This window comes from Tenrec ecaudatus, chromosome 3, assembly GCF_050624435.1.
Source record: "Tenrec ecaudatus isolate mTenEca1 chromosome 3, mTenEca1.hap1, whole genome shotgun sequence".
Lineage (NCBI taxonomy): Eukaryota > Metazoa > Chordata > Mammalia > Afrosoricida > Tenrecidae > Tenrec > Tenrec ecaudatus.
This window is the reverse complement of record NC_134532.1, coordinates 217,972,418-218,033,365: the sequence shown is the minus strand read 5'-3', so window position 1 is coordinate 218,033,365 and position 60,948 is coordinate 217,972,418. Positions and strand designations below refer to the sequence as shown.

The following is a 60,948-nucleotide window of genomic DNA, read 5'->3' as shown; positions in this document are numbered from 1 at the left end:
CTAGCGCGCGCACGCGCGCACGCGGGAAGGCGGGGCGGGGCTCTGCCTCGGGGGCGGGGCCAGCGCCGGCGCACGCGCTGCCCGCCTCCTCCCGCCGCGGCCGCGCGCCGGGCCGGCGGCGGAGGGCTGGGCGTGCGGCAGCCCCGCCCCCGGCGGCGCGCGGGGCGGCTGAGGGGTCGCGGCGGGAGGTGCGGCGGCCGCGCGGGGCCGGCTGACGGGCGCGCGGCGGCGGCGGCGGGGGCGCGGCGGCCAATGAGGGCGGCCGGAGGGGGCGGGGCATCGCGCGGTTTTGTTCCGCCGGCTGAGGTGCCGCGCCTGTGCGGGAGGAGCGCGGCCTGCAGCGGCCGGGCCTCCTTGCTCCGCCGCGGCTGCGCCGCCATCGGCCGCCGCGCCGCGCTCAGGTACCAACCGCCGGCGGCCCGCGTGCGTCCGTCCGTCCGCCCACGCTCCCGGGAGGGCGTGCGCGGCCGGCGCGGTCCCGCGTGAACTTGGGCCGGACCCCGTACCCGCCGGCCCGGTCGCCCGCCAGGCAGCGCCGAGGCCCCGCTTGTCAGGGGCCCAACTCACGCGGGCGCTCGCTGCGACTCTGGGTTGGGACTCGGCGCCGCGCGCACCACCCCTCCGACCAGCCCGGCCCCACGCCCCTCGGGCCCCTAAGCCCCTGCGACCCTCGCGCAATTAGAGCGTAGAGCCGCGAATCCCGAGCCCTCCGCGCCCCTCTGGTCCCCGACGTCCCTGCGCACCCTGGGCCTCCAGCGCACTTCGCACCCCGAGCCCCTCGACACCCCCAAGTTCTCCGCACACTCCGAACTTCCTGCACGCCCAGCTCGGTGCACCTGGAGCCCACGACACCCCTAGGTCCCCAGGACGTCCCGGATCATCCCCCCACGCCCCTCTGAATCCCCCGCCCAGCCCGAGATGCCTGCGTACCCCAAACCTTGCCCCCCTCCCACCCACACACCTTGGAGCCCCCAGCGCGCAGCCCCGGTTGCCTGCGTACTCCCAACCCGTCCCCCCTCGCAGGCCGAGCCCCGTGCACTTCCCAAGTCCCCTTCTCGCAGCTTGGGTGGCCTGCATGCCTCGAGTCCCCCCCCCCCCACGTGCAGCCCGCGTCCCCTGCAGCTCCGGCCCTCCTCCCCCAGCGCCCGGAGCCTTCTCACGGCACCCAGGCTGAAGCTGCGGGACGCGCGGCCACTTGTTGAACCAACTTTCGCCGTCCTGCCGCCTGGCCGCTGGGTGGGCTGCCGCCGCCAGTGTCGCCCAGGGCTCACCTGTTTGTCATTTCCCAGAGCGTTTGACGGCATCACTCGGCGCGGAGCCCGGTGTGGAGCGGACAGCGCGCGGACCCGGCGCCGCCTTCGCCGGCCGCGCAGCCCGGAAAGCGTAAGTCCCCCGGCGGACCCCTCGGCACGCACGCGCGGCGCACATCGTGCGCTTCGCTCGGTTCCCAAATGAACTCTTGTTCCCTTACTCTCAGCGAACCCAGCCTCTCAACCGTGCAGTCCCTGCCGACCCTCAGCGACCCTCCAGGACCGAGCACAACTGTCCCGTAGGGGTTCCCCGGAGCCGACCGCCCGCCACCTTTCTCCGCGCCGGTGGCTGGTGGCTTCCACCCAGTGGGGGGCTCTTTGATCCCGCAGGTGGCATGGAATGTTTACCTTAATAGAAGTGCTACCGAGCAGGAGTTTGTCGTTCATTGTGCGCATTGGATTCTGGAGGTGCCTGCCGTATTTCCGATCCGCCCCCACCCAACTCCGTCCCCACCAGAGACTCGATTTTTGACTCTAAACTCGTCTAACTTTGAAAAGCAAAACCATGTTCTTTGTTAGTTTTAGAATACCAGGGGGCTTCCCGCATAGTGCCTGGGAGATTTTCATTCCACTTCCCTGTCAACTTCTTGAAGCCTCATTGCATATGACTTACCTGAGCTTACCAGGTCTCCTCTTGGAGAGGCTCTGTGACTGTGCTGGTGGCGGAGTGTGCCCCACAAACCCCGTGGTTCCAGTGGGCAGGGAAGCTTGGCCTCTGAACATGGTGGAGGTCGAGGGAAACTGAGTGCGGGGGCAGCAGTCTCCACAGTAATGTTGCTTTGAATTGAGTTCACCAGCCAGTGTTTGCAAGGGGCCCCTGATGGCATAGTATTTAAGAGTTGAGCTACTAATTGCAAGAACAGCTGTTCGAAACCTCCTGCTACTCTGAGAGAAAGGCAGGCCTTTGGACTCCCATCAAGAGTCAGTCTCAGAAACCCATGAGGGGGGCAGTTCCACTCTTCCCTTTAGGGTGGCTGTGAATCGGAATCACCTCGATGGCAGTGGCTTGGTAATTTGGTTTGGTGAGTGCCGGGTTGTCGGCAGTGATAAACTCAGCCCTTCCTGTGATCCAGGTCTTGCTTTATTTCCTGTCCCTCAGGAATGACCCAAGGCGGTCGACAGCCCCTCCCCCTCCCCCATTCCCTGCCCTCATCCTTCTTGGAGCAGAGCTAGTGGCAGTTCTGGGCCCCTCCCGTGGCCTGAGAAGTCCTTCTCGCTCCCCTCGTGGCCCTGTGAGTGTAGAGCTTGTTCTGGGGCTGGCTCTGGGGAGCTTTGAGATGCCATGGCCATGTGCGGGGCTTATGGTGACGTGTCAGTGGTGTGGTTCAAACACCTGAGCAAGGGAGCCTGGAGACAGTCAGCTTCCACAAGGATTCCAGTCCTGGAAGCCCACGGGGGACAGTTCCACTTTGTCCTCCCAAACACTCACTGCTGTGGAGTCAGTGCTGACTCAGCCTGTGCATTTCCAAGACTAACCAGTTACGGGAGTAGAAAGTCCAGTCTTTCTCCCACTTTGTCCTAGAGGGTCACAATGTGAATGTCACAATAGGTCCTAGGGTAGCGGTGTCCAAAGATGAAGCATAGGAATTGGAATTGACTGGAGGCAGCAGCATGTTTTTCTTTTCTTGATGTTGTGGGTGGGGCATGGCCAGAAGGAAGAGGATTGTTGTCCTGCCGGAAAGTCTAGAAAACAGAAAACACCACGGTGGCGGCAGGTGGGCATTTCCCCCTTCTGATGCAAGGGGACACCTCCTGGGTGATGGGCAGGTATCTGCTTGCGCACTTGGTCTTTGGGCATCATAAAGTTCGTGGGAAAGGGGAACAGGAAGATCTGTGGAATCAGCCTATAGACTTCCTGAAGCACCCCTCCCCCCATGCACTGGGGTCAGGCACTGGAGGAGGCAGGTGCCCACCTGAAGGACGACCAAGGACCTTTAGACTTTACAGGACAGCAGTGCTTTTGGGGGAGCAAGTGAAGACCCTGTTCGCCTGCTCTGTAGCAAGAACACAGATTTTCTGGTTTTAAACTTTTGTTCTGACTCAGTGTCTCCCGACGGACGGTGGGGAGTAGGGTAAGGGGGTGGGGGGATTGCAAGAGCAGGTGTCTACATTTTATCCCAGGTCCCCAGGTCATAGTGCAAACAGGTTGTTTTTTTAATTGCTGAGGCGGGGACTGAGTGATCGCGCTCGTGTGTGTGAGTGAGTGAGTGAGTGAGAGAGAGAGAGAGAGAGAGAGAGAAAGAGAAAGTGGAACCCAGGGGCTGTGGTGGTTATTTGTTGGGCTGCTATCCGCATGGTCGGCAGTTCGAAACCACTAGCAACTCTGTGCTGCCTACTTCACACAGTTACAGTCTCAGAAGCCCATTGGGGGCGGAGGGGTGGTTGTTACTGTGAGCCAGCATTGCCTCGATGTCAGTGAGTTTGTTTTTTGGTGTTGTTTGTGTGTGGAGAGGGAGCAGTGGGCCAAATAAGTTTGGGAACCTGTGCACGTGGTTGTAATTTAAAGATGGTGGTCAGGGCCTAATCTGGGCCTGGACCTGAATGTTTCCTCATGGCTTTGTGGGGTGGGGGTGGGGAGGGCACTCATGCCCAATTTCAGTCCAAGAAACCAGGCCCTGAGGGGCAGAGTCACCTGCCTAGGGAGGTGCAGCTAGTGCATGGGCAAGGTGGGCCTCAAACCTCTGTCTCACATCCAAAGCTGGACTTGTCATAGTGCAGCTCATTACGCCAGGCCTTGTCTTAGCTGGGAAGTGCCTGGGACCCCTGCGGGAGAGGTGACCCTGAGGGGTGGGCTTCCAGAGCTGGGCCCACCAGGTGTCAGCCTGGGACCCCTGCGGAAGAGGTGACCCTGAGGGTTGGGCTTCCAGAGCTGGGTCCACTAGGTGTCGACTTGCGGAGACTTCACTCAGACATGGTCCTCTGGCCCTGCTGCCCAAACCGCTGGCTGTGGGTTCTTTTGGAAAGGCAATTTTGCCGTCTCTTGTGGAGTTCTATTTTGCCCTTTTTTGCACCAGCATTCCCAAAGGCGCCAGGAGCTTTGCCCAGGCTTATCAATCCTTCCGGCTCGGCACCACATCCGGGGCTTTGCCTCACCCTTGTCCGGACGGCGGAATGCAACATCTGGGTCTCTGGGTCCTGTTCCTGAGAGGGAGTTGTCTTCCCTCCCTGTGGCTGTTCGGTGGCCTCAGGGAGCACAGTGCCACACCCTGGCTGCACTGAGGCCCCAGGTCCCCTCACTTCTGGTGCAGAGGAGTGCTGGCTGTGGCCCACTCCAGCAGGGACAGAGGCTGCTTGGCTCGGTTCACTTGTTCTCTTTACTCAGTGTCACTGTTTTGGTTGCTATGGCAGCATAACAAATTACCTCCGAAACTGGCAGGTTGAGACAACGGTCATCCCTTAGGCCTCGTGGTTTCTGGGTTTCCCCAGCGGCGGCCTGGCTGGGCAGGCCTTGCTCGCCTGGGGTCCTGTGTAGGTGGTTCTGTTGGTGACGGTGGCAAGAGTGTCCTCTCCCTCGCAGACCTGGACTGGGAGGACGCTCGCAGCAGGGCCTCCTTGGGCCTCTGTCCCTGTGGTCTCAGCACATGTCTCCAATGTGGTGGCTTGGGGGCGGGTCCCCAAACAGAGCCAGGCAGCAGTGGCCTTGGAAGTCCCCAGAGTGCCCTAGACATTCCTTTGGTTAGAGGCTGGGCGCTGCCAGCGACCCCAGTTCCAGCGGCAGGACTTGGTGGCCCTGCCACCTCTTTAGGGGAGCCATGGTGAAGAAACTGCAGACTTGCTTTACACCACCCACTGGGCACAGACGCCTGGCTAACTGGTCTTCGGCCAGGGTGTCACGGGGCAGACACCATTGTTCAAGGGCTCCGGGGAGAACACCGGCTCGCAAGAAGGCCGGAGTCTGGTGCTGTTGTGCCAGTCTCGTGGCTGTGAGTCAGTAGGAGCTGCCCTCAATTTGGAATGTTGCAAAAATGTCAGGGTGGCAGGGGTGGTGCTGGTGGCATCTGACCTCTAACTCCCTGGCGGGGAGAGAGAATCTTCCTCTGCATCAACTGCCCCGGGCTGATTCCTGGGCCCTGGAGCCCAGACTGAACCTCTACCCTTTGACCTTCTCCTCAGTCCCCACATTGGCCCTTCCTCCCCCGGCACACACAGTGCAGGGAGGGGGTGTGTTGGGGAAGGAACAGGCCTCTTTGTAGCCATGCGCGCCTGCAGCCCTCTATTTCTTTTATATAAATCATGTTATTGGGGGCTTGCTCTCATAACACATCAATAGTCCCGGGCACGTGTGCATCATTTTCAAAACATTTTCTTTCTACTTGGGCCCTTGGTATCAGTTCATCACCTCCCCCTCCCGCCCCGTAAACCTTCGACAAATTTTAAGTTGTTATTTTCTTTTTTTTTTTAAGTTGTTATTTTCATTTCTTAGACCATTCGCTGTGGCAGACCTTTCTCATACCCTCAGCCGAAAGTGTTAGAAGGTCCTTCCCGCTCCACCAACAAATGCCCGGAGGTACTCCCTCCGCCGGAAACCTGCTCCCAGCCAGTCTCCTGGCACTGCTGCTGATGTCTCTGCCACCGCTTCTCCCTGTCTCCGTGTGGTGGCTCCTTCTCTCTCTGCCTGTTGGGTGTAGGAAGTTCCTAGTGTGGGAATCCCAGGTCTAAAGAATGAGCCCCACCTTGGTCTCTCCTCCTCTGTGTCCTAACTCCAGCCCCACAGGGGTGCCCTGCGCTTGCTCTGTTTGTGTGACTGCTAGCAAGCTCTCCAGTCCCCTTGGTAAGCCACATGGGCCTCTTTTGCATAGCCCTACCCAGCCATTGGTGGGAGTTACAAAGACCTTGGCTTCACTCGGTCAGTCACTGCCCAGTGTGACAGTGTTGGTGGGCTGGGTGGGCTTCACCTTTTAGTGAAACCCACCCCGGGGCCCGGCTGCGGTTTTTCCTGTGGTAAACAGGCGTCCCTTCAGCCTTCTGTTGCCAGGGGACATTGGTTGAGCATGTCCTGTGGCAGGTGCAGATCCAGGGCCAAGCACAGAGACCCAGTTCACCTGCTCAGCTTCCTCTCAGGCTGGGGCTGGGGCCGTAGTCACCCCTGATTCTTGCTTTTATTCTAGAAGCTAGAGTTTCTGGGGTGAAAAGGTCACCCAGAGCCCAGATGTGGGTGAGGAACCCCTGGGCCCCCAAGCACCACGGCCCCCATCTGTCAGGGCCTGGGAGGCCCACAGAACCCGCTGCTGGGAGGGGCTGAGCCCCACCCTTGGGCCCTTGTGCTCTGGAGGTTGGGCCAATCCTTGCTGACTCCCTCCTGTGGTTGTCAGTCCTCTGGTGGGCAGCCTGCCCGTGGGGGGCAGGGTTGGGTTTGGTGACCACTGAATTGAAGAAACTGCCTGTGTCACCAGTGCCCCAGAGGACCTGTGTGGCCTGGGCCAGGGGGCTGCGCTAGGTTGCATGAGCTGGGTTTGAAAGGGAAGCTTGTCAGGGTCCTGAACGGGAGGTGGGCTTGGCCTGGCCCTCTGGAGTCAGTGAGGCCTTCTAAGCGTCTAGTCACTGGCTCTGGGATGGGCCTCCCAGCCAGTGCAGCCCTGCCTGCCACCTGATCCTGTCAGTCCCCTCCGCCCCCCTGCACTGTCCTACCAACACCAACTTCTTTCCTGTGCCTTCTCGCCATCTGCAGTTTTTCTTTCACTGGTCGGTGATGCCCTTTTGATCTTTGTGGCAGATTGTTCATACTAAGGAGTGCCTATCTCCCTGGTGCTCTTGTTCAGGGTAGAGACCTGTTTCCTGTTTGGCAGAAAGTTGAGCTGTGGGGGTGGGCGGGTGAGCGCTGCTCCAGACCTGAAGGGTGACAAAAGTCCACCAGCTATTCTCAGACCACATTGAGTCTCTCTCTGTTTTTAAACGACATTTTTCTCCCACTTGACCCAGGGCCTTCTCATGTGCCTCCTTTCAGAGCAGTGAGCAGTGGTAACCAGGCACCATCTAGGTCTTCCAGTCTTAAGGTCATGGGTACTGAGCTCCACTTGTGCCCTGGACTGATGGTTTCCATGTAGCTTCTCTGTTCTAGACTGGGGGAGACCAGGAGTTCCACCTTAGATAATCATTGCCAACCCGAGGAGGGTTTCGACCAGTGTCCCTTGAGGACATGGGGTCTTTTGAAGTGGACTATTTCCAGTCAGCGGCACTCTGAGATCCACCCAAGCTGTTCTGTGTATCAATTGCTTCTTCCTTGTCATAAGAGATGTAAGAGCCCCCAATAAAAGTATATATTAAAAAAAAAAAGCTTCCTTTTCACTGCAGTGAAGGAGTCTGTGTCTTTTTATGGCTTTTTCAGAACTCTGCCCCTCCCCATCTCGGAGCCCTGGTGGAGGAGTGGGTGACATGTGTTGGGCTGCCAACCTCAAGGTCAGCAGTGTGACCCCACCAGCCGCCCCATGGGAGAAAGACGAAGCTGTCTGCTTCCGTAAAGTTTGACAGCCCATAAACCCATGCGAGCAGTTCTACCCTGTCCTACAGGCTCTCCACGAGTCAGGATCGCGTCGGTGGCAGAGTTCATGTTCTTTTCTCTATCCCAAATCATACAAGCCTTACCTTTTCCCCTAAGTCTTCAAGGTTAGCTTTCCAGATAGGAATATGTTGCACATGCTGGGTGACTGTTTCTGTGCCTAGCGTGGGATGGAGACTGCATCTCCTCTCCCCACCTGCCCCGTCCATTGACTGTGTCACTCTGCACTGGGGACAGGTGAGACTGGGCACTAGCATATCCAAACACACCAGCCTCACTGCCAGGAGCTGGTCCCAACTCCCAGCCATCCCAACTGCCCCTGTGAGTTTTCCAGAAGGTAGCTCTTCATGGGAGTAGAAAGCCCCGTCTTTCTCTCCAGGAGTGGCTGGTGGTTTGGAACTGCTGACCTTGAGTGTGCAACCCTATGCCCCCAGGACTCTGGGTGTGTCTTAATGACCTTGCCTTTGTCGTCCTCACTCGTCCCCCTCACTTGGTGTGGCAGAGAACCAGCAGGATGGAAAGCAGAGCCTGGAACGAGCAGACAGGACCCACAGGCCTAATGGCATAGAGATAATTTTAAAAAACACTGAGAAAGCCCAATAGTAGTTCCCCCCCCCACACACACACCTGTCCCTTAGTGAGAGGAGGAGGCTTGCTTGTGACTGTGATGCTGAACCTGTTTCAGAGGAGCTTCCCGACTTTGACAGACTTGAGGAAAGGCCTAGCGGTTGACCGCAAACATCAGACGGTGAAAGCGGGCAGATCACAGCAGTCTGACGTCTGTCCGAGGGCAGCGTTTGTTCTGGATGACTTGGTGTTGCCGTGTGCGGGGTGCCCTCTCCATGGCAGCTCACCACAGCAGGCATGATGTAACAGAAATGCCACCGTGAGTGGCTTCAGGGAACAGGTGTTTCTCTGCCCACAGTTTGGGAGGCTAGATGTCTGACTCTAGGGCACCAGCTCTTGCGGGAAGCTTGTCTGTCTGTCTGTCTGTCTCTCTCTCTCTCTCTCTCTCTCTCTCTCGGTTCTGGGCGAAGGTTCTCGACTCCTTCCAACAGCTGTGGACTCAGCATTCCTTCAAGATCTCTTTGTGTCTAGACCTACAGATTCTTTGTACAGAAACCCTAGGCCTGAGGGATGCTCTTTGTTTCTGGATCTTACTTTTGGGTGGTAATGAGGTCCCTTGATGCCTGCTCGTTTGCCTAATCCCTCTAATGTCTGTTTAGTAAGCGGCATGGGGGCCATGTCTCACCACTGGCCGTGGGCAGACATGCCTCCACACTCCTTTCCTCCTTTGGTCACTCCGACATCACCTGGGTCTGAGAACTGGTTGCTGTGAATTCACAGACAGTGCTCAGGATTAAGGCGGGGGAGGGGGGGTGTATTAGAGGAATTAACAGGTGACCAAAAGTCAGGATCAGCCAATAGTAAGGATACAGCCATTGGTCCATAGCAACACCTCTCCTCCGCCAGCAGGTCTCTCCGGTCCTCAGCCTCTCAGCCACGTGGACCAGGAAGCCCGCCCGTCGCTCTGCCCGTATTCCTCTCGTCACCATGCCGCAGTCTGTGGTGCGTCTGGTCCTGGCTTCTGCCTCTTCAGACAGATGTGGAACACGCTCTGCTCTTCGGCGGGCCTGGGCTTTCTCTGTCCCAGCTGGCTCTTAGACTCAGAGGAAGGGCTTTGATGGCGGTGTGGTTTTTGTCTTTGAGCAGACCTTACCCCCAAGGAAACAGGAGGGGCTTGGTTCTCACCTTGCCCTGAGGTCAGGATGTAACCCCCTCCACTCCCATTCTATGTGTCAGGGAACCATGGTGGGGCAGCGTGGTGATGCACTGGTTACGAACTGTGATGAGGTGAGCAGTGTGAAGCCACCCTCGCTCCTCTGCAGAAAGACAGACTTGCTGCGCCGCCCCCAAAGACTCACCGTCTTGGAAAGTTAAAAGGGGCGCTCTCAGTTGCAAGGTCGCTGATGGCAGTGAGGTGTTTTGCTTGGTAACTGCCCATGTGTAGCAGAGAATTCCCTCCACAAAGGGGTCACAGCGGTCAGCACAGCCTGGACTCGTAATGTATCACTAAGGAATGGTGGCTGGAGGGACTATCGCAATTGGCCACAACTCCTGTCTCATGAGGTAGACCCAGTCCTGTCGACTGTAGTCTCCTGCCTCAGTCACATAACGGCCACTAAGCCCACCTGACGCACGTCCTGGCGCTCAGGGTTCACAGCACACAGGGTAAGTACATGAACGGGTGCTCCCGAAATGGGAGCTCGGGGAAACACGAGGGCGAAAAGCCAGCGGCAGAGAGACAGCACTGAATCTCTCATAACCGAAGGACCTCATTTCCCACATTACGAGTCTACCGAGTAAAAACAGATGGCGAAGACCCCAAGCCAGGTGAATTCTCCAACAGGGAAGCAGGTAGACCCTGAAAGCCAAGGGGGTGTTAGAGGCAGTCAGCTTCTTACACCAGGAAGGAAACAAGAGTGGTCTCCCTCAACACCAATGTCCCGCTCCCTAGGAAGCTACTGAGGGTTTGTCTGCACAGGAGAGGCGACGGTGTGGGGATCCACTCAGAAGCAGGAAGCAGGAATTCTTGAGGTGAGGGGAGGGTGAGGAGGCACACAGCGCAGGCCTGGGTGCCAGGAGCAGCGGGTCTTGGCATCCTGGACCCCACAAAGTGGCTTCCTTGTTTCATGATCTCCTGGGGAGTTCCACCCCGAGTCTGCCTGCACGCATGTGTTACAGAGCGCTGCTCCGTAGAGTGTTCTTGGGTGTCTCCATCCTTAGTCTGAATTTGGGACACTGCTTCTAGGGGAAGGGCTGGATGCCTTCCAAACACCCGTGGCTTTGCACTGCCAGCCTGGAGCTTGGTGGCAGAGCGTAAATCCCTGGCACCACTCTGGGACCTATTGGGGAGTTTGGGTGAAGAACTTGTGTTGGGCAGGGGCTTTGCTTCTGAAGAAGGAAGTGTTACGTTGAGAGGCCAGCCCCTACTGTGGAGTCTAGCCGGGGACACTGGTGACGTCCTAATGTCAGCCGTGATCGAATGAAAATGTGCACGTGGCCTGGGGGGAGGTTGGAGGTGAGGGAGTTGGCATTGGGGGATGTGCCGGCAAGTTCTGACTAGCCCAAAGGTGGTAGAAAACGCCTAGTGTGGGCGGCCTGGAGCCTGTTGTGGATCCACGCTCTTCACATGCCACTGTGGACACGCACGTGAGCGTAGAGCCGACGGCCGAGAGGGCCCCGGGTCCTCCACACAGCAGCGAGACACGCCAGAGCCTTGGTTTAAAAACTGGCTTGCGTGAAAAAAACAAAAACAAAACAAACCCTGGCTTGCGTGTTGCCGTTATAAGGTAAAACACGTTTCTCTTTTCACAGGCCAGACCACCTTGTGCCCTTCAGAAGACAGGTATGCACCCAGAGGCGGAGACTGACCAGCAAAGCCAGCTCAGGCATGGCCATCGTCGTCCAGGGAGGACTCGTGTCAGATTTAGCCAGTCCAGAGGGTGGGGGCTCATAAAACCCCAAAACCACACTCACTGCCATTGAGTTGAAGATGGCTTATGGACCTTACAGGAAAGGGCAGAATGACCACTTGGAGTTTTATAACTGTCTATGGGAGTAGACAGTTCCGTCTCTCCCTGAGAGCTGCTGGTGGTTTCGAACTGCTGACCTTGCTGATTGTAGCTGAGTGCATGGTCACTTATGCCGTCAGGCTCCTGGGTGAGGGCTCAGTCCTCTATTATTATTGGCGTATGACACTCTTGGGGACCTCAGAGATCCTTTGTGGTTGGAATGTGGTGAGTGGGGGAAGGGGTCGGGCCTGGGAGACTTGAGGGCCCGAGGTGAGGGTTTTCGCCTTTGTTCTAAGCAGCACTAAAAAGCCTCTCTGATCACTTTCTGTTTTATAGACCCCTCCCCGGCCCCACACCAGTGTCACTGGCAGCAGAAAGTGGATGGGAGAGACCAGTCAGGTCATTGAGTAAGTAAGGTAGGCCAGCGGTGGCAGGGGCAGGGGTGGAGGGAGACAGAGAGGACACGACAAAGGAGAACCCTTTTGAAGTTGTCAACTCGGGCACAGCGAAAGGCACTCTGGGTTCAAAGGACATATTTGGTCCTGTAGTCTGGGTAAAGAATCTGGCCTTACCCACAGTAAGGTGTTCTTTGTCCTTGGTTTCTGAGAAATGGCCCTCAGAGGATTTGTGGGGAACTTGGTCTGGGACTTTGAAGCCAAACCTGAGGGTGTGTGCTGGTGGGCTGGGCTCGCAAGGCCAGAAGGCTCCCCCTGGAGCCATCACCAGCTAGCCTCAGCAGGCATGGTTCATCTCTCCTCCGTGAGAGCTTCCTGCGTGGTGTGTCTGAAAGGGGTGCACATGCTTTTGGACTGGGATCTTTCCTAATTAGGACCCTGGTTCATGTCCCTCTGCTATCACAAACCTGCGACTCTTAGGAAACACTTTCTGCCCGTTCCGTAGAAGGACTACACAAGCAGGTGGAAGGGCGGACTTCCACACTCACAATTGGCCGCTGCCTATTGGCAGTCTGAAGGACGGCTGCCCTAGCCGTGGGTCTGGTCTCTCTCTAGGAGCGTGTGGTGGCTGGTGTCGGGGGTGACAGAGAAGTAGAGCGTGGGCAGTGCGTAGATTTCCATTTTGGATTCACGCTTGTTCTTATTCACAAACTTACCTGTGGCTGTGGGTACCGGAGACGTGTGACACAGCCACAGAGGACTCCCTTCCACCCCCTCTGGAAATTGGGTTGGGTTTTCCAGCACTATTGACACCAGCTTGCCTCCTGCTTCCACGGGCTGACAGGCCGGACCATGCACTTTGCCTTTATTAGCCGTGATCACGGACAGTGGCTTGTGGAATGAGCCCGGACGGGTCTTCCTGGTGTTCCCCATGCCCCAGACTCCTGCCTGTACATACTGTGGACTCACCTTCATGACAGTCCGGTCCACCTAGCCTAGAAGGCCCTTCTGCCCTTTCTGCTCTGGCCGGCTCCGTTCTGGGCTGCTTCCTGGTCGCCTTCCAGTCTGGCTGTGACCCCGCGCCAGGGCTCCTTGGATGGCTCTCCAGCAGGAGCCTGACTGGCTGGTGGGCTTGTCCATCTGTCCTGCAGGGCTGTGGTTCTCTGCAGGAGCCTTGGGGACTTTGTGGACAGTGACAGCAAAATCCGGGCTTCATTGGGGACAGTGCATTGTTCTCTCCGATCCTGCCCAGCTGACACCTGACCAGTGCGGGGACAGTGGCACAAGATCAGCTGAGAGTGGGTCCTTGGTGTGAAGGGATGGTACCATGTGGCTGGCCATGAGGAGGCTCCTTGGTGTGGAGATGCTGCTTCCGGTGCAGACAGGCCTTTCTGAGGAGACTCAGCTTCCTATTGACAAAGCGTCCTTGCCACCTGAGGGCTGTGTACGAGGGGGGCTTCAAACATTAGTAGGAAGATGGAACAAAAAGATAACGTAACTTGCCCGTGAGCCCCCTGAAGCTCCTGCTCGTGCACCAACTGTCTTGTTCAGTTGGGTTTTGTTTGTCTTGCCCGGTGCGGTGGGTGCCCGTCTGTTGTAGTTTTCTCAGTCGTCTCAGAGCAGAGAAGTTCAGTCTCAGTTTGTCTTCACGCCCAGGACACGTGCCGCCAGTCCATACGTGGGACAGCTGCTCCCAGTTCTCCTCCTATTGCTGTGCATGGTTGAGCCTGGTGATGGCTGGACTGCAGCCTGGCTCAGCATTGGTGTGGCCACCGTGGGGTCAGCGTCAGTGGCTTGGCCATTGTGGATGGCTCAGCTGTGACAGTGCGGTCAGCACAGTGGGTTCAGTATCAGTAGCTTAGTGTCTGCAGTGTGGTCCCGGTGGGCGTAGCATTAGTGGGGTGGCGGCCACAGTGGCTCAGCATTGGTGGCCTAGGGGCAGCAGTGTGGTGGTGGCCCAGGAGGGAAGTAGGCCCCGCCCTTTGCAGAGCTGTGGTGTCCTGGGGGGCCTTTGTCAGGGTCAGCCCCAGCAGAGGCTGGCTGGGCTGCAGCCGCCTGCCTGCTGTGCGGGGCCCATTGTGCATGAGAAAGCTGGAGGCCACCTCTGAAGGGATCTCAGTGATGGTGTGGGGTGATGCCTGAGCATGCTGGGCGTGGTCTGGGGCAGTGCAGACTTGGAGACGGAAGAGCCAGTCAATCCTGTCCCTCACAATTTAAAAATGATTAAAGAGCCATAAATATATTTTTATAAACAAATGAGATCACCACTACCTGAAGAATAGCCTTTAACAATTTCAGTTTTATTTCAGAGCCACGGGTATACACCGAGAGAGCTTGCGAGCCGCGGTTTGCTGGCCCTGGTCCGGGGTGGCACACAGAGCTGCAGGCTCCTCACTCCTGCGCAGCAGACCCCTCAGCAGTGAGCGGCGTGTGTGTGCTTTGGGGGTTGCTGTTGTAAAGGACAGCCAACAATCCAGCAATCTCTGCACGGACAGTGATGACACTCCCAAGTTGTGTGAGCGTGCTCACCCCATGTCTACACTGAAGAGAGTGGTGCAGGAACACCACATCTCTGTGATGCCCCCCCCCCCCCAAGAACCCCGCTCTTGTCATTGGTCTGTGCGAACTTCTCTGTGCCTCTTCTCGGTATTGGAAACGCTTCTTCCTAGTTGCGATTGCACATGGCTCTTCTCCTCCAGGATCTCTCCTTGGCTGGGAGCAGCTCTGGCCGTGCTCTGTATTGATTTATAGTCACGAATGAGCTCAGGTCTTGTTGGCTCCTCTTTCCTGCCCTGGCACATGGGCACGGCTCCTCGGCGCTCCGCGTCTTTCCCTTCAGGCCTTTTGTTCTTTCCTGACGCTTTGTCTGGTGCTCCAGTACAGGCTTTGATTATAGTGCTGTGGGGGGGGGGGAGGGGACACATCCCTGCCATGCTCCCCTCGTTTGCTGGATGGACCTTCTCTGGCGCTTCCTCTGTTGGTAAGATGCTTGCTTTTGGACTGCACATTTTAAAGTTACCCTTACCCACTGCCATCGAGTCAATTCTGACCCAGAGTGACCCAAGCTGGGGTTTCTGAGGCTGTACATCTCCACAGGAGTACAGAGCCTCAACCTTTCTCCCAAGGAGGAGCTGTTGGGCTCGAACCGCCAACCTCACGGTTAGCAGCCCAATGCTTATCCCACAGGGCCACTGGAGCTCCTTGAAATTACACTGAGGAAGTGTTTATTGGAGACTCTTAAATGCACATGTCTGTACCACACGCCCCCCACGAGTACGTCTGTACAGTCAGGTGCTATGTACAAGTAGACTTCAAAAAGTTCATAGAGAAATTCCATTACCTTAACTCTACTTTTCTGAGCACTTTTTGAAGCTCCCTTGTATGGATAAGTACTTTTAACTGACAGGCTTTAACTGAGTGTCATTTTAGGTGCACAGAAACTTGGGAGAACAGAAAGCGCTGACAGTTCCAGCAGCCCCTCAACCAGCATCCTCCGCTGGGACCCGGCGGCCTCTGGTCTTCTTCCTGGTTCCATTTGTTATAGGGGATGAGGCCAGATGGACGTTTTTATCATTGAGCGCCCATGGTCTATATTGGGGTACACACAGGCTAAAGGAGTCGACAGATGGCCCCTGTCACGGGTCTACCACGGCAGTGCGCGGGTTACTTGCTACAGTCAGAGCCTTTGCCACTCTCACCAGATGACATGAGATCTCTGGAACTCCTGACCAGGGGCGTGGCCAGCTTCTCCATCCTGCAGACTCTTGATTGCCACCCAGAAAAAAGAGCTGGGCGTGGAGTGTACCCCTGTGCTCACTTCCTCGATGCAAGTGACAGAGCGAGCGACAGGGAGCCCACAGGGGTGAGCTGGGGTGCAGGCTGCAGTACTGGAGAGGGAGAGAGAGAGAGATGTGCACAACATCACGGCAGCAGCACCAGGAGACCAGCGTGAGGCCTGCTGACTGACAGTACTGTGAGGGGGGCCTCTGGGCACTTGGTGGAGTTGGATTTGCTGACCCACAGAGTCAGAGGGCTGACCCTGGGCTCTCCATGAAGAGTTGCAAGAGCTTTTTAACCCTCCAGGACGCACACATGCTCTGTGCCATCTTGGGCTTCAGGGCAGTGTGTGGGTGCCACCCATAGGGTTTTCAGTGGGTGAGTGCTCTCAGGTGGGGAGCTGAATTCTTCCTTGTCTGCCCTCAGTTGGGAAGCCCCACGGGAACCTTGCACATAGGTGGGTGACGCTGCTGGCATTTGAAATACCAGCAACGTAGCTTCCAGCAAGCCACCGGTCACCCTGTGATGAGCCGACAGTGGCAAGTAAGTTCCACTTTGTGGTGAACCAGGCTCACAAGATTATGACCACTCAGCTGTCTTGGAGCGAGGGGCCAATGGCCAGAGAGCGCTGCCTGTGGGCATGGCCAACAAGAGGCTGTCCTGGACAAAGAGCTGTATCCCGAGCATTCCTGAACTGAGTGGTAACCTGTTGTTCCTTCCCCAATAAGCCCTGGACTCCTGCGTCTTTTCTGTGAGTCTGTGGCTGTCACAATGAGTCCTTGAGCCCCCCGAGTGCTGGAGGGTGCTCGGAGGAGGCCCCTGGTGTCAGGGTTTGTTAAGAAGGTCGGACGGCAGCTGCATGTCTGAGCTCAGCCTGAGGACTTGGCCTGGGCTGTGAGTGTTGATAATGAACCTCCTCCTCCCTCCGGTGCAGGTAGAGGACGCAGGTACACCTCACCCACCATGCCATCTTTACACTGACAATCATCTCACTACCCTTAGAACGCCCGGTGCCGCTCCACCTGTGCCTTTCCGCGGCCAGGGATCGTCTTCCTGTCTGCAGTGCTGCCATGTCCAGAATGTCAGGTTGTACCCATAGTGTGTCCAGCCTTTCCAGACCGACTTCCTGACCTGGCATTTGAGGTTCTGCTGTGCAGACCTCCTTGAAGTGTCGATGACGTCGAGCACTAAGGCGCGTCGAGCACTAAGGCGCGCCGACCCAGGCGATGGTATTTTGAGTCACCTCAAATGCAGATGAGAGCTGGGCATTGAATCAGGAAGATGATAGACGAACGGACACGTTTGAACGGTGGTGCTGGAGAAGAGCATTGGAAGTACCCTGGACTGACAAAAGGCCAAACCGGCCTGTCTTGGGAGAAGTAGGGCCAGAGTGCTCCTTAAGATGGGGAGGCTTCTTCTCCGCCCTTTGGACACGGCAGGAGAGACCAGTCCCTGGAGAAGGTCATCATGCTTGGTGAAGTCGAGGGGCAGAGAGCGAGCGAGCGAGAGGAGGACCCTTGAGGGGGTAGGGTACATTGACCGTGGCTGCACCCACGGGCTCACACATACTGCGGTGCTGTGGGGGTGACACAGGACCGGGTAGAATTTCCTTCTATTTGTAGGGTCCCCCCGAGTCTTACACTCGTGGGTGGGAACCTTGTTGGCCCTGGCAGAGAACTGGAGCCCCCTTGCCAGTGTTTGGCAGTGGCCTGGTTTTGGATTTTAGCCATGTTTGTACAAGTGGGAGTTGTAGCTCATTGTTTCCATTTGTAACGCCGTGATGAGATGTGATTTATGGTGGGCTACTCTCCAGAAGGTTGGTGGTTCCACCCCCTCTGGGGCAAGGGGGCAGGCAGGCAGTCCTGCCCTGTCATATATCACATGGCTTTGATGGAGTGGGAACTGACTGAGGGCACTCAGCCCCAACAGTAAGGAAGACGGGGTGCTGGGCAGCTTCTCCTGGGCCACGTGCCAGCTGCACCTCTTGGGTGAGGCATCTGCGCAGGCCTCCCATCCTCCCTTTTGTTCTTGGGAAGTTTGTTTCCTTGTAGCTGAACGTGAAGAGCTATTTGTGTATCTTGGAATCTGGTGGCGCCTGAGTGTTGAACTGCTAACTGGGAGGCCGGTGGGGGGTGGGGAGACTGACTCCAATGCTCTCTTTGCCTTGCCTTGGGGTCTTTACTGTGCTCTCCTGGGACTGGACAGGGGTGGCCGGAGGGCATCCCTGCCCTGCTTCACCTGGTCTGACCATTACACTGGGCCTTGGACCTCTGGGCCCCTGGACATGGGCTTCAGTTGGGTCGGGGGCAGGGCTCTGGTCCAGCAGGGGGGAGGGGCAGGGTATAACTGCTTCAAACAGACTTTTCCAGCAGGAGGTCCAAGGTTGCAGCCCTTCCCAGGCCCCCAAGCCCTGTGGCCGGTCTCCTCTCCTGTCATCTTGCCTGGTAGGTCCCTGTCCCTTTTGGAGCAGGAGTGGCATGGCCTTTCCTGATGCTGCAGAGGGACCGTGGAGGGCCGGGTCATTCCTAATGGGAATGTTACCCTTCTGTAAAGTCTGCTAGGGAGCCCTGGTGGTTTAGTTGTTTACATGCCGGGCTACTCCCCACAAGGTTGGTGGTTTAAGGCTGCCAGCTGCTCGTCAGGAGAAAGAGGAGGCCGGCTGCTCCCGGAAGGCTGGACGGCCTTGGGAACACTGTGGTGCAGTCCTGGGTGCCCGGTCGGTCACTACGCGTCAGAATCCACTCAAGGATAGTGGGCCTGGTTTGACAGAAGACGGTCAGGGTAAGGTGACCAGTGTGTCTCCAAGGGTCTGTCGGGCCGCAGAGAGAGACTTGCTGTGCATGATGCCCCGAGGGGACTCGGCGGTGTGTGTGTTTGTCTCATCGGACTGTTTTCCTTCCCCCCCCCCCCCCCCACAGACACGAGACTCCAAAGGTCTCAGGGATGGAGAGCCGATAGCTCAGACCCAGTAATGGCCTGGGCCTCGTGAAGTCCAATGTCTCGGGACCCCGATGCTGGACGGAGCGGACAGAGGACCCGGGGCCCCCGACCATGGTCACGCTTATCACCGAGAAGCTGCAGAACCAGAGCCTAGATGACCTCGCCCGCAAGACCTATGATGCCAGCCCGGTAAGCTGTCTTCAGGCCCGTGGGAGGGGAGAGGTGCGGTGGGACTGAGAGGGGCACCTTGTGTTCAACGGTGGTTTCCCTTTCAAGGTAAACTTGAAGCGTTGTCTGACTTTCCTGTGTGCAGAAAAGTGCACAGAGCATGGTGCTCAGGGTGTGAGCACTCACACCTGGGGCCCTCACCTGGACTCCCCAGGCTACGGAGCCCTCACACTTGTGCAGGCACCAGGAGTGCAGGGCCTGTGGGGGGTCGGGGTCCTGGTTCTGAGAGGTCAGCTGGGCTTTCTGTGGGTCCGTGTGGGAAGGAGACTGCAGCAGGGCGACGGCCAGGGGAGTGTGAGCACCAGTGGGGGGCACTGTGCGGGCTCGTTGGGCAGCGCTGCTCGTGTGCTTTGCGCAGAGCTCCTGCCACACTGGCATTCTCGTTGGCGCTTGTGCTGTGGGCATGGTGGCCAAGGTCCTCATATCCTTCCAGAGGTCACCAATGGGGACTGTTTTCTTTCTTGCTGTCTTGAAAGTATGATGAACTTGTGGCTTCAAGCAGTTCATGCTTCAGTCCATTCCAGCCGGTATTCTAACCCCTCCACTCCCTGTCCTGCCTGAGGGTGCAGGGGGACAGTCACCGGGAAACTGAAAGCTTAGGGAACAGTCACGGGAAACTGAAAGCTAATTGCCACCGTGTGGCTTCTGAGGGGAACTGCACACCCTAGAGCTTTCCGAAGTCTGTGCCAGGCCTGCCTGCTGCCTGCCAGCCCTCCCACCAACCCACCTGCCTTCTGGGCTTCCTCTCCGACAGGTAGACTTGTACTCCTGTCCCCAGGGCAGTCATGGCTGGTGCTACACAGGGATTTGGATTCTGAGGACAGCAGTCTGAGGAGCAGCCTGGCCTCAGGCCTCGGGAGGAGGGGCGAGTTTGCCCCCGTGGTTTCTCGCACACGTCCTTGTCCCTGGTCCGTCATGCTTTCTCAGAAGGAGCTTTGGAAACCACCTCGGTCCAGTTTGCAGTGGGCTGGGAGTCCTGAAGCCTGGCCTGAGAGGGAGCCCAGTGGGTCTCTGAGAGGGCACGTCTCTGCATCGTCAGCCATTTCCATCCTGAGCTCAGGTCTGCATGCTTCTCTGGCGGCTTGTCTTTTTCTTGCTCACGTTGTTGGTGGCTCTGCTTGCAGTGTTGCCGATTGGCACGCGATGACCGTCCTTCTCTCTCCACCTGTGACTGCCGGTGGGCAGAGACAGCCCAGCCGCCCTCTGGACCCACAGCTTTCGGACACAGTCCGGTGGGGTGTAGTCCATTGTCCCAGCTGTCTTGACCTTTCACCTTTGCCCCACCATCTTGCTGGATCCTCAGAGGCAGTGCAGAAGCAGCCAGATGGCGGCCGGCTCTGCATCCCTCGGTCTGTTGACCTCCACCTCTGGGAACGCCCGAGGTAGCTCACCTGTCAGAAACCACAGTCATTTCAACCCCGTGTTTCACCAAGACTCTGCGGAAGCCTCTCCTGGGGTTTTGTGTGAGGAGAGGAGGGCCGGGTGCAGTGAACTGCTTTGTGGGCCTGGCTCGCACACACACTACACACTCAGGTGTCCACAGGACAGGATATCAGGAAGCCTGGACCACCACGGCCGGCAGTGTTACAGAACGCATACAGTGCTGACAAGGAAGCCATGATGACAGAGCCTTTCAGATACAACTCATCAAATTTTTAATAAATCATATTGTTGGGGCTCTTACAACAATCCATACATCCATTGTATCAAGCACATTTGTACATGTTTGCCATCAACATTTTCAGAACATGTCTTTCTACTTGAGCCCTTGGTATCAGCTCCTCTTTTCCCTCCCTCCCTTCCCACCCTCTAGATAACAACTCTATTAAAAAACAAAACACAGAAACAAAATTTTAAATGTGTGAGTCATACAAATGCGTGGCAGTGATTCCAAATTGCCTTTCAGTATGTTTTGTCTTAGGAACTCAAGTACTTCCTCCAGTCCCGTGGAATGTTACACTGCCGCCCAAGGCTGTTTGCTGGTTGTACCAAAACACAAACAACCAGTAGATGATTTTGCATCTTTTTTTTTTGATTTTGCATCTTAATAAAAAAGCATTTATCCTTTCAAAAACAGAACAAAGTGGGATTTCCTCCTAGTCAAAAACAGAACTACTCAAAAGCTTGTATTTATAAAGTAGTTGATGAACGACTCCTTTGGATTGTACGGGAAGGGAGCTAACAGGCTCCTGATAAGACACAGTAGACAAACACGCCTCAGACTCGGCTCCTTTCTCTCCTGCTTCCTCGGAGGCTGGACGCTCCTCCTCTCGTTTCTCCATTTTTGGCAGCGGCGTCTTCAGTTCTCGGTGAGCTACTTCAGCCTGTTTTCCCTTTCCTGGCGCTCTTTTATCTGAAGTTTCATCCTCGCCGGCTGCCTTTTTTGGCTGCTTCTCCACTTTTGCAGCCACAGGCTTCGCCGACAGCCCCGGCCACTTCCTCGTGGGCTCCTGCTCACAGCCCTTCAGCCGAGCTGACCCGCCTCTGGGGCCTCTTGGCCGTGGGGAGGGTGCTTGCTGGGTGCCCGTGGACCTTGAGCACTGAGAGCTTGCTTGGGGCTTGTTGCCTGGCCGCCATCATTGCTGCCGGGACCTGAGGCAGGGGCCATGGGAGAACCAGACAGAACCCTCTGTGTGATGTTTTTTGTTTTTGTTTTTTTTCTCCACCCCTCCCCCCTGTTTTCGTTTTTAACAAATCCAAGAGCTGTTGACAAATGCTTATGTTTTTATTTTCTTTGTGGATTTTCCTCTGTGAATTGCATTCAAGGGATGATAGTATTTGTGGTCTCTTGGGAACTTTTTCAAAGCTTATTTGGAGGCTTCATGCGGTCTGTGGATGTGGACTGCTCAGCTGTAATGGTGGAGTCGTGTCGTTACCACAGACACAGAGGCGGCCCCACGGCCACCTCACACTGCTGCTCCGTGCCCCACGGTGTGCGGGCAGACCGCTGTGCGACGTGGCAGTGTTCCACTCACTCACTCACTCACTCACTCACTCACTCACTCACTCACCTGTCAGCATCCACAGCCGCTGCTGAACGAGGAACACGGGGAAGGGCGGACGGGAGTGTCAGACTTTGAAGGCACTCTGGTTGATGGGCTCTGTCAGAACAGAATCAGTTAGCAAAGCATTACGTTCAAGTCACCAATGACACGATACCGAAACCAAACCAAATTGGTGCCCAAGGCGGAGCCGACTCATAGCCTCCCGAGGACAGGGTGGAACTGCACCGTGAGCCTCTGAGATGAACTAGTTTGTTTTAAACAATCTTAGTAGCATGTCATCCACTTGTCATACAATTAATACTTCGTCCTATGAAGAGGAGCGCTACAGTTGTCACCACGTCCAATTTTAGAACCTTCTTTCTCCTAGTCATTGTTATTCATGTAATTTTTTCTAATTGTGGCAAAAATATACATACTAGAACATTGTCCAATTCCGCAATGTCTCCCTGTATAATTCAGTGCCATTGATTACACTCTTCGTGTTGTACAACCATTATTGATGCTCTTTTCCAAGTTATCCCACCCACTGATAGGAGAAACTCAGTGCCCCTAGGCAGTAGCTCTCCCCCTTCACCTGTGTAACTGTTTGTCAGGTTTGGTTTGTGTTTTCATGTTTTTCTTGCTAGAGTACTCGTGCATCGTACACTCGGTAGAGTAGTCACATAGCATTCCATGATTAAATCGCTTTTAAGATGGGTTATATATACATAATCCCAATCAGTTCTAGTGCTCCCTCCCAGGAAACTAGCTCTTTACAGGAGTAAAAAGCTCTGTCTTTGTCTCGAAGAGCCAGCGGCTGGTGGTCCCAAACTGCTGACCTTACAGTTAGCAGCCCAACACAGAACCACTATGCCACCAGGGCTCCTACAAGGAAGATAGCCGTTGGGGTCACCAGACTGAGCACCCCTCATAATGCCCCCAACTCCATGTTGGGAAAGCCACGGCAAGGAAGTTTAGGAAACACAAACCAGAATCTCGCCTTGGAGCGGAATTTCTCTGAGAATGAAAAGGCCAATGTGAGACGACACAGACACGTCTCAGAGCAACTCATTTTGTTCGCCAACCGAGGAAAGCCGGTTGCTGATGGTGAGTTAAGTAAGTAGGGTTTGATGGCAGCAGCTGAATAAAAACAAAAGGTATGCAGCAGTGAAAACCATCCTGTTTGAAACGGTCCGTCTCTGGGTGAGGACAGAGCAGGGTCAACGCAAAACAAGGCGAATGATCCTTCTTTGTTTCCTTTGGGCTGCGTGGGTTTTTGGGGCTCCTGATGGGTTGCCAGGTGTCACTGACGCCCTTCTGTAGCAGCTGCTCGTTTGAGGAGTTGCCCTGCGTTAGAAGCGACTGGAGAATTAGCCTCTGTGAGCAGTGTGCGTGGAGACACTCGCTCGGTGTGGCCTGAAGTGGGGTCTGCCGCGGGGTGTCACAGCTGACGGCGCACACGTGTGCGGGGAAAGTCTTGGTTGGGTGCGGGCACAGACTGGAATGCACGATGGTGAACGCCTGCGTCTCGTCCAGCAGCACCTGTTTTGTGAAGAGCACCGAGTCTGGTCACGGACGAGGTAGCCGTATCAAGGGAGGAAGCCGGTCCTCTTGTGATCGTAGCCAGATGTTCTGCCCTGACCTATCCCACATCGAGGTGTGGTGGCCTGGCAGTGGCGAAGTGAGAGTTTTGAAGGACTTTATATTGTGAGTAGGTGAAGGCTTGCAGGTCCTCGGGGGGATATTCCACAGTCCGTTTGCGTTTTGGTTTCCGCGCATCCATTGCAAATCCCTTCAGCGGTCCATCACTTCCTCCCTCTCCTCCATGGGCGCCTGTTTCTGTTCCTCCTCCTCTCCTTAATCCTCTGGACTTTGCTTCCTTCCTACCTTAAATGGTTGGCTGTTTTACCACAGGCCTGGGAGCCTGAGGGCGACAATCTCAGGGACACCACCTCGCTTCCTGACTAATGAGCCTGCTCAGCTCTATGAATTTGAGTTTTGTTTCAAAATTTCCCTACTCTGTCCAGGGTCTTCTGTGATTCTTGGCCCGGCACCATCTAGTTTTTCTGGTCTCGCTTGGGGTTGTGGAGAAAGGCGATTTCCTGGTTTGTTAGCCCTTGAACTAGCCCTTGAACGTGTCTTCTGATGTCCCTCCTTTCTTTCCTCCAGGTGTGAGGAGAGCAAGAGTTTCACCTTAGATGGCCTCATGAGCTTTTGAGACCGTTTATTGGCTGTTCACCAAAGCAGCTTGTAGAACGTTTCCTTTGCGAGCTGTGTCGTGCCACCAGAACGAAGTGTCCCCTGAGACTGTGGTCCTGATCTCCCAGCCCAGGGGCTCCTCCCCTCAAGGGATTTGGTTACATCTAAGAAGTATGCTTCTTAGAACGTGCCTTCTGTGGTGCTTTACCACGTGCAAGGATGTGTTTGCAGAAAGTGCGGGGGTGGTTTTCTGAGCTTGTGGCCAAGACAGAAAAATATTTTTTTAAAAATCATGTTACTGGGGGCTCATACAGCTTTTGCCACAATCCATACGTACATCCACTGTGTCAAGCACATTTGTACATATGTTGTCATCATCATTTTCAAAATATTTTCTTTCCACTTGAGCCCTTGGTATCAGCTCATTGCCCCCCCCCCTGCCCCATGAACCTTTGATAATTTATAACTTTTTTTCCCTCATGTCTTATACTGACCAATGTCTCCCTTTACCCACTTTTCTGTTGTCTGTCTCCCTGGGAGAGGGTTATATGCCAATCATTGTGATCAGTTCCCCTTCTCTCCTCCCACCTTCCCTTCCCCTCCTGGTGTTGCTATTCTCATTATCAGTCCTGAGGGGTTTATCTGTCCTGGATTCCCTGTGTTTCCAGCTCTTATGTGTACCTGTGTACATGCTCCCATTAACCCATACTTGTAAGGGAGAATTGGGGTCATGATAGTGGGGGCAGGGGAAGGAAGCATTAAAGAACTAGAGGGAAGTTGTATGTTTCATCAGTGCTATACTGCATCCTGACTGGCTTATCTCTTCCTTGTGACCCTTCTGTTAGGGGATGTATAATTGTCTACAGATGGTCTGTGGGTCTCCACTCTGCACTCCCCTCATTCACATTGGTATGATTTTTTTGTTCTGGGTCTTTGATGCCTGATATCTGATCCCTTCAACATCTCATGATCACACAGGCTGGTGTGCTTCTTCCATGCAGGCTTTGTTGCTTCTCAGCTAGATGACCACTTGTTTGCCTTCAAGTCTTTAAGACCTAGATGCTATTATCTTTTGATCGCCAGGCACCATCAGCTTTCTTCACCACGTTTGCTTAGGCACCCATTTTGTCTTCATCAATGGTGCCAGGAAGGTGAGCATCATGGAATGCCAGGTTAATAGAATAAAGTGTTCTTGCATTGAGGGAGTACTTGAGTAGGGCCCAATGTCCATCTGCTACCTTAATACTAAACCTATACATATATGCACATAATCTATTACCCAATCGTCATATGTAAATATATTTACATATGCACATGCCTGTATTTAGTCAGTGGTTCTCAACCTTCCTAATGCTGAGACCCTTTAATACAGTTGCTCATGTGGTGGTGACCCCTCAACTATAAAATTATTTCCATTGTTACTTCATAACTATAATTTTGCTACTATTATGAATCGGGCAGCGACCCCTGTGAAAGGATCATTCGACCCTCAAAGGGGTCACGTCCCACAGGTTGAGAACCTATGATAGAGAGCTCTCTAAATGTCCATTGCCTCCCAGTTCTTTCCTCTATTTCTTTTTACTCTGCTCTTGTCCCACTATCACATTCGACCTTCTTTGAGGTTTCAGTAATTTCTCTTGGCTACATTGCCCTTGATAAAGTACCATCAGACATCCTACGCCCTCTTTGCCATTGACTTTAGATCACTTGTTGTTCCCTTGTCCCTGGGTTTGTTGGGATCCACCATTTCCTTTCCCCCTCTCCTCCCCTCCCGTGCCCCCCTCCAGAATCATTGGTCCCATGGTTTTCTCCTCCGAATTGTTTATCCCGCCTATCTTACCTAGATAGACATGATAGCAATTTTTGTGAATGAGAAAGAAGAGGCCTTCAACCACTATCATGACATTCTGAATTGCCTTGCAAATTAGCTTTTGCTGTAGATGTGCTCATGTCTTCTTGAATTCAACTCAAACTTGTGTGGTAGATAATCACTTGTCAATTTGAGGATTATGAGTGAAGGGCTGGAGTCTAGTCTGTTAATCGGATCGTAGCTAATGAGGCTTCTGTGGGCATGGCCTTCTCCTGAGGATTCTGGGAAATTTGGTACTTCCTCCTTGGAGGTGGGAGACTCTGTTCACTCCCTGGGAGACATAGCAGCTGACAAGACACATGGACCCACCCTGATGCAGAGATCCCTGCCAGCACTGAGATGTTTCCAATGATACTGAATCCAGGGACTTTCTACCCAGACCAGCCCAACTTGTAAGGCACAACAGCTCGGGTGTGTGGGACTTGTACTGTGGTGAACGCATTTCAGCAACAGCTGATCACAAGTAGTGCCCGACTGCCGGGAAAGGTTAAAACAGAGCGTGTCCCCCTTTCGTCCCCTCAGACACTTGCAGTGTGCCAAGCTCCCACAGTGCTGTGCCCACCTCCGTGCAAGTGCAGAGGAAATGACCAGGGTGAAAATCCAGTTAGCTCCCACCTGCCCGTCTGATGGAGCTGATCAGCCTGCATCGTCCTACGTGCCGAGAGGCAAACAGTGAGGGATGCAGCCAGTAGGGTTCCATCATGCCTGGCGAGTGGCGGCTGACTGTTCAGGAAAACTCGTGCTTGTGGGTGGATGCCAGTCTTTGGCATTATCCATCTGAGTGAAGAATTTTCAAAGAGATACATAAAATCTCCTTACACATGACCATCCACAGTTGAACATTGGCCATCAATTTCTTTGTAACTCCCAAAGGATCAAGATTTTCTTCCAGGCCTGCCTTCCTATAATCAGCGGTGCCTACTGAGTCCATGCCATGCCAGGCTAGAGACCAAGATGAACACGGTATTCGAAAGCCCTGTCCTTTCAGCTAACACCCTGGCTAACGTTTCTTTTGTTTGCAACCGAGTTTGATTAGAGCGGGCACCGATGACAAGTTTTATGGCCTGGCTCACGTTTTCATCGTTTACTTTAGTTGTCGTCAAGCACACAGTCAGAGCTATTTCTGCGTGGAAAGTTGGGTGACTGATGTTCTCAACCACTTTTCCTAGTCGTTCCTCGCCCCTGGAATGTCCCATCCAGTCTTTTGAGTGGCTGCTGGTCACTTGACCCCACAGAGAGAGAGCTTAGAGGGCGGGACACTCAAGGTAAGCAGCCCTGCTGCTGCGGCGGCTGCTAGGTGCCATGGAGTCGGTTCTGACCCATGGCGACCCTGGGCGCGACTGGCCCCGTGTCAGCTTCACCATGGTTCCTACGCCTGAGCCCGTGGTTGCAGCCACCGTGTCAAACCATCACGTTGAGGGCCTTCCTCTCTTTCGCTGCCCCTCTACTTGACCAAACATGATGTCCTTCCCCAGGCACTGGTCTGTCCTGACGACACGGCCAGAGAACACAAGACAAAGTCTCCGCCATCCCCGCCTCTAAGGAGCCCTCTGGCTGTACTTCTTCCAAGACAGATTGGTCTGTCCTTTTAGCAGTCCATGATACTTTCAGTGTTCTTCACCAGCACCACCGTACAAATAAATTAATTCTTTGATCATTCTTATTCATTTTTAGTTAAAGCTATATTTAGACCTAAAAATGAGAAGAAACAGCTCAAACATGCATTAGCAATTGGAACATGGAATGCACAAAATATCAACCAAGGAAATTGGAAGGTGTCAGAAATGAGACGGAATGCTTGCAGATCAATAGCTTAGGCATTAATGAGTCAAAATGGACTGGCACTGGCCATTTGTTCTCCTTTGTTGTTTTTTAATCATTTTATTGGGATCCGTTCCAGGTAGAACATTCCATAGTCGAGTCACATCCAGCAGTGTTGTATAAATGCCACCAGTCAGTTTCAGAACATTGTCTTGTACTCCTTGATATCAGCTCCCCTTTCTCCCCTCCCCCCCACACCCTACAGGAACCCTTATGCATTTTAACTTTTTTTATTAATAGGTTTGTTTTGTTTTTTTGCCATGTCTTATGCAATATAACTATTCACATACAGTTCTGTTGTCTGATCCCATTGAGTGGGATTATATGATCATCAATGCTACCCCTTCCTGTGCCCTCAGGGAACCATCACTTATGTTACTGTGTCTGAAGGGTTATCTATCTCGACTTTCATGTACCAAAGGATCTTAAATATACAAATGAACCTATACAAATCTAACATGATTAATGAGGTAAAACAAATAAAAAAACCACAGTAGTAAGGGGAGAAAATATTAAAGAACTCTAGTGATGTGGTGCCATACTGCACCCTGGATTTATCATCCCTTCCGTGTGGCCCTTCTGAGAGGGACGGTCCAATTATCCTTCAGGTGGGTTTTGGGTGTCCACTACATCCTTCACATCTTCACATTGATATGGTTGCTTGTTTTTGAACTTCTGATACCTCTTCCGGTCAACACCTCATGATCACAATGGGTGGTGTTTCTTCCATGTGGGTTTTGTTGCTTCCCTGCTAGATGGCCATTTGTTTAATTACAAGCCTTGAGGACCCCAGGTGCTTATCTTTTGATAGCCGGGCACCCTTGGCTTTCTTCACCATATTTGCTTAAGCTCCCATTTTGGCTTCAGCGATAGTGTCAGGAAGGTGAGAATCATGCAGTGCCACATTATTAGAGCAAACCATTCTTGTACTGAAGTGCTTCCTTGTTGCATTGGCATGTATTTACATATGTAAACACTGGTACTGGCCATTTTGAATTGAACAATCATACGGTCTTTTACTATTCCGGAAATGACAAATTGAAAAGGACTATATTGCCTTCATCCTCAAAAAGAACATTTCAAAATCCACCTTGAAGTACAGCGATAATAATCAGTGCTAGGACAATCATCCATACACCCACAGGAAGACCCGTTAAAATGACTAGCCTTGAAATTCATGCACCCACCACTAAAGCCGAGGATGAAGAAGCTGAAGACTTTGTCAATCACAATGTATTGATCACCAGTGGCGGGTGGGATGGGAACATAGAAACAAAGATGGAGCAGCAGTTGGAACGATGGCCTTGGGGATCAGAATGATTGATGCTGGAGATGACATGGCAGGATTTTGGAAAGCTGGCGCCTCAGTCATTGGAAATACCTTTCTGAGCAGAACGCGGACACACGTGGGCCTTACTTAGCATGTATATGTATGTTGAAACAGCACACAAGGCCCTCCCCAGGTAGAACACATAGGAATCAGATTGGCTGCATCTGTGGGAAGAGACAATGGAGATGTTCTGTATCTTCAGCCAGAACAAGGCTGGGGCCTGTTCTTGAGGTGAACTCTAATTCCAGGGTGCTGCGCTCCAGGCGCCCCGACAGTGGCTGCAACAAGGGGCTCCAATAGACGAGCCCCTGTGAGGATGGTGCAGGCTGCTGTGCAGGGTTCGTGGGGTCGCTGAGGTGCGCAGCCCCCTCCTGGGCGCTTGCCAACAACGCACTCTAGGCTGTGCGTGGGCTCTCATGGGTGCTTCCCTTTCCTTGGCTTCCTTTCGAGCGAAGGATGATCTGTGCCCCTCGCCTTGCTTTACCTCCCTACCCCTCTCTCCATGGATGTAGCTGATTTGGTTCTGGGGTCTCCGAATTGGCGAGGCCCGTGTGTGTAGCTGTTGCTCAGACTATTGGAAAGAGATATTTGTGGTGAAGGTGCCATTGGCCATGCAAAATTCTGTCCTGCAATCCCCAGTGTCGTTTCTCTCCAGGCCCTGTGTTCCAGCCACAGAACCCTCCCCTCCAATCACCAGTCATTATCAGCGCGCAGCTCAGCTGAACGTTGATTTCAGACTGCAGGCCTCGGTATGAATCTCCAATTTCTTCATCACTGGCTTTAGTGGTTGGTGCCAATATCTGAATAGATGTGACTGGATGAATAATGACCCGGTCTTCTTTGCCGGCATATTGGTATTTTCCTCTCACTGACAGCGTTGTATTTCAAGGGAGACTTTGAAATACATTTTTTGATGACGCATGGGATGCCATTCCTCCACAGTTTGCTGTTTGGCCCATAGCAGCAGATCATTAAAAAGCCCAACCAAACAGCCCTGCCATTGAGTCAGTTCTAATTCACAGCTACCCTACAGAGAGGGTAGAACTAACTGTCCCTGAGGGGTTTCAAAGCTGCAACTCTTTGTGGGAGTAGAAAGCCAAGTCTTTCCTCCCTCGGAGCTGCTGGTGGGTTTGAACTGCTGACCTTGCGGTTAGCAGCCTGGCACGTAACCACTAGGCTACCAGGGCTCCCGTGTAACAGACCACACACTCGTCCAATTTAGAAAGGGCAATACCCGTCTATTCCAGCACATGGATGCCTAGGATAGTGATCCGTAGGCACTCCGCTGTTTGTGGCTTCCCGTTTTCCCGTGCTCCAGAGAGGAAGGGGTATGTGCAGCCATTTCTTCTAATTTGGACTCACAGGACCGTGTCGAGACCAGGAAATGAGTCTTGGTGTAGTTGAGACACAGGGACCTTTCTGTCAGCACGATTTCTGTTGATAAGCACCCCTCCTTCCGGCTCACTCCCACCTGCTCCCTCACCCCTGGTGACCACCAGGCTGCTGAAAAAGGTTCTACTGGTGGAGGGAGTCCCAGTCAGCATGTCACCACCACCTGGCGTTGTACCCTGCAGTCCCCCCATTCAGGCTGCCTGGTGTCCCCGCAGTCCCCTTCAACCTGAATGACTGAGCGGTGTCGTGGTGGGGATGTCCCTCAGCCGCTGTGACTGTTCACCTGCCAAAGGACTACTGTGATTCCAATACCCACCCTCACATCAGGAGGATGAGGTGGGCCAGGAAGCTGCGGGCTGGGCCCAATTGGACACACAGAGGTTCCGGCCCACTGGCCGAGCCAGAGAGTGGTGGGGATGGTCTCTGAGGGGCCTGCCACCATGACAGTGGGTGACCGCAGGACAGGGTGGTAGGGCCGCAGGGGTTTTCCAGAGATTGGCAAATGAGCCTCATGGTGCCGATGGGGAGGGTGGGGGATGTGTGACAGGCCCCGGTGGGACCTTGTGGAAGCTGTGTCCTTGGGATGAGGAGGTGGGGGGCTGCAGGGCCGCAGTGATGGGAAATTAGTTGCTCTCCATCCTTTTATTCAAAATGCATTCTCTGGAGGAGGTGGGATTTGTGGACAGTGAGGTCTGTGCCCGGGGGTGGGCTCAGCCCCCATACAGTCTGTCCTGAACCAGGGTGCTGCCCCCACATCTGGAGCCACCTGGGGGGTCGTCCCCAGTGGAAAGGTGTGTGAGGACAGGAGGCTTAGGAGCCGGACGCTTGTTCCCACGGGGGAATGGGGCCACTAGTGTTCCTAAGCTCTCCATTAAGAAGGAAAACGTCCAGTTAACTTAGCATTAGCTTTTTCATCAGCGAAACGAAAATGCCGGGCTAGTTGTACAGCCGCCACAAGCACTCTTGGGGGCAGGGCCTGGTGGGATAGAGGAGGGACTGGGGGCGGGTTCCTTCAGGAGCCTCCTCCCTTGGGGCCTGGGGCCGCGACTGACCCCTTTCGTTCTTGTCCCCTGCAGTATTCTACGGAGAGAGTGAACAAAAGCGGGGGCCTGTTCTCCTTTGGCCTCAATGGTAAGTGCTTCCTGCCAGGGCGTTTCCGGGGGCTGCCCTGGGTGTTGCACTGGGCCTGCAGGCCGGCTGAGTTCAGGATGGGAGCCGAGCCTGATGAATGAAGCCTGACTTTCCCAGCTATGCTGGGGCAGAGGGTCCTCCATAGCTGGTCTTCCCTGGGAGGTGCCAGGGAACTGCCCACTTTACGGGGGTCCCGTGGCCCCCAGTGGAGCCCTAAACATTAGAAAACAAACTCACCACCATCAGTTTGAGGCCGACTTGCAGCCACCCCACAGGACAGGGCGGAAGTGCCCTGTGGGTTTCTGATGGGAGTGGGAAGCCCCCCTTTCTCCCTTGGAGTGGCTGGAGGTTAGAACTGCTGACTTTGTGAGCAGCTCAGTGCTGTCACCCACTCTGCCTCCAGGGCTCCTCCGTGAAGAAGCCACAGGAGGTGAGCCCTCTCGAGGTACCACATCTGGCTTGGTTGGAGGGGCAGTTTGCCTCTGCAGCCCAAGATTGCCACTGGGCGGCAGACCAGACTGGCCAGCAGTGGTCAGCGCACCTACGAGAGGGCAGGGGCCCTGGTGACTACAGAGTGGGGAGCCCTGCACCAGGTCGACCTCACGGGTGGCCCAATCTTGTCTCCACAGTGGTCAAGAGCCCCTGGAAGGTCGTGAGTGGAGGAAGGTCCGCCGGCGGCGAGGGGCACCAGCACCAGGGCTTCCCCTTCCCGCCCCCCAGCCCCTTCGGCCCGGCGCCCCCCATGGGCTTGCAGTGGCGCCCCGAGGCCCCCAGCGCGGCGGCAGCGGTGGGCAGCAGCGACAGCGACGTGAGCCTCAGTGAGCACGCGGGGCAGCCCTTGGCTCCACCGACCAAACGGCACTGCCGGTCCCTGTCGGAGCCCGACGAGCTGGCGCGCTGCCGCTCCCCGTGGAGGCCGGGCGGCTCCAAGGTCTGGACTCCCGTCTCCAAGCGGCGATGCAACAGCGGCGGCAGCGCCACCCTGCAGCGCGGCCCGGGCCGAGCCCCCGCGCCATCGGGCCCCGCGCGCCCCGCCGCCGGCTCGCCCGCGCCCTCCGGGCCCCGGCCCGCTTCGGCCAGCAGCGGCGTGGTGGAGGGCGGCCCCGCGGGGCCCGGCGAGCTCTCCTCGCGCCGGCGCCTCTCGCTATCGCAGGAGCACCTGGCGGACGCGGCCGGCGTCCCGCCCTCGGCCAGCAGCACCCCGACGGCCACGCCCGAGCTGAGCCGGCGCATGGGCCTGCTGCGGAGCCGCTCGCAGCCGTGCGTGCTGGGCGAGAGGAAGGGCCGGCGCAAGCGAAGGCGCGAGGAGGACGCGCGGTGGACGCGCCCGGCCTTGGACTTTTTAAAAATGACACGGGTGAGGCTCTCCTTGGCTGTGACCGTGGCTGCGCCGTCGGGGCGGGCGTGGCGGCTTGACTTCCTGGGGTAGGTGGTGGGGGCAGGCTGCTTTGGGCAGATGGCCGCCACGTTCTTGTGGTTTTGAGAGCTCTGGGTTTCTTGGTGCAGCTGAGGCGCGCCTGAACGCAGGGGTCTGGGCCTGGGGGTTGGCCCTGCTTTCTGAGTGCTCCGCCCCTCGGCTCGCAGCTGATGGGGCCACTGGGAGGGAGTCGGAAGGGAGGAGTTGGGTCTCAGCCAGGTGGACCTGTGCCTGGCCTGCAGCTTGGGCCATCAGTTTGGGGATGTAGTCCGAGCTAGCCCCTCCTGACCCGAGTGTGCAGGGGATGTGTCTGCTTGGGGACCTGGGGCTTTTAGGTGACATCTTTGAGAAGCACCTTGCCTGCCACCACCCACTGCCCTCCAGACACACTGCTGGCCCCAACGAGCAGCTTCAGTAGCGGACACCTGTCCTGGTCTCATGCTCTGTGGGGCCTCTGGAGGCCCCAGCCCATCCGTCATCTGAAGGTGTGACTGGGCTGGGGGCTGTGCTTCCAAGCCCCCCATCAGGGCTCAACATTGGCTGGAGGCCTCTGTGCTCAGCCACATGGGCTTCTCTGTCAGGCAGTCTAATGAGCGTCCTCACAACACAGCAGCTGGCCTCCCCACGCCTGCCCCTGCCTCCAGTCTCCCACTGTAACAGGGCCCTGCCCTTGGCCACCTCGAAGTGAGGTTGCCTACCTGTGTGGTTCCCCCTCAGCTGAGGTGGAAGGCGCTCAGACCAGCCTTCTAGACACTGGACCTGCATGGCCAGGCGTGGACAGGTGGGCTGGACTGGGTGCGTGCTTGAACTCAGGAACGGCCAGCGAGGGGGAGGATGATGCTTTAAGCAGGACAGTGGACCCTGGATCTGCCTGCCTTCCTGCAGGGTTGGGAGTGGAGGACCAGGGCCTAGGTCTTGAGTTCTTGGTGTCAGCTATGAAGAACTTTTTGTTCAGTTTGTTACTGTGATGTAGGTAAAAGTTGAGAGAGCAGTCTGTGAATGTCACCATTCAGTCACCCGGAGCGTGTCCTGCGTCTCCCCTGGACTCTGCCAGGACCTCCTGTCGTGACTCCTTCCAGGCGCCTGGAGTCTTGCGGCCGCAGGGCTGGATGCTGAGGCGTGCAGGACCCGTCAGCCTCCGGAGGAGTTGTCTTCTTGCAAAGGACTTTCTTCACTTGTGAAGAATTTTGAGTCTTGTGTATGTTGGTCAAAAATGGAAAAATAGGAGCAAACTCACTCAAAAAGAGATCACTGCTCTCCCGTGCACCCTGGCTCATGGCGGGTGACCCTGTAGGACAGGCGGGAGTGGAAAGGCCCGGCCCCCGTGTGGAGGGGCTCCTGACCCGGGTCCAGGCTAGCAGCTACGGGTACCCGCGGCACCACCAGGGCTCCAGAGGGGCGTGCACATCTTCAGACGCTGTGTTAAGGGGCTTGCTTCCTGGCACTCGGCCTCCTTTGCTGAGTCCTTACTCCTGCGAACAGGAGCATAAATGCACTGCCACGTGTCTCCCCACCCTTGTCTAGTTCTTGGAGTGGATCTCTTCTTGTTTTTTTCTAACTTGCCTAAACGCAGGGTGGAAGTGGGGGGTGGGCACGCGGGCTAGAAATACTTGTCACGTGACCAGCGTCCCGTATGTGGTGTGCACACACCTGAGCCCTTTGGGCCTCTAGCTTGGCCTCTAGCTTGGCTGGTCCTGCCTTCCCCTTGGTCAGGGGAGGAAGACTCACTCGGTGGCCAAGTTGGCTCCAGCCTGTTCTTCTCTTGCACAGCGTGGCCTCGTGCTGAAGCAAGCAGCCCAGCAGAGCAGGTGCTCGGCCAGCCCCAGTGGCTGCCTTCTGGCCCCCCTGCCACTCCTCCCCAGACAAGGAGCTGATGATCCGTTTAGTGTCATACGCACGATCCCCCTGCCCCTCATCTTGAAACATCTCACAGCGTTGCACACAGTCTGTGCTGATGTGGCTCCTGTTCGTCTTGTCAGCTTTTCGTTGTAGTTTTGTATAGAGCAGATTCGTTTTTCGCTCAACAGTCGACACTGTTTCTGTCTTGTGACCGCGGTGACAGTGCCCTCCCTCCCCGTCATGGCGCCTGTGTGTGCCCATCCCTTCCCTGTGCCTCCCTGCTCCGAGCTCTGCTTGTGGGCAGACGCCGCCCTCTGGGCTGGCTGGCAGGCCGGCTGTACAGCGGAGCGGGCTCCTCCTTGGTTATCATCCACTCCTAGGCCAGTCGGGTGGGGCCGGCCGGGAATCCCGGGCTGTCTGAGGGCGACAGACGGGCTGTGGAGGGACTCCAGGGGACAGCTTGCTGTGATTTCAGGGAGTGATTGGGATCGGAGATGTGAAGAGCCTGTCAGGGCAGCGTTTTGGGGATTCCTGTGGTCTCCATGGGCCCAGGAAGTCTGGATTTTCCGAGTATTTGGAAGTTTTGTTCCGCATATGTGGGCCTGGTCTGAACGTTCCAAGGTGGGGTCTCAGGGTGGGGAAGGCGTGGTTCCCGGGAACAGGTGGGCCTGTTGTCCGGTGACTTCTGGAACCCTGGCTCTCCGTGGTCTAGAGCAGCGGTTCTTGACCTCCTTCCTGCCGCAGCCCTTTCAGACAGTTCCTCCTGTGGTGCTGACCCTCCAACCACACATTTATTTTCGTTGCTACTTCATCACTGTCATTTTGCAATGTTTGAATTGACCCCCAAAGGGGTCTCGCCCCACAGGTTGAGAACCACTGCTCTAGAGTCTAGCCTATTGTTGTCAGGTGCCGATTGTGACGGAGTTGGTCCTGACCCATAGTGACCTCATACACAACAGAAGGGAACACAATTGTTCCCCTGCCTGAGCCCGTCACTGCAGCCGCTGTGTCCGTCCATCTCCTGGAGGGCCTCCCTCTTTTCCATTCCCCTCTTACTTTACCAAGCCCGGTGCCCTTCTCCGGGGACCGCGCTCTCCTGACAACATGTCCAAAGCGCGTGACGTGAAGTCTGCTGGGCCTGCCGCTAAGGAGCGTTCTGGACAGACTTCTTCTAGGACAGGAGCCCAGTAGTTGTGTCTTTGATGGCTGCTTGCAAGTGTTTAAAACCCCAGCCACTCCTCACCAAGGTAGCATGAGGAGCGTGAACTCTGAACTACATCACGCCAGCGGACAGACTCTTAAGGCTTCAAACCAACACCACCAGTCCTGTGACGGGGATTGGCTGTATCTAAAAAATATCCGTCTCGGTGGCTCCTGTTTGTTTCTGAAAATGTACATGTTAGGACTCACAGAGACCCCACAGACTACAGCGCCCTGCCTAAAGCTAGGTGTCCCGCCTCGTGCTGCTAATTCCCAGGCTGCTAGAAGCCGGAACTGGGTCCGAGGTGGGGCTCTGCACGCCCGTCTTCTGTGCCATGGCTGCAGCTGTGTCCAAGCGGGGCTGAGGGAGGGCCGGACACCTGCAGGTGTTCCTGATGGAGCTTGGTGGAGGATGGTGTCTGGTGCTGAGGACCTGGGATTCAAGGCCAGGCTGCTTGCTGGGGCGAGCTGACACGGGGTGGCCTGCTGGGCCTCAGCCGCTCAGTCCCCCTGCCGCCCCCCCAGAGATGGCTGTGGGACCACTGGGAGCTGTATGCAGTTCTGGGAGGGGACAGCAGGGTGGGGTCATGTCTGGGGGCCACCAACTCTAACAGTGTGAGGGTACGGGCAGTGGACCTCTGACCCGCGCAGAGTTCAGGCTGCTGGGGGCGGGATGTAAAGGTGGCTGCAGGCCAGGACAGCATCTTGTGACAGGTCCTGGTTCTCTGTGTGCGTGCACCTTAGGGACGGAGCTCAAAAAGTGCAGTGGGCACCTGTTTGGGGGACGAGAAAGGCAGCAGGGGCGGGGTGGGCCCTAAGGAGGTGGGGAGAGATGGGCCACAGAGTCCCTGATGGCGCCCTGATGGGGCTGGGCAGCAGGACAGTAGGGAACTTATTCCTAATGCCACCTTGGCTGCAGCAGTCAGTGCAGGGCCGGTGTGCTGTGGAGGGAGGGACATGGCGGTTAAATGGCCCTGGCCTGGCCGGCCTGGGTGGGTTTCTCCGGGCCTCTCCAGGAGGTCAGTGGGGCTGCGGGGGGGCTGGCAGGGCCTTGGTGGTCCTGGCCAAGGTCAAGGCCCAGACTGGGCCCCTGGGCATGCTGTTTCTGTCTCAGACCGAGGATGCCAGCCTGTCGTGTGCCCCCTCCCCCGGGACATTGCCAGCAGCCCCTCCCTCTCTTCCTGCAGACGTTAAAGAATTCCAAGAGCCTCTGCTCCCTGGACGACGAGGACGACGAGGAGGACGAGGCCCACGTGAAGACAGTGGTGTCCTCCCCGTGCGACGGACACCACCTCGCGAGCGCTGTTACGCCCGCCTCCAGCCCCGCCCGCCCCCGTCCGTGGACCCCGAGGGAGCCTGAGGGCCCCGGGGCCACCAGCGACGGAGACAGCGCTGGGGAGGAGGAGGAGGGGGTCTTCCCCCTGGACTGTGGGGACCTGGACCTGGAGCAGATCGAGAATAACTGAGGGCCACCGGGCAGGGCGCCCCAGGAGGAACTCGCGGCCGCGCACACCACGTTTTGAACATTAAGGCCTCCTTTTGATTAAAAATTCCCTAAAGAAATATTTTGCATTTTTATGGCTTTTACAGTTCTGGAGAAAGTGTCTCTATTTTGGAATGAATTTTCAGAAGGGCAGTCTATTAAACTCACGTCTGCAAATCCACTGTGTGGTGTGTGTCCTTGTGTGAGGGCCTGGGGAGGCGTCCCTCCCCATGGGGGGAGTGGGGGCCCTTGGTCATGACCAGCTGGTCTGGTGTCCAGTGTAATGGCTTCCTGGGTGCAGCCAGGGCACAGGTGGTACCAGCAGCTTGTGGTTCAAATCCTCCATCGCCCCTGTCCTTCCCGTTGGAACCACAGAAGGAAGGCCTGGCACTCTTCCATGCAGACGTCGGCTCTGTCTGCACCTGTCAGGGCACGTAGCCTGTGTGACTGCCTGGGCTCACCCTGTGCTAGGCCCGTCTGTTTGGAGAAACAGAACCAGCGACCCACACGGACATATAAGAAAGGACATTCCATCCAGGATCAGCCCAGCCCAGTCCAACGCAAACCCATGGGGCCAAGGCTAGCTGGGGCCACTCTCCAGACTTGCAGGCTGATGATGCAGAATGCAGGGAGATTGCAGACCGCAGGGGGCAGAGTGGTGCGTCTCCACGGCAGGGCCGCTCACAGCCCCCCAGCTGCGCAGCCCCACGTGGGCCACTCCTGGAGGCGGACACGGAGGCCCAGCCAGGATGAAGGCCAAGGACAAGAGAGGAGGGAGTCGCTCCCACAACCTCTGTTAAAGGCCACACCCCCAAGGAGGTGTCACCAGGCTGTGACCTGATTGATGGTTGGACTCCGTCCCTACGATTTTATACAGGTGCACGTTGACATAAAACCCAACTGCCACTGCCACAAGGGGGTTGCTTTAACAAACTTGAGTTGTATCCTCTCACAGTTTAGGAGGCTAAGTCTGATTTTGGGACACCAGTGCTAGGGGAAGGCGTGTGTGTGTGTGTGTGTGTGTGTTCTCTCAGTTTAGCAGGAAGTACCTTGTCTCCTTTTGGCATCCGTGGGCCCCGAATCCCTTGGAGATGTATCTTGGCATCAGTCTCCCCTGGGTCTAGAAGGTCCCCGGCACAGGGACCCCAGGTCCAAAGGCCACACTCTGGGTGGTAGTAGGTCCCTCCCTGCTCTCTTCTCTCTGATCTCCTGTAAGTTGTAAGGTGATGCAGGCCACACCCCAGGGAAGGTCCTGGACATGCGTGAGCTCAGGGCTGTGGCAGGCACAGTGTCTCGCCCTTAACCCCTTCATTGCTTCATCACATCATGGAGCACCGTGATGTCACCGCCACATGACAGCATCACATCACCGCCAAACAGTCGAGAAGAGTGGCCCGACCAATCGCTATGGATTGGGGGGTGGGGGGGCTGATTGGTGCCCCTGCAGTTTTATGGCACATGCTTGCAGGGGTGGGGGGGTGCCTCCAGTCAGCTGGGTCTGGGTTTACACTGGCAGCCTGGGCATCCCGTTAAGATCCAGGCCTTTCTAGTGGGGGTGTTTATTTATGAGCAGCTGAGGGACCGTGGGTAAGAGAGAGGCATGTCTGGGAGGGAAGCAGCAAATATGCACAGAGAAGATGCTGTTTCTTGATGTTTAAAAAAATACCGATTTTTTTTTAATTCCTGAGAATCTGGGGGATCATCATCAGACTTTTTCCCTCACCATTGGGACCATCAGTCAGAGGTGGGCAGTGATTTTCTTTTGCTCAGTTGGCCTCACCCTGGAGGGGAGCCCAGGCACCCCGATTCCTGGAGCCATCTCAAATCCTTCCCTGTGAGATGGAGGGGGTGGGGTGGCTTAGGGTCCTGCTTCCTACCTGTGTCCCCCCCACCCCACCTCTGTCCTCTGCCCAGGCTGCTCAAGATCACCCTGATGTGGCTGCCCTGCAGACGGCACCCCACACAAGCCGGCATGCCCAGAGCGTTCCCCACAGGTACATGCACTGCACACACATGGCACAGATGTGTACACATCCACAAACGTGCACACACAGGTATGCACAAGCCAGCACCCCCAGGGCTTTCCACACAGGTACACACACCATGCACATGGGCACATGCGTATGCACATCCACAAACGTGTGCGCACACATACGCAAGTTGGCACACACAGGCATGTGTGTTGTACGTGCACCTCCATGCACTCCAAGTGGTAACACGTAGATTACAGGCTCTTGTACTTGAACCAGGGCAAGCCACCTAAAATTGAATCCTCGGGCCCGAGGAGAAAGAGCAGACAAGGGCCTTGGGACCCCTCGTGGGCTGCAGAGTAGATACCATCCTCGCCCAGTGGGAGAAGCTGTGGGCCGCAGAGCATCTCGGGAAGCGCTTCAAGGATTCACGACCTTAATGGCTTTATTACCGCGCAGGGAGCCAGGAATAAGTGAGCTCAACGTCGGACAGGGGAGGCAGGGCTGTAAAGTCAGGGCAGGGGTGGGAGGTGGGGGAAGATAAAGGCGGGATTAATGAATTGGAAACAAGAACAGCGGGACCCCTCAGTAAATCCCAGAGCCAGTTCTGCGGGACAGATAAACACATAAAACAAGCCGCTCCCTGGCCAGCCTCATCCGAGGGCCCTGGAGGAATGAGGCGGAGGGTGGGGGCAAGTTAATGCATTCGAGATCCTTGGGGAGACAGACAATTTCTCAAGGCAATATAAATTAGCAAGATTATGGGGAAGAGAGCTAAGAACTGCAGAACAAGGGCAGATGCATTCCCAGGGCTCCCCTGGGTCCACCAGCTGCGCCAAGGCAGAGAGGTGAGGCTGTCCACTCTGGAAAAGATTGACCCCCTTGGGAACCCACCAGGGCAGTTCTCCTCTCCCCCAGGGGTCACCATGAGCGGTGGCCTGCTGGCGCTGGGGTCTGGCGACTGGTTTTCTGTCCAGTGCCGGAGGGGCGAGGAGACTGCCATTCAGATCATGGATGTCTAGGCAGAGGGGCTCTGGGGCTGCAGGCACCTGAGGGGGCTGGCCTGGCTGAGTCCTGGCAAGTGTGCCTGAGGAGAGGGCCCGGGGAGAGACTCGGGTGGGGAGGAGGGGGGCATGGTGGGATGTGGGGCAGCTGCCTGCAGGATGGTAGGCTGCCTCCAGGGAACCGGGGTCTCCTGGCTGTGGGCTCTGCCCAGCTGTGCTCGTGACCTGGGATGTGGTAGGAGTAGCCAGAGATGCGTAGTGCCCTCAGGACTAGCCCGGGGATGGCAGGGACATTGGTGGCTGAGTGTGGGATTCTCATCTTCCAGGCAGGAGACCTGGGTTCGAATCTCATCCAGTGAACCTCACGCCCAGCCACAGCCTTACCATCAGTGGAGGCTGTGTTGCTGTGATACTGTATTAGGCTGGGCTCTTTAGGGAAGCACAAATAGTGATATATCGACGTCTTTCTCTCTATCATCTATCTCTGTCTCTATCTATCTACCTGTCTCATACATATTTATTCAGGGGGGAGGGAGGGACAGAGAGAATGATTTATATCAAGAAAATGGTTCATACAATTATAGAATTAACTCCAGTCTGGTTTGAATCTGTGGGTCAGATGCTAAGCTGGAGGCTTCTCCTGCCTCGAGTGGTTGTTGGGGCCGATGAACCAGGAGGCAGGAGGACAAAGCAGGAAGACCGTGGATGGTAGATGCAGGGGCAGATGAATCCAGGGTCGGTTGGTCAGACGGCAGACTGCTGATCGCTCCCAGGGTTGGCAGCCAATATGGCGGGCTCACACGGAAAGAATGGAGGGTCAGTAAGCCAGCGGCAGGATCCGGACCAGCAAGAAGCAAGTGAGCTTCCCCACAGCGGCCACTTATATAGAAATTAGGCTGCTAAAAAAATAAAAGTTAAACAAAAAAGAAATTAGGCTGCTTCTCTGAGGAAATTTCTTTCCAATTGCACCAGGGCTATGGCCCAGATCAGGATGTTGAACTCCACCCTACTCTTCCCATGGCTGTTAGGTCTCTCTCTCCTGGCTAAATTCCAACCTCAGTCCTTGGCTCCGCACGAGAAAGATTTCACGCCGAAGCTGGGCTTGTGATCCAAGTGAATTTAATGAGAGTTAAAAGAAGTTTCAGGTTTTACGCAGCACCCATAGGATTCCTTTGACCATGCGGCCTGGCAGAGACTGCCCCAGGTCATGCAAGGATCTCTCTCCTCCCTCGAAGAAGACCAGACCAGCCCCTCTCCCTTCCGGTCCCTGCCTTTTCAAGGGTTCCCGGGGGAGGTGTGGTGAACGACCCCAGGTCACTCCCATTGGCTGAATTGCAATCACCTGGCCAAGGTGGGCTGCTCCAGGTGTAACGCCCATCTGCAACGCCCATCTGCGCCCACCGCCCACCGGCGGGAAAGTCCAGCTTTGTCCTTTGCTGGCTCTCCTGGGCATGCGTAAATGGACCTCCCAATTCTCTAGGCTAAGCTGCCTAACAGCTCCTTGGCTGCTCACAGCAGATCTACCACGGCGGTCCATATTACGTCAGGTCACTTCATGGGGGATTCTAGGCCAAATCCTGGCCCAGGGAGCTCAACACAAAACCTGACTGTCGGATGCTGATCAGGTTCCAGTGGAGCCTCCAGCCTAAGACGGACTAGGAAAGGCCTGGCGATCTGTTTTTGAAATCCGGAAAAACTAACAACAAACAAACAAAAAAATCACTGTGGGTCACAGTGGCCCAATCTGGAACTGACGGCGGGGACGGCACAGACCGGTTGTGTTTGTTTCTGTTGTGGAGGCTGCCGTGGGTCGAAGGTCAACTTGACATCAGCATGGGGACTGAGAGGCTACAGAGTGGGCATGCGGGCAGGCTGAATAAAGAGACCCCACAGTTGTCGTGAGGAGGACGGTGCCCGCTGCCCCGCCGGTGCCAGCTGGAGCCTCTGGTTATGCTCGGGGCTCCATCCTGCCCCACAGCCTCCACCCCCCGGCCCGGTACACAGGGAGACAGAGAAAGCGGGGAAACTCAGCCCCTCGGCCTAAGTTATCGCCACAGAACACAAACCAGCCGGGCCCTCTGCGGTTTTCGTTCATATCAAGATTCCACACACGCATGTGGGAACCCAGGGTGGGCCTTCTCCTGTCCTGCCCTCCCGAAGTGACTGGGAGAGGTGGCAACACCCCCTCCCTCGTGGCTCTCAGGACTGGTCTGGAGGACTACCTGGGACTGGTGTTTCTTCTCACGAAGATTTTAAGCTACGGCCGATGCCATTTACTTAAATGTCAGGATTCTTCCTGTGCTCTTTCTCCCGAGGAGTTTGTCCATCGCCTCTGTCGTTCATAATGCGGGTTCTCTGCTGCGCCTGTGACAGTTTGTCTGCCTTTTATGACTGACCTCACGGATTTGCTCATTCTTGTTCTTGGTCGGGTCCTATGATTCTCTGAGAGAAGAGAACGTGCCTGTCTGCTATTCTGTCCCTGCTTGTCCATCCCATTCATTTCTACTCCTGTTTTATTGTCTGTGTCAGTCCGGGTGCACTAGGGAAACAAATTCACAAACACGCATATGTGCGTAAGAAAGAGCTTTATGTACAAGAGCAGTCGAATATTGAGAAAACTTCCCAACCCAGTCCAGATCAAGTCCATAAGTCTGATAATTAGCCCATATGTCTGATACTAATCTATCAAGTTCCCTTCAGACTCACGGAACACATGCAATGGTGCCGAGTGCAGGAAGATCACAGGCCAGTGGGTGGGAAGTCTTGTGGATCCAGTGGTGTTATAAGCATCTCAGCACTGGTGGGGGTCTCCATGTGGCCTCTCCAGCCCCAGAGATCTGGCTCCATCAGCCTCTCTCCATGTGTCTTCACAGGGATGTCTCCAGAGAGTGAGTATATATATATATCGAGAGAGAGAGAGAGAGAGAGAGAGAGAGAGAGAGTCTCCCGCTTCCAAGGAGGAAATACAGCAATTCACAGACTCCTTAGAAGGCCACACCTCCACAGAGGCCCCATTGGCTATGCCCTGATTGACAGGGTAGACTCCACCCCTTCACTCTGAATCCTCAAATTGACACCAGATGATGTAGCGACCACATTATCTCCTTGCTTCCGTCTTCATTGACTTTATTTTTTTATTTCCCTAACTCAAAGGCCAACCTGTGGGCCACGTCAGCCTCCAGCCTGGTTTTTGGACTAGCAATACTTGAGAAGAAGAGGAGGAAAAAGAGGAAGAACATTTAACAGAGAACAAATCCCCAAATATTGACTATCTGATCCTCTTCCTAAAAGCGTCCGCACCCCTGCCGTCCTTTCTTGAATCCAGCGATGGGTGCATTGCATTTAAGATTCGCTTTCTTCTATGACAGTGACTTAGCGCTCTCCATTGCCCGACGCTGAGGCTGTCCACTCCTGTACAGATGGATGGCCTTGGAGTCCCACAGGCACAGCTCTGCCCTGCCCTGCAGGTAAACTGAGGCACCAGAGCCGACTTGCTGGCAGGGATGAGTGATGTGCTGCTTTCTAACTCCCACTTCACATTCACGTTATCATTTTCATGATGGTTCTGTTCCAAGCACTGGCTATTGGATCTGGAAGACCACTGAGAGGACCACGTATGACCCGAAGAACCAACAAACCCGTCTGGGAAGAAGTGCGGCTGGCGTGCTCCTTAGCGGCGAGGATGGCGAGACTTGGTCTCACGTACTCTGGACATGTGGTCTGGAGGGACCAGTCCTTGGAGAAGGACATCGTGCTTGGTCAAGTGGAGGGACAGCGAGCGAGAGGAAGGCCCTCGACAGATGGATTGGCACGTGGTGGCGACAGCAGGCCCCAGCATGGGCACGAGGGCAAGGAGGGCCTAGGGCAGGGCAGGGTCTCCCTTTGATGTACGTCGCGAAGCACTGTCTGCTCTCGACCGGGCTGAGCTGTGTTCCTAACGCACGAGGCTCTGAGTGCTCTTGTGCTGTGGCTCGTCGTGGTCACAGGATGTGACCCGTGTGACTCAGGCCTTGGAAATGCATCGTTCCTTCCTCCCGACCTGCTCCTGGCCGGCGTGGGGCAGGCTCTGCGTGTGCCTCACATGAAGGAGCTCCTCTCTGCTAGGGCCCTCCATCCGTGAAGAACTCACTGCCGCCGAGGCGAGGCTCCCTCATCGCGACCCTCTAGGTCTGAGTTGACCTGCCCCGTGGGGTCTTTACGGGAGCGGGCCCCTCATCTTTCTCCTGGAGCCCAGCGTGGACTTTGGCCCACATCTTCTGGGTCTTTGCTGTTTTCTTCTGGGTCTGCTCCGTAAGCTCGGAAGAGAGACACCACCACCTCTGGCCTGAATGGCGGGTTTCCCAGAATCCACCCAGCCTTTGCGTGGTCATGTCACTTGGGGAAACCGCTGGGTTTGTGAGTTTCCTCCCATCCCCGCGCCTTCAGCTCCTCCCTCTGGAGATGCAGGGCTGTTTCTGTCTGCTGTGCCCGTGTTGGCGGGTCTGCCCAGGAGGGTCCCTGGGGGTGTGACGGGGGTGTTCTGTTGGGGATGCTTGTGTGCGACCTTGGGTGTGTGCACACACATGGACCTCAGTGTGTGTGTGTGTGTGGGGGGGGTGCTGCTGCTGAGGAGGAGGCAGTGGTGGGTTAGCTGGCCCAGAGCCGCATTGGCCTTTGACCAGCCCTGCCCAGCCCTCAGGAGCTCAGAGGCCCGCTGGCCGCTCGCAGCACGACAACAGGGCTGAGCCGGTTACCGCCAGCATTCCCCCGCAGCACCACAATACAAACGCGTCGATTCTTCTACGGCCTCCTTATCCAGCATCCAGCTCTCCCGGGCATGCGAGGCAGTGGCGGACACCGTGTCTGTGTCGGGAGCACCTCCGTCCTCAAAGGAACATCCTTGCTCGTCAGTACTCAGAAGCGGGCTCGTGCAGCAGCTTCGCCGAATGCACTGTGTCCTTCGATCTCCTGACTGCTGCTTCCACGAGCATCGACCGTGGATCCAAGCAAGACAACCCCAACCTTTGCTCCATTGATCATGATGTGACCTATCGGTCCAGTGGTGAGAATTTGGGTCTTCCTGACCTTGAGTCCTGATTCACACTGAAGGCTGCCATCCTGGATCTTCATCAGCAAGGGCTTCAAGTCCTCCTCACTGTCAGCCAGCGAGGCTGTGTCATCTGCACAGCGCAGGTTGTTAATAAGCCTTCCTCCAGTCCTGATGCCACACTCTTCTTCACACCACCCAGCTTCTCTGGTGATCTGCTCGGCACATAGATTAGACAAGTGTGACAAGAAGACTCAACCCTGACACACACCTTTCCTGATTTTGACACGCAATGTCCCCTTGTTTGGTTCACACAACTGTCTCTTGAGCCCTGTGCCAGTTCCGAATGAGCTCAAGGCCGTGTCCCGGAATCCCCATGCTCCTCAAGGTGACGCAGTTCCTCCTGGTCCGCACAGTCCACCTTGTCAGCAGTGATGCTCTTGTTCCACGTCCTCAACTGCATCCGGCCTGACCGTGTGACCGCTCCCTGTCAAGGTACTGCCGGGTGATCTTCAGCAAAGCTTTACTTGCGTGAGATCCCGAGGATACCCTACGGCGTCCCAGAGGGACAGTGGCCACCCTGTGGACACTCACTCGTGATGGCCCCGTGTGGGCAGACTCAAGCTGCTCCATCCACTCTTTGGATGCAGATCACCTGGCCTTTCTGCATCTGGTTGGGTTCGAACCTCCAACCTTCTGGCTAGTGGTGGCGGACAGCCTAATGGCTGGTGCTGGATGCTTTCCTGCATACAAGTGAACTCACAGACTCACCAACAAGTCAGTGCCGACGCACAGGTGACCCGGCAGGACAGGGTGGGATGGCCTCTGTGGGTTTCTGAGATGGCAAGTCTTGATGAGAATAGACAGCCTCGTCTTTCTCCCGGGGAGCGGCTGGTGGGTTTGAGCCCCTAACTTTGTGGTCAGCAGTGCAGTGTGGGGCCCACTATGACTATGCCACCAGGGCTCCTGCGTGTCAGAACTGTCTCACCATCTTTCACCTTTTCCAGAATAGACAGAGGTGACAGCCCTAGGTCACCCAGTGAACCCAGTGAAGGGGCAGTCTCAATGGTTCCTGCGCCTGCGTCAGTCCGGGTAGACTAGAGAAACACATTCATCAGCACTCGTCTATGTCTAAGAAAGAGCTTTATCAACAAGATCAATTGTACATTGAGAAACATCCCAGCCCAGTCCAGACCAAGTCCATAGTCCTATATTAGCCCATATGTCCAATACCACTGTATAAATTCCTCTCAGATTTACCCAACACATGCAGTGATGCTGAATTCGGGAAGATCACTGGCCAATGGGTGGGAAGTCTTGTGAATCCAGTGGTGGTGAAAGCATCTCAGTGCTGACAGGGATCTCCATGTGGGTCCTCCAGCTCCAGGGCTCAGGCTCCATCAGCATAGCTCCACATGGCCTGTCCACAGGAATGTCTAGCAGAGAGCATGTGTCCCTCCTCCAGGGAGGAAGACAGGAGTTCCCAGAAGCCTCAGGAGGAGGCCATGCCCACACAGAAGCCTCATTGGCTGTGGCCGATTGACAGGCTAGACTCCACCCCTTCCCTCAAGTCGACAGGAGATGATGTGACTGCTACAGAGACTGTGCCAGCCGGCCGACCCTCATCCCTCTTGTACACATAGCTCCCATCACTCCAAGCTCTGCATTCCCTGAAGAAGCCCGTCGGCTGCCGATAGCAAGGTTGGCCGTTCCAACCCTCCTGTTGGCACATGGGCAGAAAGACTCGGTGACCTGGTATCCTAAGAGTCTGTCACCTAGACGACGGTCCCGTCTACTGTCACGTGGGGGCGCTGGGGTTAAAAGTCCACTCACACCACCCCATTCCTCATGGCCCCCAACCCCAGGCTTGCCCTTCCGTCTCCAGGCTGGTAGGTTCAGCAGTTCAACCACCCACTGCTCAGCGGGAGAAGCCAATGGAGTCTGCTCCCCTGGGGAGTTACAGCCTCAGAAGCTCCGGGAGTTCTGCTTCCTAGAGGGTTGGCCAGAGTCCCAGTATGGGGTTGGGATGGGTCCTCTCTCACCAGTGGGGGTCAGGCTATATGTGACATGCCATTCCTGGGTCCCACGACTATTTTCAAAGCAGGTCCAGGCCTCGGACCCCACAAGAACATGCCCAAACGGAGCCTGGGACAGGCGGAGGTGGTGAGCCAGGGATGGGGCCCACGGATGAGGGAGGAGAGCCTGGGGTGGCAATGTCCCACGTGTGGTGAGGGATGGGTGTGTCAGGGCTCGGCAGGCTCTGGTGCCCCCGCCCCCCGGCCTGTTTTTGAGAATAAAGTCTTATTGAGGGTTGTCTATGCTCATTGCTCCTGTGTTGTCAGTGGCTGGGAGAGGTGGCTACATTCTCAGGAGGGGCAGGGGCAGCCCCGGGCTCCCCAGGAACCTCCCCTCCCTCCCCTAGGGGCTGCTTCTCTATCTTCCCCAGCAAGCCAGGCACTGCAGGGGATGTGGGTGCCTGAGATTGAGGAGTGGGCTTGGCGGGGTGGGCATGATGGATGGGTGCTGAACTAGTTAAGGTTTATTGTGCCAAACTGGTCGATAAACACATGTGGGGTTAATTGAAGGGCAGAGAGATAAATGACTCAGTGAGTCTCACCTTTCAAGCTCTCGGGTCTCTTGCTCTCTGATGGTCGGACCAGGGTACAGCTGCCTTAGCCAGTTCCCTGCTTCAGCTGGCAAGGCTCACTTCCTGCAAGACATCCCCAAGGAGAAGCCACAAGACCTACCCTGATGAAGCCCTGGGTGCTGGAGCAGCGGCATGGAGACCCCTGCCAGCGCTGAGATGCTTACACGTTCATTGATTCAGCTTTCCTCCTGCAGTCGGCATCATTGCATCTGTTTTGTGAGATGGAGGAGGACTTTGTGGATTGGTGTTGGACATATGGGTTAATGTTGGACTTGTGGGCTTGAACAGCACTGGGTTGGGATGTTTTCTTGGTGTGCACTTAACCTTCATATAAAACTCTCTCTTATATATGAGTTTCTGTGGATTTGTTTCTCTAATGTATCTAGACTAGCACAGGTGCAGACTTAAAGAGGACAGGCCCTGGACCATAGGTGAAGGTTCTAGAAGGTCGCCCAGGCCCCTCCATCCAGTTTCCTTCTTGTCCCCTGCTGAGACTGCTCCCTCCCTCTTGTCCACCCCTTTCCCAGCCCTGCCACTGTCCTGGAGGGGGGAGGGCAGCTTCCCAGGCTTCCTGGCCCCCCTGCCCGGCCCTCTCCCCAGCCCTGGCCCTGACCCACTCTTGTCCATGCTTCCTACAGGCCCGGGTTCTGGGGCAGCTTTGTGGGGCTGGCCCTGCCTCCTCCTGGTTCAGGATGTTTCTTGTCTCTTGGCCCATCAGGGTGTGGGTACGTGTGTGCAGGGCAGGGGGACGGAGAGCGTAGGAGGGGGCTGCATTTGATCGTGTGAGGAGGCCAGCCTTGCCTCAGGAAACTGCCTAGGCCCTCCTCTGCTCACCTCTGCTTACCTGCTGGCTCCTCTCTCCCCTCCTCCCTTCTTAGGTTCCATCAGGCACTGCCCATGTCCCTGCCCCTGCCCCCAGGCAGCCTCTGAAGACCTCACAGTTTGAGTGTCTTAGGCGGCTTAGAACACAGATAACGACATGCACACACCCACACCAAAAACATGCATGTGCATACATGCAGACTAGGTCCCACACATGTGTCCCACACAGGTACATACGTCCACACGGGCACATGTCTACAAGCACAGACACTGTCCCCACCACATTTGGCTGCCCTGTTGCTGTCTGACTATTCCTCTAGGTGGCAGTGTGGCAGGGGGTGGGGTTTGTGTGTGTGGCCTGTCAACCTGAGGCAGGTAGTGGGGCCAGGCCAGCATGGGGGAGGGGCAACCGCTTCAGGCTGGGGCTGGAGCAGCAGGTGGGGGCTTGGGTGCAGCTCTGGTCCCTCTTCCAGCCCAGCCTCCCAGGCCAGTACCTGCCTACTAGGATGGAAGGTGAGAGGAGGAGACGGACAGACAGATGCATGTGCATTTCTGAGGGCATGTGTGTGCACACACACACACCATACACACACACACACACACACGTCCTCACCATCCTTGTGCCCACCCACATGAATCCCCTCTCAGCCTGGTCCCTCAGACCTGGCCTTGCCCATCCTGTGTTGCCTGGGACCCAGGGGACCTGAAGCCTCACCCCAGCCCCTCTGCCCCTGTGTGCGGCTCACCCCAGCTCCTCTGCCCCTGTCCCAGCTCACCCCAGTACATGTCCCTAGCTTACCCCAGCTCTTCTTCCCCTGTCTCTGGATCACCCCAGTACCTCTACCCCTGTCCCCAGTTCACCCCAGCCCCTCTGCTTCTGTCCCCAGCTCTCTCATGTCCCCGGCTCACTCCAGCTCCTCTACCCATCCTGGCTTACCCCAGCCCCTCTGCCTCTGTACTTGGCTCACCCCAGCCCCTCTGCCCGTCCTTGGCTCACCCCAGGTCCTCTGCCCCTGTTCTGGCTCACTCCAGCCCCTCTGCCCCTATCCCTGGCTGACCCCAGTCGCTCTGTCCCTGTCCTTGACTCACCCCAGCCCCTCTGTCCCTGTTCTCGGCTCACCCTAGTACCTCTGTCCCTGTCCCTGGCTGACCCAGCCCCTCTGCCCCTCTCCTCGGCTCACCCCAGTACCTCTGTCCGTGTCCTTGGCTCACCCCAGTACCTCTGTCCCTGTCCCTGGCTGACCCAGCCCCTCTGCCCCTCTCCTCGGCTCACCCCAGTACCTCTGTCCGTGTCCTTGGCTCACCCCAGTACCTCTGTCCCTGTCCCTGGCTGACCCCAGCCCCTCTGTCCCTGTCCTTGGCTCACCCCAGCCCCTCTGCCTCTGTCCTCGGCTCACCCCAGCCCCTCTGCCCCTGTCCTCGGCTCACCCCAGTACCTCTGCCCCTGTCCTCGACTCACCCAGCCCCTCTGCCCCTGTCCTCGGCTCACCCAGCCCCTCTGTCCCTGTCCCTGGCTCACCCAGCCCCTCTGCCCCTGTCCCTGGCTCACCCAGCCCCTCTGCCCCTGTCCTCGGCTCAGCCCAGCCCCTCTGTCCCTGTCCTCGGCTCACCCCAGCCCCTCTGTCCCTGTCCTCGGCTGACCCCAGTACCTCTGTCCCTGTCCTTGACTCACCCCAGCCCCTCTGCCCCTGTCCTCGGCTCACCCCAGTACCTCTGTCCCTGTCCTTGACTCACCCAGCCCCTCTGCCCCTGTCCTCGGCTCACCCCAGTACCTCTGTCCCTGTCCTTGACTCACCCCAGCCCCTCTGTCCCTGGCTGACCCCAGCCCCTTTGTATTTGTCCCTGGCTCACCCCAGTCCCTCTGTCCTTGTCCTTGGCTCACCTCAGCCCCTCTATCCCTGTCCTTGACTCACCCCAGCCCCTCTGCCCCTGTCCTCGGCTTACCCCAGTACCTCTGTCCCTGTCCTTGACTCACCCCAGCCCATCTGTCCTTGTCCCTGGCTCACCCCAGCCCCTCTGCCCTGTCCCTGGCTGACCCCAGCCCCTCTACCCCTGTCTCTGGCTGACCCAGCCCCTCTGTCCCTGTCCTTGGCTGACCCCAGCCCTTCTGCCCCTGTCCTCGGCTCACCCCAGTACCTCTGCCCCTGTCCTTGGCTGGCCCCAGCCCCTCTGTCCCTGTCCCTGGCTGACCCCAGCCCCTCTGCCCCTGTCCCTGGCTGACCCCTGTACCTCTGTCCCTGTCCTTGGCTTACCCCAGCCTCTCTGTCCCTGTCCTGGCATCCATGCTGCCTTGTGCTGGTGGGGCTTCTGCCACATCTCTGGGAGCTGCCGCTTGGACCAAGCTCTCTGCCATCCTATGATTCCTGCTCTGGGCATTCCTCTGGTGACCTTGAGTGAGCTGCCAGGAGGTGGCTAGAGTCTTCCAGGGGTGAGGCGGGAGCTGGGTCCTGACATGTCCCAGGCATGGGGTGGCTGAGGGAGGGGCCAACTGGGCCGCAGGGTCTGAAAGTTAGATCAAGACTCAGGCTTGTCTTACAGGTGTCTGGGTGAACCTTAGGAGGATCTCCGCCCTGCTCACAGCAGCCCCTCCTGAGCACTGGGAAGACCCCTGGGTGGACAGTCCAGGCACAGTGCTGAGCAGGACTCTGGGCGCCTTCATCTGGTCAGCCTGGTCTCCCTAACACAACTTGGGGCCACTCAGTGCCGTGTGCGGCCTCCCGCCCACACTGTGCTTCCTCCAGTGGCCACCGGGTGGCAGCAAAGATCGCGGCTGTCTCCTCGCACCCTCCAGGCTGCGCGGTCAGGGTTCCTGGAGGTCGCTGGGTGGGGTCTCACAGACTGCAGAGTCGCCCTCCATCCCAGCATCCCCAGGGCTTTGGTGGCTGCTGGCACCAGGTCCTGCCCCTTCCCCTGGGGTGGTGGTGGTGGAGGACGAGGAGGGAGAGAAGGTGGTGGTGGTGGAGGAGGGGGAGGAGAGTGAGGTGGTGGAGTCAGGGGTGGAGATGGGGGTGGGGGTGATGGTGTGTGTCTCTCAGAGGGGACCCTTGTCCCAGTCTGGGGTTCAGAGGGTGCCCAGCGATATCTGACTGTGGGTGCTCACTGGGACCCCAAAACACGGGGCAGGTGACTGCTGGCCACTCCCTCCGGCCGCTAGCTGGGGGGTTGAGCCTTCAGCAGGCTGGCCAATGGCTGTCCCCAGAAGAACAGATGGACGGGAAAATGACCCCCACTGCCAGCCCTGACCCCAGACATTATGCCCCTCCCACAGAGGCCACCAGGAGAGTCTGGGGGCCTGTGAGCAGAGCTTCCGGGCTGTTGCCACCCAGCCATGGCTGGGCTGAGGGTGCTTTTCCAGGTCCGGCCATGCCCTCAAGGTCATCCCTGGGTCATGGGGATCCTCGGTCACCTCATCCTTTTGCACTTTGCAGACTGACTCAGCTCAGAGAGGGACAGGTGTTTGCCTGGAGCTACACAGCAGACAGCGTAGAGTCCACGTTCCCAGGGTCCCTTCCACTGGATGGGGCGTATGGGGCCCCCCAAAGAGAGGGCATGACCTCAGTATACAACCTCCCCCACCCAGAGGCCCAGAATTCTTGGGGGTCCCTGGGGTCCCTCATGAGTGAGCGTGGAGAGAAGAGACCAGATGAGGTACCCCAGAACCCCTGGCCGGGCCCCCTCACGCTGACCTTGGCTGGACCAGCCAGCTCCAAGGAATCAGGGTGTGTGTATGGTGGGCAGGGGCTACAAGGTTGGACCTGACCTGCTGGGGGGGCTGCGGACTATGGGGTGAGCAGGGTGGGCTCTTGGCTAGGCAAGTCCACACGGGTGCAGAGGCCCTGGGACCATGGGACAAATGAACTCCCCAGGAAATGTCATTGATAAGCCCCTCAAACTCATCCCGACAGCCGCAGGGACACCCAGTTGGGGGACAGGCACATATGCTGAGGTATCCAAGGTCAAAGGGGCAAGGTCATAGCCACTCTCCTGAGGACCAGTTTCCTTAGGCACCGGGGGCTAGGTAGGGGACATAGACCAGGCCCAGGGTAGGCTTCCTGGGAGGCAGGCAGCAGTGACCAGAGACTGGGGGCCGGGAACCCTAGAGAGCTTGCTGCCTAACTGCCATGGCTGATGGGCCTCATGGAGACACTGGGGGCTCTGTGCCTTTGACGCTGCTCTGGGCTCCCGGTGGGAATCCACATTCCTGTGGGGCCCCCAGGGCTGACCTTAAACTCGGCCTGAATCCTCTGCCAGCACCAATCTCACCCGAACCCCCAATTACAGCCTACCCAAGGGCTCTTAAGAGGAGTCCCACGCCTAAGGGTGGAGGTGGGCAGGCCCACGGACCCCCACTGTACCCTCATCTCCCACATTGCAACTTGTCGCTGACTGCCTGTGCGCCTGTTGGGGACAGACCCCAGGATCCCCACAGGCCCCCGCCAGTCAGGAGTGGGGGCTGCTCATGCCCTCACTGTGACTGCAGATGGCCTTTGGGGTGGGCCAGGTCATACCCAGGGATCTGGCAGAGGAAGCTCTCCGGGCCTTGGGGGTCGGGGAGGGGGGGGTCTACCCAGAATGGTCTGTGCTCCGCCTTAGACTTCCCAACCCAGCTTTTGGGCAAACACCACCTCTCTGTGCCCTCTGGTGGCCACTCTGTGCTACGCCAGTCCTGCAGCCTGCTGCCCTGCCCTGAGATGACCTCACTGCCTATTTTTGTCCCCTGAGTCCCAGGTGAGCTGCCCTTCCCCATTCATGGGTGCATAAACCCCTGGCCCCAAGGGTCAGGGCTAGCGTGGGATGTGGTGGGGTGGCCCGGCTGTGGTGGCAGGTATGGCTGTCCTGGGTTGGGAGGTGTCCTGCACCCTATTCTCCTGGGGCCTGTTCCTTCCTGATCCAGTCCTCAGATTGGGTTTCTGTGGGGATGGGGGCCGTGGGTGACCCAGGGTTGTGGCTGTGTCAGGCTGGGAGCTGGGGGCCGTGGGTGACCCAGGGTTGTGGCTGTGTCAGGCTGGGAGCTGGGGGCCGTGGGTGACCCAGGGTTGTGGCTATGTCAGGCTGGGAGCTGAGGGCTGTGTGGGTGGGGGCAGGGCCTGGTCACACTGTCATGGGCATCACCTGTGCCTCCCCCGGCCTGTGGGAGACACCCCCACATCTGATTCTAGACCGCCGAGGGGGTCATGCCAAAGACACTTTTGCTCTTCGATTTGCACCCACAGCCATGTTCCCAAGGGTGGTGATTCCAGCTCGGGGGTTGCATCGGAAGTGGGGGGCAGTGCCTTAGGGGGCATGTCCACACAGATCCCACAGACTGGCTGGGTGCCCTGTGCAGCTGGGTTAAGACTGAAAGGCTGTGTGGGGCTTGCATCCTGGGCTCATGACTGAGGAGGAGCTGCCCCACACCCCGTTCCTGGGGGCTCTTGGAGCCCAGTATGGTGGGGTTGGAGGTGGACACCTGCAGCCCCCAGATGCCACTGGGTCCCTGGTGCTGAGACCGTGAGGCGGGGTGCCCTCAGTGTCTCCTGCCCCAAGAGGAAAGTGGGGGATGTGAGGGGAGGACCAGTAGGGTGAGGGGCTGTGACTGTGGGTACACAGAAACCATGAACCCCACCTGAAGGACATGGTGCCACTCCAGGGACCGGGCCAAGGCCCTGGGCGTGACCGCTGCATCGCTGCCAGGGAGGACAATGGCGTCCATCCGTCAGGGGCTCGGTGTGCCAGGGGTCACACGTCACATTTCCTCTGCTTCTGCGCCCACTACTGTGGGCTGAGTGGTCCTTGTTAGTGGCCCTAGGGTGGATTTTGGTTCACGGCCACCCCAGTGTGCTCTGTGGCTTCTCATGTTGGGACTTCTTGGAAGCAGACGGCGGCCTGTCCTCCGGGGCTACTTCAGGGGTTCAAACTGCCCATTTCCACCTGGTGGCCGAATTCCTCCTCGTCTCTGAGGAAGGCAGACCCCCAGACTGTTGAGGTCCTAACTCCTGTGGGTGTGGCCTGCTGGGGTGCGATCTATGAGCGTGGCCTGTCTTTCTGGGGTGTTGCCTGTGTGTTCTGTGGGTGCGGCCTGTCTGGGTGTGACCTGCATGACTTTCTGGAGTGTGACCTGTGGGCGTGGCCTGTCTTTCTGGGGTGTTGCCTGTTTGGGCTGAGAACTGTGGGTGTGATCTGTCTGGGGTGTGGTCTGTGGCCTGTCTGGGGCTGGGTGTGGCCTGTCTGGGGTGTGGCCTGTCTGGAAGCTGCCTCTCTCGAGGTACTACAGTGGCCAGGCCACATGAGGTGAGGCTGCAGCAGGAGACCCAGGCTGTAGGGCTGACCCCTGACCCTGGTGTCAGAGGAGCGTGTGGGGTTCCCAGGCTCAGCTTTGGGAAGTGGATCTCCAGGCCTTTCATCCGAGCAGCCCTGGGACACTGAGCGTTCACTCCGTCGTGGAGCACTGCACCACGTGCACCGGCAGGGCGGGTCCTGATCCCGTCTGAGGGATGTCCTAAGGAAGAGGCGATGGGACAGGCAGGAGGGGCACGTGATGGGGTGCTGACGGCCCCCTGCACCAGCCGGGCTGCAGCATGGGACGGAGGGCAGTGGCCTTGCAGGGGGCCTCTGAAGGAGCAGTTCACACGACGCTCCTTGGACCTTCGGGTGGGAGCCCAGCTGCAGGAGCGGACTCTGGCCCCATAGACAGCAGCCGAGAACACTGGGCCAGGGCCAGTAAGGATCCCGAGCTGCCTCGACAGGCACTGGGCCCCAGCGGCTCCTTGTGGGCATCGACCTTGGGCCCTCACACGTGCCCAGGGGTCCCCAGGCCTGGAGGTTGTGCCCAGCCAGGTGCCAGCGCAGGAGCCCATCCTGGCCGCCCTCCCAAAGTTTTTCTCCTCCCCAATTAATTAATTTAAATTGACCATTAAGTCAGCCGAGTTTGTGATTGATATTTTCATTAGCGGCCCTGTCGGACACCCCAGGAATGTATGGTAATGTCCAGCCCGCCCCGGCCGCTCCTCCTCGTGCTGAGTTATGGCCGTGGCGGGCTGGCTCCGGGGTAATTTGAATTCAGATGAGCTGCCGCAGTGTTCCGGAGGCTGGCGGCCGGCCGCTGACGGATGGCACCCGGGTTATCACAAGGTCACTGGCGCAGCCGCCGCCCGCCGTGGGAGGGGCAGCCTGGCCGCCAGGGCTGGGGGACGGCTGCCCTTCTGCGGCTGGCAGCCGAGGGGTGCCACCAGGACCGAACTGTCTGCTGAGCAAAGCCCAGGCCGCCCCGTGGCCCGTCTGCTGGAGGCTGTGCCCACATCTCAACAGTGCTGTGCCTGGAGGGGGCTGGAGACGCTGGAGAGGTCTGGGTGAGGGCCTCCGGAATTCCAGGGGTGCCCTCTGGAGGTGCTCATTAGTTGGTCTCGGAGAGCCAGCCTGGTGGGGGAGGCAGGGACAGTGGGCAGAGGCCCCTATCTCTCGCCTGTGGCTGGACACTGTCTGGGTCTGAGTGACAGCGCTATCTCAAGGCTGGGACTGGCTGGCAAACTGGTGGGCACAGCAGGAGGTCTAGAGCTCAGACCTCCACTCACCAGTGCTGCAGTGACCCCTACCTCAGTTTACCCATCTGCAGAGCTGATGACACTGGCACTGTTGGGAGTGGAGAGGGTCACAGGCCGAAGCCAGTGGTGGGGCCTTGGGCTCTTGAGATAGTGGCACCTCCCCCTTTGACCTCAGCAAGTACTGGGGCTTGCCCCCTCTCCCCTGGGCAGTTGATTCTGGCCCCTCGAGGGCCCAGGGTGCCTGCTGCTGACCTCAGGCCTGGCCTAGGATTTCAGACACCTCTGGGTGTTGGAGGCCTCTGCTGGGTTGGAGAGGCTGTGAAGCCATGGACAGGACTGGAGTGGAGGTCTCTGGGTAGAGGGAGGTGAGGGTGGGGGTGGGGGGTCGTCCTCCTCCCTGTGAGGGGAAGTGGGAATGGGGCCAGCTGGGAACCAAGGGTCACGAAGGTGTCTTGGAGGGCCAGCCCAGCAGGAGAGATCCCAGGCAAAGGTGTCAGTCCACTCCAGCTGGACTCCTCCCCGACCTGGGGAGGAGGGCTTAGAAAAGGGGCCCTCCACCCACTGCGGTCTCCGCCTGGTCCTCACATGGGCCTTGGTGGCAGCGAGCAGGTAGCTGGGAGCCATGGCCATCATTCAGGGTGGCCAGGGCCGCTTGAGGCTCGTTTGTGCCCTGACATGACCTTAGGGGCAGGCTCCCTGAGAGGTGGGAAGCCTGACCCCGGACAGCAGGACAGCGACAGACTGAGCAAGACCAGCTCTTTGACAAGAGAGTGAGAGGGGGCAGATGTTGGTGCCCTGTCCAGGATTGAGAGCCCTCCTCCCTCTGCTGTGGGGACACCCGCCCTGCACCCCACTTCTCAGTGTCCCTGGCAGCGAGGTGTGGCCGCGTGACGTTGTAGCCAAGGAAGTGGGAAGAAAGGCGTCAGGCCCCGCAGGGCTTTCAGACCCGGCTGCCTCCCTGCCGCTTGCTGTTTCACCTTTTCTCAGCGGAGGCGGATGTCTGGAGCCGGGACACAGGCCGACACGTGCGTGCGGGAGGCCGCGAGGGAGCCCAGGCCAGTGCCCCACCCGCTGCGCCAATCCCAATGCCGGCGGCGCGGCTGTGGGTCTTGCTCTTTGGGAGGGGGAAGGGGGCTGCGAGTTCTCGCGGAGGGGCGGGGGTGGGGGTAGGAGTTCTCACGGAGGGGCGGGGTGGGGGTAGGAGTTCTCACGGAGGGGTGGGGCGGGGGTAGGAGTTCTCACGGAGGGGTGGGGGTGGGGGTGGGAGTTCTCACGGAGGGGCGGGGGTGGGGGTAGGAGTTCTCACGGAGGGGCGGGGGTGGGGGTGGGAGTTCTCACGGAGGGGCGGGGCGGGGGTAGGAGTTCTCACGGAGGGGCGGGTGTGGGGGTAGGAGTTCTCGCGGAGGGGCGGGGGCGGGGGTAGGAGTTCTCACGGAGGGGCGGGGGCGGGGGTAGGAGTTCTCACGGAGGGGCGGGGGTGGGGGTAGGAGTTCTCACGGAGGGGCGGGGGCGGGGGTAGGAGTTCTCACGGAGGGGCGGGGGCGGGGGTAGGAGTTCTCACGGAGGGGCGGGGGCGGGGGTAGGAGTTCTCACGGAGGGGCGGGGTGGGGGTAGGAGTTCTCACGGAGGGGTGGGGGCGGGGGTAGGAGTTCTCACGGAGGGGCGGGGGCGGGGGTAGGAGTTCTCACGGAGGGGCGGGGGCGGGGGTAGGAGTTCTCACGGAGGGGTGGGGCGGGGGTAGGAGTTCTCACGGAGGGGCGGGGCGGGGGTAGGAGTTCTCACGGAGGGGCGGGGGTAGGAGTTCTCACGGAGGGGCGGGGGTGGGGGTAGGAGTTCTCCCAGTGGGGTGGGGCGGGGGTGGGGGTGGGAGTTCTCTCAGTGGGGTGGGGCGGGGGTAGGAGTTCTCACGGAGGGGTGGGGGTGCGGGTAGTTCTCCCAGTGGGGTGGGGGCGGGGTTAGGAGTTCTCACGGAGGGGCGGGGGTGCGGGTAGGAGTTCTCATGGAGGGGCGGGGGTGGGGGTTCTCACGGAGGGGCGGGGGTGCGGGTGGGAGTTCTCACGGAGGGGCGGGGTGGGGGTAGGAGTTCTCATGGAGGGGCGGGGTGGGGGTAGGAGTTCTCATGGAGGGGTGAGGGCGGGGGTAGGAGTTCTCACGGAGGGGCGGGGGTGGGGGTAGGAGTTCTCATGGAGGGGCGGGGTGGGGGTAGGAGTTCTCATGGAGGGGTGAGGGCGGGGGTAGGAGTTCTCACGGAGGGGCGGGGGCGGGGGTAGGAGTTCTCATGGAGGGGTGAGGGCGGGGGGTAGGAGTTCTCACGGATGGGTGGGGGCGGGGGTAGGAGTTCTCGCGGAGGGGCGGGGTGGGGGTGGGAGTTCTCATGGAGGGGTGAGGGCGGGGGTAGGAGTTCTCACGGAGGGGCGGGGGTGGGGGTAGGAGTTCTCCCGGAGGGGTGAGGGCGGGGGTAGGAGTTCTCACGGAGGGGCGGGGGTAGGAGTTCTCATGGAGGGGTGGGGGCGGGGGTAGGAGTTCTCACGGAGGGGCGGGGGTGGGGGTAGGAGTTCTCACGGAGGGGTGGGGGCGGGGATAGGAGTTCTCACGGATGGGTGAGGGCGGGGGTAGGAGTTCTCGCGGAGGGGCGGGGTGGGGGTGGGAGTTCTCACGGAGGGGCGGGGGTGGGGGTAGGAGTTCTCACGGAGGGGTGGGGGCGGGGGTAGGAGTTCTCGCGGAGGGGCGGGGTGGGGGTGGGAGTTCTCACGGAGGGGCGGGGGTGGGGGTAGGAGTTCTCCCGGAGGGGTGGGGGCGGGGATAGGAGTTCTCACGGATGGGTGGGGGCGGGGGTAGGAGTTCTCGCGGAGGGGCGGGGTGGGGGTGGGAGTTCTCACGGAGGGGCGGGGGTGGGGGTAGGAGTTCTCACGGAGGGGTGGGGGCGGGGGTAGGAGTTCTCGCGGAGGGGCGGGGTGGGGGTGGGAGTTCTCACGGAGGGGCGGGGGTGGGGGTAGGAGTTCTCACGGAGGGGTGGGGGCGGGGGTAGGAGTTCTCACGGAGGGGCGGGGTGGGGATAGGAGTTCTCACGGATGGGTGGGGGCGGGGGTAGGAGTTCTCGCGGAGGGGCGGGGTGGGGGTGGGAGTTCTCACGGAGGGGCGGGGGTGGGGGTAGGAGTTCTCACGGAGGGGCGGGGCGGGGTAGGAGTTCTCACGGAGGGGCGGGGGCGGGGGTAGGAGTTCTCATGGAGGGGTGGGGGCGGGGGTAGGAGTTCTCATGGAGGGGTGGGGGCGGGGGTAGGAGTTCTCATGGAGGGGTGGGGGTGGGGGTAGGAGTTCTCACGGAGGGGCGGGGCGGGGGTAGGAGTTCTCACGGAGGGGCGGGGGCGGGGGTAGGAGTTCTCACGGAGGGGCGGGGGTGGGGGTGGGAATTCTCACGGAGGGGCGGGGGTGGGGGTGGGAGTTCTCACGGAGGGGCGGGGGCGGGGGTGGGAGTTCTCACGGAGGGGCGGGGGTGGGGGTAGGAGTTCTCACGGAGGGGCGGGGGTGGGGGTAGGAAGGACGACTTATCTGCTTACCTGACTTGGAAGCACTCCGCAGAGGAGAGGCCTCCCCCCTCCCCACCCCTCGCAGGGACGGAGCCGGAGGCCAGGGTTCAGCGTGGGTCCTGAGCAGCAGAGCACACTTGGGAAAGATTCACCTCCCAAGGGGCAGGGGGTGTGGGTGATCAAGAAAGCGCCTCCTTAAACCTGAAGGGGACAAGGGAGGCCGGAAACCAGCGGGTGGGAGATAAGAGGGCCGTGATAAGACGACAGGAACAAGAGATGACTCCAGAGACAGCTTGGATGAGAAGGAGCGCCTGGCTCTGCTCGCCACCACCGCTCCGGCTCGTCCTGGGCCCACCCCCCACCCCACCCAGTCTCCCTCTGACCTCCAGACCCCCTTGATAATGGGAAGACGGGAGGTCTAAGGCCACCTGGAAGAAAGGTGGTGATCTGCTTCCAAGAAACCAACCCCTGGGAGCTCGGAGGAGTGACCCTCCTCTGGTGTCGCAGTGGACGACGCATGGAGCTGCATATCACCAGGTCAGCAGGTCGATCCCACCAGCCGCTCCACGGGAGGAAGACGAGGCTGTCGTCTCCTGTAAAGACTGACAGTCTTAGAAACCCAAAGGAGGCAGTTCTCCTGTGTCCTATAAGGTTGCTAGAGTTGGGTTTCATTCAATGGCAGCGAGAGGCAGTGGACAGCTAATCGTAAGGCCGGCAGTGGCTCTCCTGCACTGCCCAAGCATGCCTACAGGACAGGGTGGAACTGCCCCGCAAGGTCTCCGAGGCTGGCACCCTCATGGAGGCAGACAGCCGTGATCCGACTCACAGCCGACTCTCCTAGGACAGGGTCGAACTGGCCCTGTGGGCTTCTGAGGCTCTAACTGTAGAAAGCCTTGTCTCTCTTCCTGGGAGGGGCTGAGACCACCAGTGTAAAGAGCTGCAGCCCCAGAAATTCACAGGGGCAGTGCCAGCCTGCCCTGGAGGGCGGCCATGAGTCGGATTTTGGCAGTCTGCTTCCATTAGAATGACAGCCTGGGAGAGCCTG

The 60,948-nt window shown here is 57.6% G+C and overlaps 1 protein-coding gene across 7 annotated transcripts; it reads left to right on the top strand.

The window, feature by feature from the left end:
• Positions 1 to 242: 242 nt before the first annotated feature.
• Positions 243 to 37,562, top strand: FAM53A (family with sequence similarity 53 member A). Of its 7 annotated transcripts, none has more exons than XM_075544583.1 (8): positions 243 to 401; positions 1,290 to 1,383; positions 11,185 to 11,215; positions 11,718 to 11,788; positions 18,472 to 18,682; positions 31,394 to 31,448; positions 32,078 to 32,805; positions 37,092 to 37,562. In XM_075544583.1, exons 5-8 carry the CDS (start codon positions 18,605 to 18,607, stop codon positions 37,368 to 37,370), a joined length of 1,140 nt encoding a protein of 379 aa, XP_075400698.1. In that variant the 5' UTR covers positions 243 to 401; positions 1,290 to 1,383; positions 11,185 to 11,215; positions 11,718 to 11,788; positions 18,472 to 18,604; the 3' UTR covers positions 37,371 to 37,562. The 7 variants fall into 7 exon arrangements, with proteins under 7 accessions (XP_075400698.1, XP_075400699.1, XP_075400700.1 ...); XM_075544584.1 differs by having other exon boundaries at positions 11,718 to 11,797; XM_075544585.1 differs by lacking the exon at positions 11,185 to 11,215.
• The last annotated feature ends 23,386 nt before the right edge of the window (positions 37,563 to 60,948 follow it).

What these genes read in the sequence shown, in the direction of transcription:
- FAM53A (XM_075544588.1), top strand. Translation starts at nt 18,605, where the DNA reads ATGGTCACGCTTATCACCGAGAAGCTGCAGAACCAGAGCCTAGATGAC. An exon ending in AGACCTATGATGCCAGCCCG is followed by an intron (nt 18,683 to 31,393) that starts GTAAGCTGTCTT and finishes TGTCCCCTGCAG; the next exon opens with TATTCTACGGAGAGAGTGAA. An exon ending in ACTTTTTAAAAATGACACGG is followed by an intron (nt 32,806 to 37,091) that starts GTGAGGCTCTCC and finishes CTCTTCCTGCAG; the next exon opens with ACGTTAAAGAATTCCAAGAG.